Source organism: Lactuca sativa, chromosome 1, assembly GCF_002870075.4.
Source record: "Lactuca sativa cultivar Salinas chromosome 1, Lsat_Salinas_v11, whole genome shotgun sequence".
In the NCBI taxonomy this organism is placed as follows: Eukaryota; Viridiplantae; Streptophyta; class Magnoliopsida; order Asterales; family Asteraceae; genus Lactuca; species Lactuca sativa.
This window is the reverse complement of record NC_056623.2, coordinates 158636583-158708671: the sequence shown is the minus strand read 5'-3', so window position 1 is coordinate 158708671 and position 72089 is coordinate 158636583. Positions and strand designations below refer to the sequence as shown.

Below are 72089 nucleotides of genomic sequence, written 5' to 3'. Positions count from 1 at the left end.
GGTGCGATGGGGAAAAACGAAGGGCACGATAGTAGCGACTGGCGCCAGTGGAGGCTGTGTTTGGTGGTCAGGCAGCCACGAGGAGGGGAGGTGGAGGCGATCGGTCGTTGGCTGGGAGAAGCACCTCCGGTGCTTCACTATTTCGCAGAGGAGAATACGAAAGCAGCAATGGCGGCTTAAGGGCGCCTCTTCTGTCTCGACTGGAAGGTACAATGGTGAGGGATCAAAAGGGGCTTGTCGCCTCCCGTGTTTGCTCCGGGGAACTGCACATATGATTTAGCGGTAGGTATCAATTAATTAGGGTTTAATTTAATAAGATATTAAAAGAAGTGGTGTGAATTGACAGAAATACCCTCACACAAACGAAGGACACAAACGGTTGTTAAGCCTTTGGACCAATTCCACAACAAATCAAACATTTTGGACCACCGGTGCAACCCCAAAACTTTTTGGAACAAACATCCAATTTTTGACATACCACAGGGACCAAACTTGCAATTTTGTCCTAAAAATTTATTTTGTTATTTATTACGAGGGTTACAACTATTATTTTGATATGGTTGATCACTGGTCTATTAATATTAACACCTTAATTGTTATATTTTTGAAAATGGCAATTTTTCCCTTACCCCACTCCGCCCTCTAACACCAGGTTTCACTAAACCATTGATTGAGTTTTTATATTACATGATGGTGTCAAAGAAGAAATGTACAAATAATATCACCAAATGTGGTTTAATGACAATATAATGATGCAAAAGAAGAAGATAATGACTATCAAAGCACATCGTCATTTTCAAAGGTCAAAATGGTTGATTTTGCAGATTTTATTTAAGTCGCCAAAAAGGAGGATGTTTGGATAACTATCATGATTCAATGGACTATATAAATTTAATCTATAATCCACAATTCTGGAAGTTTGATTGTTTGAATGACTTCTTTTTTTTTCTAATCGTATAAGTTTATATATTTGAACTAATTAACTAAGTTTATATATTTGAACTACTTGACTATAGAAATAAATATTCGAACCCATTGTTTGGCGCGGTTAAACAGCTAATATATATATATATATATATATATATATATATATATATATATATATATATATATATATATATATATATATATATATATATATATATATAGGTAATGATATATATCTATGTGCATGAGCTAATAGATGGTAACACTTAATTTTTATGAGGGTAAATACAAATACCAACACACTACATGCCTCTACCTACACAAAATGCGTATGGGTGAACACTCAAATTTTTTGTAGTGAATAAATTTTGCTCAGAACGATTTATAAGCTTTTAGAATGAAAATAGTTACAGTTTGATTCCAATTGTTATCACTCATACCAAAGGAGTATCCCTTTCTCTCTCGACATCCTAATACCCTTCAACATCCATAAAATATTGTTTCACGTTAGATTTGCAGCCTCTATAAAGCATACTTATCAAATATTTAGGCACGACAATAACCCGCGAATATCCTAAGATCATCCGTAACCTATTGAAGATCGAAACATGTCTACAATTAAGAAAAGGTAGGTGAGTAAATACAAAATATAAATAAATTCCTCGAAGATCCTAGAACAACGCATTCTTCTCAGCATTAGAAGCTTTTCTCCATGATTAGAAGCATATTGAAAGATATGCTTCAGCATATATACCTGCCAATCTCATGAATGAAAAAGGTCATTGACATCACCAACTAGGCAACTATAGTGTAGGTATCAATGACGATGTATTTGTAATTAAACACAAGAGGCAAAAGTCATTTCCCGTTCGTCTCCAACATGGTTGTGAGCCCAAGGTTTTAGCCTTACCTATATTTTCTGTAGTGGTACAATTGCGATAATAATTAAAAATATTAGTTAAGATAAATTAGAATAATTTAAGGGTGAGCAAAAACCGCACCGCAACTAAAATTAACCGTAAAAACCATATAAATGGCAACCGATAAAACGCAACCGCAACAATAACCGGTGGTGAGGTTTTCTGTTTTTCAAAAACCACAAATTTGTGATACGGTGCGGTTATTAGTTTTCAAAAAAAAGTAATAAATAAATAAAAATACACCGCACCGCATATATATACAATTTTTTTTTATTAATTATTAATATATTAAATATTAAAAATAAGACAAGTTTCATGGATGAAAGAAAAGTAAAATTCTAAAAAACAAAAGTGTTAGTTTTTTGTTATGTTTAACTTTGGAAAATGGTGAAATTTCACAATTTTAAGATATTTATCGTTAATTACTAATTACTAGTGATTTTACGTTTTTAAGATATTAGTTGTTTGTGATTTAAGTTAATTGTCTTATACCTCATTCTTTTTTTTATTATTACAATTAATATGTTTGAACTCTTAAAACCGTTTGAACTCTAAACTGCGGTTACAAACCATACAAAATAACTGCACCAAATTCATGTGGTTAATAACCGAAACACAAAAGAAACAAAACCGCACCGTAAAAATAACCGCCTAACCGCACGGGAAAAATAACCGCACCAAATGGTTTTGAAGATTGATTAACCTTATCTGCGGTTAGTGGTGAGGTTTTGACCAATAACCTTACCGAACCGCACCACGCTCACCCGAATATAATAAATAAGTAGATTATAATAAGACTTAATTAGAATTCACCTCGTGCTGACAAGCAACTCAACCAACAGCCGGAGGTGATGCATCCCCACGGAGTCACAGCCATCTTCGCAATGCCCTGAGTCATAATAACCATCATATACAACAAAACAATTGAAATAAATTCCACAAGGTGAAAAACATTGTAATTAAATTATTATGTTTTTGAGTGAAACCCAAAACCTTGCAATGGCTTCAAACAATGTCCCGTTAAATTTGTTTTTCTTAGTTATTGACACATCTATATATCCCCTATCCTAATAAAGAAGTACTTTTATGACAAGTGACATTTTGGAAGCCCTCTTCTAGCTTATATTATATTTCTGCTCATTTTATCAAAGTGAAATTCCAAAATTATCCCTTTTAAAACTCCATCCGCCTTCGTTATGGCTCTGACGTTCCAACTTCTATGCGATAAGTCTGCTAGAGATTGTTGACTACAAATTGTTGAAGGTAATCGTTCCAAAATTATCAATATCTTTATTTATACAATTGTAATTCCATAATCATTCATTTTAACCCTAATTTTAATCCTAATTTTGTTGCTGGAAATTAAGTAAGAGTCGGGAATTAATCTCTTAATTGATTACAAACTAGGTGTGAGCCACGTGTATTACACGAGTTTATTAAAAAAAGTTGAATATAAAATAATAAGGATCAAGTTTTTCAATATATCTAGCCTAATAAATGAAAACTAATTTCTTTGTTTATAATTGGATTCCATAACATTTTTTGTTTTGAAAAAGTTATTGTATAATTAAGTGAAAATTATGATGTGTAAACATTTAATTATGGAAGAATTGATTATTGCCTAATTTGTAGTTGTACGTTTTTTTTGGTATGGTTACTGAAATTTAATTTAATGATTCTACATAACATAAATAAACTCGCATAAAATATGAAATTTACTTTTAAATTTAAGAAAATTGAAAGCACAAGAAAATGTCAAGTGGAAAAAGAAAAAATCAAAAAATCATTCAAAATGACATGTGTCAAACTAAATGAGAGCATGGCATTTGGTAAAAACATTTAGACTAGAGATCAAATTTAGTCGAGCATTACAGAAGATGAGGACGAAGACGATGGTAGTTATGAAAAATCAGAAAGTGTATGAGTGGTTTCACGCACAAAGCTGGAAACAGATCAAAGTTTCCAACTTCAATCCAAGAAATCCAATTCTAAATCACCCATATTTTCGTGTCGATTAGAAAAATCCGGATAAATCCACGAAATCATATAGGTAATCATTTCCTATTTTATTCTTCATTCTCTCTATTTGTCCAGAAACTCCAATTCAAATCAACAATCTCCTTCTCGATCGAATACACACCCTATTTCTCCATAAACTCTAATTATGCCCAAAGCATCTCTTCCGCCGCTACTATGCACCAAGGAGGCCTGAGAAGTAGAAACGATAGGGATATTGTACCAGGTCCAAGGTTGATTTCACATATTGGGTATTTAGAGTTCGATTCTTGTGGTTAGTGGAATCGTGGGTTTAATTTCATGCTCTGTTCAACTTCTTGGTTTTTTTATCCTTTGAGGCATATGTGGGAGTCTTTCCCCAACCAAATCTTATTGATTTACTTTTATATTCAAATAAATATTTGATTTTGATTGTTAGTTTCCATAGCAGAGGAGGAACTTTGAATGATAAGAAGGTATGGGTTTACATATGATAGTTTTATGCATTATAGTATTGAATTTTTTTTAAGAAAAAAACACTAAGGGATTATTTCTTATTGGATTTAGTGTTTCTGATTGGCTTAATCTGATTGCAGTAATATTTGTTTCCATGATTTTTTTAATAAATATTAATTAAAATTTATTTGTATTGTTATGCTATGCAGTCACTATATTCTTGGGATCCATGTAAGAGGCCAACAGCCATGGAAGCTCTTCAGCTTCCTTTCTTTCAGGTAAAAATCTTCAAATTCTTTTTTTTTTTAATTTACCAAGAACAATTATATGATGATTATGGGCTAAAATGTAATTTCTTTAAATCTGCAGAGTTGTTACTATGTTCTACCTTCTTTTCTCCCTAAATCTACTATTGCTAAAACACCTTCATCTGGTTTGTTCTCTAACAGCTAACAATTCTATTAATTTAACTTGTTTGCAATTTAATGGGATTTTATTACTTTTATCTAAGTAAAAGTTTGATACAAAGGAAAATTTGTAATTGGTAGTAATAATATTATTACTCCATGTGCCAAAATGCATTCATCTCTGAATGCAGGTAATGATATAGTTTTAATGAATTTAAATAGTTTGTGTATATATGTTTATGTTGTGACTATATATATATATATATATATATATATATATATATTAAAATAAGAAGTGTGGAATTAAATCGACATGTAGGAGTAAATGAAAAGACCAACTACCAATCAAAATCAAAATCAATATTAACCCAAGCAAACAGTTTATTTCTTTCTTTTTGAAATATATTCATTTATATTTCAATTAACTGATAATAATTGATAAATGCTAATAATTTCAGGAGGAAGGGTATATATGGGAAAAGAAAGAGTCGGTGGTGGAGGCATTATTGGTGAAACAAGTGAAAAATTAGGAAATATGACGATTGGATCTGGAAGAGGGAGACCTTCACCGACACCAATGAAGGCTAGAATGGAAAATGGTAGATTCGATTTGTTTTCTGGAAGGCTATACTGACATATATATATACCCCTTTAGTTAATCTTCTTGTGAGAAGGGTCTTGTATTGTGTGTGCTGGGGTCAAAAGTCAAATATGGAAATAAGTGGATTGGTCTTTATGTTTTTAGAATGTGTTGGTTATGTTTTTTTCTATATGGCAAATTTAAAATTTTCAACAGTTTGACAGTGTGTCTTTAATGTGGTTAAGAATATAATTATCTTCACTCTTAACCAAAATAAATATGTTTTTTTCAATCTTGATGCCTTCTTAGTAGCAAGAATTTCCAGGTGATTTTCAAGATATTGTTGCATGCAACCAGACAAGAGATGCAAAAACGAAAAATTGGCACCCTTCTTATCCATTCAATAAAACATCATATCAACATCTGGTATGCTTCCTGGATATCTCTTAATACGCTGCAATAACTCCTAGGGTTCATCATCTGCCAAAATCAAATACAATTAGTAATTGAACAGATCCATCACAACTATCTACCATTATTAGTGGATATTGGTTAGGAAAGCTTCAATGTAACGCCCGTAGATCCAGGCTAGTCAATTTAGATATAATAGGGGTCGAAAACGACTTTTCGACGAAAGATTAACCAAGTTGTAGAATATGTCTCAAGGGTTCCGTACATATAAAGAACGCCGAAATCCGAGTTATAACGAAGAAGTTATGTCCCGTCGAAGTCTTACGGCAAAACTGGCACGACACCGGGAGACGTAAATAGTGAATTTACGATAGAGGACTTTTTAGACATAATGATCTGAATAAAAGTTGTAGTATACGTTAAACCGAGAACATACAAAAAAAAAAAAGAACGCCCAAATCTGACTTCGTATGAGGAAGTTATGAATTTTCTAAGATTTGGCTTAGCAGTGCACGACCCGAAACTCGAATTTTAGTTCGAGCGGTTTTTTTGGCTTATGAGACCTAAATGAGAGTTGAAGATCTCATTAATAGGAACTCAACGGTAAAAAGACAGACAAAAACAGAGTCCGTATGAAGGAGTTACGAATTCTTCGTGGTCATTTAACAGTCTAATATCCTCCTACTGTTAATTTTAAGATCGATCAAGAACTAGCCGACGGAGTCTAAATAAAAGTTGTAGATATTGTTTTTACCTACGCGTGGAAAAAAATAACGTCGAAAACGGAGCTCGTATGCGAAAGTTGCGGGGTTTAGAAGTCGGCAGGGTGCTGCTGCAAAAGAGGTGACGTGGCACCACCAGAAAGAGGACATGTGGCACCACCAGAAGGGTGACACATGCATGAACTCGGCGAGTTTGTCCTCCAACTCGGTGAGTCTAACTGCCAGCCCCCTATAAATAGAGGTGTCGGGTTCCTCCATTTCTCACACCTTTCCCCACTATTCTTTCTCTCTCTAGACTCTCTCTCTAGCCCCTAAACCCCCCCCCCCCTTAAGCCTAGGTTAACCCCCTAGCACCCAAAGGAAGCCCCGAGGCTCCCGGAGCGCCTAACGGATCTGAAGAGAAGAGCCTCCGGCTCAGAAACTCAACTCCGGCGGAGCCCGGTTTCTAAGGAAACCCGCTGTAAGTGAGCTATACCTACCATATCTTTAGTATAACTTATGTTTCAATATAGTAAAGTTATTAGGACATAATAATAAGTATTTAGGCTATTCTTACGAGTTATATAAGTGTCGTTATGTCTTTTTAACCACTCGCGGTATAGGGGTTCCGGTTTGGAGGGCCGCTTGGGTTGCTAGATTCAAAAGTGTTTTTATGCCGAAATGATCATTGCCCTCATGTGTTTCATGTCTGGCATCGTCTGTATATAGTGGCTGAAAAGTATTGTGTTAATGCTTATATAATAGTAATAATAGCTAGACTATTAATTAGTCGCGGTTAACATCAGACTAAACCCTAGTGATATTGATACTAGGTTTTGTCGAGGAAATTGTTTTAAGAGTAATGAAGTGTTGTTCGAGTGTCGAGTCACCACCTAATCAGGTGAGTACATAGTTACTTTCATCTTACACATAGATATGAAGTATTTTAAAATAAATTATGTGTTATGTGTGCATATTGCCTGAATACTTGCTGTCTATGTTGGTGAAAGATTTTTATACATGTTTTAAATGATGTAAACTATATAAAGTATTTTATATCTACAAAATATGTTGGGTAAAACATGGGTAGATGAATGATGCGGGATAAAAGCTAAAATAGAGGAATATTAGTAGTATGGACCTAGTGCCCTATAGGTAAACATTGGCAGCAATGGACCTAGTACCCTTAAAATGAGCACTAGCAGCTGCGCCACAACATGTAGATGTTTCAGATCTACGGTAAACGTCCTAGCAGCTGCGCTCTAAGGACAGTATCGGCAGCTGCGCCTAATAGAGAGCCTTATGACCCTGACAGTAGCATTTAAAGGTCAATACCGGCAGAAGCGCCTCATAGAAAATGTCACAATTCTGGCAGTTGCGCCTAAGTGATAATATTAGCAGCTGCGCTTGACCACTGTGTCATTAGCAATGATGGACTTCATGTCATTTCCTTAGGATAATCCTTAGGAATGAATGAACAAGGATTAGCTGATTTTTAGGGTAAACGCTTAAGAAGATAATGGGGATGGGTGATTGGGTTGATTGTTTGATGTTTAAATATAATAATTATGTTACTGTGGGTTGAAAACCCTATGTACTCACCAGGTTTCCGAACCTGACCCACTCCAGCTTATTTGTATCACAGGTGTCGATACAAAGCTACTTTGCACTGAGAGATTTAAAAAAGATGTAGATCACTAGTGTAAATGAATGTAAGTTCTGTTTATGCTTATGTTTCTGTATTGACGATGACATCCCAATGTTTTCAAAATGAATAAAAATACATTTCTTCGGAAACGTTTTGATAACATATTTATCATGTTTTTCTAGGAACAAATTCCGCAACATTTTTATTAAAAGAAGTACTATGATTTGTATAGAGCATAAACAAAATCGGTCTTTTCTGGCCGTAAAAATGGGCATGTCACAGTTGGTATCAGAGCATTAGTTTAAGCGAACTAGGAATGTGGATTTATTTCTAGACTTAAACTTAGAATGCTAAGTGATGATTGTGAGGTGTGAGCACTAGCTTATTTTAGGAATTGTGCCTAAAATGCTTTTATGTGCTAAATGTTTGTGCCTGATATGTTGTTATTTGTCCGGATCTATGGTCTATTGTTGACCAGATCTGGAAACCTTATGTGTTTAGGATTCTAAGCGTTTAACTACGATATTAGAACTAGCATATAAACGTTTCGGAGTGACAAGGATGATTTAAACCTCAATCCTAAATAAAGATCTAGATTCATCTTATTCGGTGTATAGATCAAGATGGCAAGGACCCATAGGGGAAACGTGAATGCAAATGGGAACCGAGATCAACCCCCAGTGATACAACAAATACCAATCATAGTGTAACACTCAAAAAATTTCAACCAATTTAAAACTTTTGAAAAACAATCCACATTCATTAAGTTATTACAAAAAGGTTTTCAACACTTTTATTATCAGAGTATTCCCCAGAACCATATCATAAAACATAAACATGAGGAGCGGTACGATCACGCCTTTGCCTTGCCACGGTCTCCTGAAGAACCTGAAAACATTTAAACCACAACTGTAAGCCCGAAAGCTTAGTGAGATACCCCCAAAATACCAACCACATATACCATACGCATAACATGCCATATCATAACAGAATACAGAACAGTCATGCACTTTGGGTCTACTATGTGACTGGTCCGCCGCACCAGCCTACAGTCCACCTGGTCCACCCTCCGAGTCTAGCCATATACAACGAGTCTATAGTGTGATTGGTACGCCCACACCGGGCCTTCAATCCAGCTAGTCTACTCTCTGAGTCTACAGTATGACTGGTCCGCCCGCACCGGGCCTTCAGTTGGCTTGGTCCACTCTCCGAGCCTCGGCACGCCTGGTCCGCCCTCGTGGGGCCTACAGCCTATCCGGACCGCTCGCTGGGCCTTCGAAATATCTGGTCCGCCCTGGGTATGTTGGCCTACAACACAAAGCAGGACCCGCCTCAACCCAACCCCAGTCCAACAACCATGTGCACATAAACATACAATCATATAACAATACGCATCCTATCAAACCGATTTAGCAGATCACATAACATAACATCATCCTAACCAGGATACTGACCTAACCGGTCACTAGCATATACCATCCTAACTACCAGGATGCAAACATAGCATAGCAATAACATAACAACGATACCCAGATTACAATCCGATAAAGGGCCGGCCTTGGTGCCGTAGACCCTGTTGATATAGTGAGGATAACTCACCTCGCAACTGCTGACCGAAAAGATAAGATCAAGCTGCTCCAACCTCCGACACGAACTCCACCACTGATAATACCAAAAGACTAAACTCAATAAATACCCATAATTACCAAAATACCCCTGGAGGTCAACTGGTCAACACAAGACTATCTCTACTCGCCGAGTCACCCCGCTGACTCGTCGAGTCCCTATGCTTTGAAATTCCCATAGCACGACTCAACTCGCCGAGTCGCCCCAAGACTTTCCGAGTCCCACAACTCTGAGTCTAATTGCACTCAACTCGCTGAGTCATCCCTTGACTCACCGATGAACAGCTCAACCAGGAAAGGTTAGGACCTCACGACCAGACTCGTCGAGTCCAAGAAAAGACTCGCCGAGTCCAAGGCTATCTTCAACCAACTCGTCGAGTTGCTGCCTATCTTCAAGCAACTCGTCGAGTGCACCTGTCACACCCCAAAACCAGAACGGCGGAAACGTTCTGGGGTGGATGACGTCATGTCAAGTATCACAACATATGCAGTATAGTAATCAAAGTACAACAACCATTTCATTAATAGTAATAGTTTTACATTGTTTACATTTCATAGTGACATTAAAGTAATACAAGCAATAATATAGGCACAGCTTGGTACTAAACTGTCTTCACCAAAAGCTCCTGGGATGTACCTGTCTATTGCTGACCTGAGAACACAAGTTATTTGAAAGCGAGTATCAGCATTTTTATAAATGCTGGTGAGTTCATAAGTATTTAGTGTCATTTTATTCAAATAACTTTATAAAAAGTAGTAGTTTAGAATCAACGGTGTATTAGAGGCCTTTCCAGAAATCCTATATTTTCTAAATAAAAGCAGTCTTCTACTAAGACCCGACAGTGTTATGTTTTAAAGAGAATTTCCCTAAAATATTATCATTACCAAAATACGGTATTTGGCTTTAAAGAAAGTAGAAGGATATCACAAGTAAAAACATTAGGGAAAATAACATATGCCTCAGCAGGAAATACTGCTGAATAAGGCAAAAGAAATCATAGACTCCATGAGAGTATCGAATGAACGACACGCCTGGCTCAGTCTAACGAAAGGAGACACAGACCCCAGACGGTATCAAATGTACGATACGGCTAGCAAGGTCTAAAACAGTGAACACAGACCCCAGACAGTATCAAATGAAAGATACAGCTAGCAAGCTCTGAAACAGTGAACACAGACCCCAGACAGTATCAAAAGAAAGATACAGCTAGCGAGGTCTAAAACAGAGTAATTCTAAGAGTGTGTTTCCAACATACAGTGTTAAACATCGTTACCTTAAGGCGATGAATTATAAGGTAAGCATGGAGATACTCGTAACCATACTAATCGAGACTAGAGTACTTGACGCCCTGCAAGCGTCGGTGTAAGTATGACATTTGTCACCCCTTGGCTTGGTAGGTCGTGGACTGTAGCTAGCAGTCAGGGTGCGGGGGTGTCAATCCCGTATAGATCTATACACACAATGTCCACTCTCCCTACAAGAGACTTTGGTTACCAACTCGACAACGGGGAGATCCGTGTCTTGAAGATGTATCTCGAACAGTGAATTCTGATGTAAGTGATGGACTAGCAGTAGAGACTCATAACTGAACCGATCGATGTAAACCTATATGTCTATATATGTATACATAATATATAATTAATGATCAAACGACCTTCGGACGGATGTCCGATCCCACCAGACCACATCCCAACGAGGAAAAGGAAATAGGGCGAACTAGCCTTCCTAAGTCCTTTAAACATTATTTATATAACTATACGAGTACAGGCATACATTTAACTAAGTAGAAACATTTAACGAAGTTGAAGTGTTTAACGAAGTAGAAGTGTTTCACGAAGTAGAAGCGTTAACAAGTAGAAGCGTATCGTGAAGTAGAAGCGTATCGTGAAGTAGAAGCGTTAACAAGTAGAAGCGTATCGTGAAGTAAAAGCATTAACAAGTAGAAGCTTATCGTGAAGTAGAAGCGTATCGTGAAATAGAAGCGTATCACAAAGTAAAAGCGTATCACGAAGTAAAAGTGTATCACGAAGTAAAAGCTTTAACAAGTAGTAGCATTTAACTAAGTAGGAGCATTAACTAAGTAGAAGTATAACGAAATAGTAATATCTAACAAAGTAGGAGTATAAACACATGGAAGAAAACTTTGATGAAAACTTTGGAAAACCTTTATACTTAAGAAAATCACGACTTGGTAATCTTTTGTAAAATGAGTTTGAAAACCTTTAGAAATCCTTTGAAAACCTTTCATAAACAAGTTTTAATGAAAATTTGATAAAACATTATAGGTAAAGAAATCCTTTGTTTAAAATACTGCTGTAGCTGAATCTGAAGTAAAACATACAGCGCGAGAGACAATTTGAGAAAAGTATTGGACAAGTAAAGACGTTTTGGAAAAACCATTTACAGTATCATACTCGGTAAAACAGTTGACAGTGTAATAAATCCTTGTGCATGCGGGTTATCAATCACATGTGATTGATATGATAACTGGCATGTTTAACTTGTATTCCCCCCCCCCCCCCATAAAAGCATGTAAAAACATTTAAAAGGTTAATTCAGGGGTATGAACTCACCTGTTGTAAGTAGATCGAATGAAGGTGCTGGTTGGGTGCTCGGTGTCAAGTAAATACTTGAACACACTTAGTGACCTATTAACATATGATGACATATGTTTACATACAATTAGTAATTATAGTACTAATTTAAACACGTATACGCATCCTAAAATGCGGAAAACACTTTGGTTAAGTGGTAGGGGTGTCCCGGGTAACATATAAGGGTATGTATGGCTTAGATAGGGAGTTTACTCTTCAAGAGTAAACTCTTTATAGAGTTTACGGCCCTAAGACCTTATCCCCATGAGTTTACGGCCGTAAACTGATGGTGGGGATGTTCTAGGTTGTTTCAAGGTCTTATATTCACTTGTGGAATTATGCTAGGCTCAAATCTTGGGCTTATGAAGGGTTTAAGGCAACAAATGGACCATTTAAGGAGTTCACGTCCCTAAACAAGGAGTTTACGACCGTAAACTCTCACTTGGTCATTTCCTTCATAGATCTAAGCCTTAAATGATAGAGTATAAATTTCTAAGTATTATTCCAAGTCAAATGGGGGTGTTAGGGCATCATTTGGCCACCTTTTGGGAGTTTACGGCCCAGGAACCCATTCTTGGGGGGTTTATGGCCGTAAACTCTTAAATCCTTGGTTTAATGCTTTTACTTCCATGGGGGTTGCTTCTAGACATTTTCCCAAGCCATAGGAGGTGTTTGAGGGCATTTCTAACACCTTTATAGGTGTTCACGGCCCTTGAAGAGGGGTTTACAGTCCAAGAGTGTTCTTGGGCCGTAAACTCATGTTTACTCTCCAAAATGCAAGGTTTTAGTGTTCTAAGCTCGAAGGCGTAAGTCCACAAGTCATATCTAAGCCTTAGGAGTAGTTTAGAGGGGTTTTGGGGCTTAAAAACCCCACTTAAGGGTGTTCACGGTCCAAGAGTGTTCTTGGGCCGTGAACACATGCATTTGCCCCCATTTGATGTCTTAAACACGAATTTGAATGTTAACTAAGCTACACAACAAGTTAGGATAGATTACTTACTAGTTTGGGGCTCGAAACGGGCATTTTTGGCTCGAAAACAAGTTGTAGAGAGAGAGTGGAAAGAGTGTGAATGGAGTCCACTCCCCCTTATATAGGGGTTTGAGTTGGGGCATAGTGGAAATCTACCCGATACTGACGTTAAACGGGGCTTTTGGTCGCACTCGATTAAATGGTCGTAAATATAAATAAACTTTTTCCAATAAAATGGAAAGATAATTTACGTGTTTTTATTTTCGCTTGACGAATATTATTTAAAATATTCTAACGGGTTTAAATTCGGTCAAAAATATTTTCGGGATAAATTTGACTAATTTTTGACGAAATAAATTTTGACGTTAATTTCGACGTTAAAACTAACGGAAACTTTTGGGTTGTCACAGCACCCATGTGACTCGCCGAGTACCACTAGCTCTTAACCCATATAGAGGCTTTCCAAGCCATGCAGGGTCTCCAATCCATAGATCTACTCTTATACAAGTCATCCGTTACGTAAAGTGGCAAACTTTACGTGAATCCAAGGAGATCTAAGTATAATACACTCTAAGGCTAGGGTTTGGGACAAAAGGGCTTCATTAACAACTCTTGAACAGGGACTTTATGCTCTTTTGGATCATCACTACTCTAGATCTGAGGTAGCAACCTCAGATCCAACCTCCAAACTCATGATAGCACTAGATATACTCCCAAAAATCCCACAAATGATAAATCTAGATGGATAACAGCCCAAGCAACGAATCATTACCTCAAGAGAAGACTCCAACAGAAGATAAGCCAAAACCTGTTAAAGCCCCTTGCTCCAAGCCTCTTAATCTTCAAAGATCTCTTCCACAAACACTCCTTCAAGATCCAAATGCTCTCTAATTCTCTCACAACTGAATATTAGGGTTTCTGGACTTCAAGGGAGAGTAAAGAGGTTGGGGAGAGGGTATTATGTTCTTTATATAGGGCTCAACCCCTGGAATTAGGGTTTTCTCCACACAGCACCAACTCGCCGATTCTAGCCACCGACTCGCCGAGTTGGCCACTTAACATGCAACCAGAATCGCGACCCTACTCGCCGAGTCTTCCCATGGACTCGTCGAGTTGACTATCCACATTTTCACTTTGAACCCTGAACTTGCACTCCTAAACTCGGGATGTTACACATAGTAGAAGTTGCACCTGAGCCAATCACCATGGCTGGATTACAAGCCATGATGCGGGCTATGTTAGCTGAACAAAGGGAAGAAATGAGGTAGATGTTGCATGAAAATAGGGACAAACCTACAATGCCAGTTGAACAGCCTGAATTGAACGATGGGCAGTCAAAAGGATAGAACTATAGTGGGACCGGTGGTCAAGCCAACCCACCAATAGTTCGACAAAACAACCAGGATGACGGAGTCGAGAGGAATGGATGAAAGTATAAGGATTTTCTTACTTGCAAGCCATCGACTTTCACTGGAAAGGAAGATCCGATCGGGGTCATGAATTGGATCTCGGAGATGGAGTTAGCTTTCATGACGTGTGGTTGCAGAGGCAAACTACAAACCACGTTTGCGGTACGCCAGTTCAGAGGAGGCGTGGTTCGTTGGTGGAACACTCTGGGGAAGAAACTAAGCCCCAATGAGCCCCTACAACTGACGTGGGTAGAGTTTTTCGTGCTGTTCAAACGTAAGTACTGCTCAACCCAAAATCTGCTCTAGCTAGAAAAACAATTCCTTACCTTGAAGAAAGGAAGCATGTCTGATAACCCAAAAATTTCCGTTAGTTTTAACGTCGAAATTAGTTACATCAAAAATTAGCCAAATTTATCCTGAAAATATTTTTGACCGAAATTAAACTCGTTGGAATATTTTAAATAATATTCGTCAAGCAAAAATAAACTCGTAAATTATCTTTCCATTTTATTGGAAAAAGTTTATTTTTAATTACGACCATTTAACCGGGTAAAAATTTTAAACCTCGTTAAACATAAGTATCGGGTAGTCGTATATCGGGTACAACACCCAAGCCCTATATAAGGGAGGGTGGACACTCCTTAGAACCCTTTTACCACCTAGACCCACTTTCTCTCTCTACTCTCTCTCCTCAAGTCCGATTTCACCTCAAAACCGCAAGTTTTCGCTTCCAAATCGTAAGTTCCCTTACCTTAACTTGTTCTAAACATCATTGCTTGTTGCTATAGTTCAAAAATCACTCAAGAAAGCCAATTAAAAGGAGTTCACGGCCTAAGAACCTCCTTAGGCAGTAAACACCTAAAATGGTGCCAAAATGCCCAAAACACCCTCCTTTAGGCTTAGGAACTAGTTTTGGGTTAAACCTAGAAGTGTTTGAGCCTTGAATCATCAAGTTTGGGGGCTTGAAAGAGGGTTTATGGTCCAAGCATATGCTTAGACCGTAAACACCCTCTAATCATGCAAATCAAGCCCAAAACACTTCCAAACCTCATTTAGGCTTAAGATATGACTAAGGGACTTACCATTTCGGACTTGGAACACCCAAACATCACCATTTGGAGGGTAAACTAGAGTTTACAGCCCAAGCATATGCTTAGACCGTAAACTCCCCTAAAACATGCCAAATGAAGTTTCAACCCCCTAAAAAGCCTTATACCCTCACTAGAACTTGTTAGGAATGAGCCAAGGACCTTGAAATCAAAGAATGGAAGGTGTCCAAGAGTTTACTACCGTAACCCATGGGGTTTATGGCCGTAAACTCCTCAAGGAGTGTCAATGGACCGTAAACTCCTCAAATGGTCTATTTTGAATCCTTAAACCCTTCATAAGCCCTAGAACTGAACCTAGCCTAATTCCACAAGTGTTATAAGACCTTAATGCATCAAAGAACACACCATCCATGAGTTTATGGCCGTAAACTCATGGGGATAAGGTCTTAGGGTCGTAAACCCTATAAAGAGTTTACTCTTGAAGAGTAAACTCCCTAACTAGGCCATACACACCCTTAGATGTTACCCGAGACACTCCTAGCACTTGAAAAAAGTGTTTTCCGCATTTTAGGATGCGTATATGTGTTTAATTAGTATTATATTTACTAATTGTATGTAAACATATGTCATCATATGTTAATAGGTCACTAAGTGTGTTCAAGTCTTTACTTGACACCAAGCTCCCAACCGGCACTTTTGTTCGATCCGCTTACAACAGGTGAGTTCATATCCCTGAATTAACCTTTTAAATGTTTTTACATGCTTTTATGTGGGGGGGGGGGGGGGGGGGGAATACAAGTTAAAACATGCCAGTTATCATATCAATCACATGTGATTGATAACCCGCATGCACAAGGATTTATCACACTGTCAACTGTTTTACCAAGTATGATACTATAAATGGCTTTCCAAAATGTTTTTACTTGTTTAAATCTTTTCTCAAATTATCTCTCGTGCTGTTTTGAACAAAGGATTTCTCTACCTATATTGTTTTATCAAGATTACATTCAAAACTTGTTTATGAAAGGTTTTCAAAATATTTCCAAAGGTTTTCAAGCTTATTTTACAAAAGGACAACAAGTCACAACTTTCTTAAGTATAAAGGTTTTTCCAAAGTTTTTGTTAAAGTTTTCTTCTATGTTTCTATGCTTCTACTTCGTTAGATGCTACAACTTCGTTATGCTTCTACTTCGTTAAATGCTACTACTTCGTTAAGTGCTTCTACTTCGTTAAACGCTTCTACTTCGTTAAATGCATGCTTGTACTTGTATAGTTATATAAATAATGTTTAAAGGACTTAGGAAGGCTAGTTCGCCCTATTTCCTTTTCCTCATTTGGATGTGGTTTGGTGGGATCGGATATCCGTCCGAAGGTTGTTTAATCATTAATTATATATCATGTATACATGTATAGACATAAAGGTTTACATCGGCCAGTTCATGTTCCTTGGGTAGCAAGGGCATCCTCCCACTCGTCACACGTAGATCAGGGACCCTAGTAACTATTATAGGAATAGTTAGGAAGCTCTATTCACTCTTTCTAGTATGAGAATTCCACAGGAGTCAGTTCACACGCGAGTCTATATCACTTCTCCAGCGCCTCTAATAGAATTTAGATTACGAGATGCATCTTTAAGACACGGATCTCCCCGTCGTCGAGTTGGTAACCAGAGTCTCCTGTAGGGAGAGCGGGCATTATGTGTATAGATCTATACGGGACTGACACTCCCGCACCCTGACTGCTAGCTACAGTCCACGTCCTACCAAGCCAAAGGGTGACAAATGTCACATTTATTCCGACGCTTGCAGGGCGTCAAGTACTCTAGTGTCAATCAGTATGGTTACGAGTATCTCCATGTTTACCTTATAATTCATGGCCTTAAGGTAACGATAATTAACACTGTATTTTTGAAACAACACTCTTAGGAACATTCTTTGTTTTAGACCTTGCTAGCTGTATCTTTCATTTGATACTGTCTGGGGTTTGTGCTTCTTTGTTTTAGACCTTGCTAGCCGTATCGTACATTTGATACTGTCTGGGATCTGTATTTCCTTATGTTAGACTGAGCCAGGCATATCATTCATTCGATACTCTCCTGGAGTCGATGATTTCTTTTGCCTTAGTCAGCAGTATTTTCTGCTGAGGCATATGTTATTTTCCCTAATGTTTTTACTAGTGATATTCTCCTGCTTCCTTTAAAATCAAATACCGTATTTTGGTAATGATAGTATTTTAGGGAAAATTACTCTTTACAACATAACTCTATCAAGTCTTGGTAGAAGACTGCTTTTATTTAGAAAATATAGGATTTTCAGGAAAGGACGCTAATACACCGTAGATTCTAAACTACTACTTTTATAAAGTTATTTTGAATAAAATGCTTACTTACGCAAATGACACTAAATACTTATGAACTCACCAGCATTTATAAAAATGCTGATACTCGCTTTCAAAATAACTTGTATTCTCAGGTCAGAAATAGACAGGTACATCCCAGGAGCTTTCGTGAAGCCAGCCTAGAACCGAGCTGCATCTATACTAGTTTCTGTATTACTTTAATGTCTCTATGAAATGTAACTTATGTAAAACTATTACTATTAATACATTGGTTGTTGTACTTTGATTACTATACTGCATATGTTGTGATACTTGACATGACGTCATCCACCCCAGAACGTTTTCGCCGTTCCGGTTTTGGGGTGTGACAGCATGTCTATTAATGAATACACCAACAACTTCACAGAGAAGATCGAGTTCGCCTTGCGTCTTGTTCCAGATGAGCTGACAAAAATCGACAAGTACGCAAAAGGACTTCCATGGGAGTACGCGGTGCCAGTGCGTCAAGCACATACTCTGGAAGCAGTTATTTGGGCTGCCAAATCTGTGGAGGATATGATTAAGGGAATAACTGCCATCAAGGTTGAGGTTGGCGAAAAGAGGAAATTCGAAGGATTGGCAAGGCCTGATGAGAAAATAAATTCCAATACAAGGAAGTTTAGAGGAAGAGGAAGTGAAGAAAGATGGTGCGAAAAGTGCAAAAAGAAACACACTGGAAAATACGGTGACGAGGTGACTTGTTTCAAGTGTGGGAAGCATGGGCATTATGCCAACGAGTGTACATTCAACAAAAGGGTGTGTCAAGGATGTAACGAGGAAGGGAACTTCAATCAAGACTGCCCAAAGAGAGAGGGGGCTACAAAGCCAAATGTGTCGCCAAAGCCAAAGGCAAGAGCATTTCAAATGATCCTTGACGAAGCAGATGACAATGCAAGGATTCAGGAGTGAAGGCTTGACATCCAAAGATCGAATTATGAAGTAGTCGTGTAGATAGTACCACGTGGTGTAGCCTATTAGAGGCATAGTATAGGTTGAACCTAAACACCTATGTAATCGTTTCAAGGAATAATATAAAACTTTCATTTTGTTATCTGGTGTGTTAAGTTCTTATGTAATTTTCTTGTATGTTGAATTAGAAAACTACGAGACAGTACTTGGGACGAGTATGAGTAGGAGTGAATGGTAATAGAGGCCTATACTACCGACAACATAGGACTCACACTTGGATCAGGGAAAGTCACAAGGTTACCAAGAAGCTAGTAATTGATACCATTTTATTCAAGTATGTCGTTACCATTGTTTCGGTAATGACTAAGAAGATTGTTTTTATTCTGACCCTAGTGGTCATACCAAATTGAGTCCGACTACGATGAGTCTGTTACGTGGTTCCGAGAACCAAGTTCGATGTAGCACCTGACTTAAGCCGGAAGATTGAAATAAAAGATAATCAAAGCGATCGGTAGAGGTATCGCGATAGTTTCTTGTAGCTAGAAATGATACCTTTTAAGATGAGATTAGAACATGAAGGAAAGTATACTGGGCTCTGGAAGACTCTAAGAGACCTGAGTCTAAGCATTGCAACATACGATGATAGGTCATTAGAATATGACACATCGTTCATTATAGTAATAAAAGAACTTATCTTAAGTTCGTATCCAGTGAGGATCGAGATTGCTAATTGAAGGTCATAATTTGGAGTCTAACGTGAGATAGGGAGCAAGTGCAAGATCGAGCACCGCCTGCAGTCAAGGAGTCCAAGAGTTAGATACTCATTCGAAGGAATAAGGAAGTTATGATTATTACCTAGGATGAAGAGATAACGTGTAGGGTCATTATACAACCCTGTTTCGTTGATGATTCCGGGACTTAATCATCCACAGGGGGAGATAATTGTAACGCCCATAGATCCAGGCTAGTCAATTTAGAGATAACAGGGGTCGAAAAAGACTTTTTGACAACAAAATTATTTAGAATAAATAATCTTAACAAAGTTGTAGAATATGTCTCAAGGTTTCTGTACATATAAAGAACGCCGAAATCCGAGTTATAACGAAGAAGTTATGGCCCGTCGAAGTTTTACGTCAAAACCGACACGGCACCGGGAGACATAAATAGTGAATTTACGATAGAGGACTTTTTAGCCTTAGTGACATGAATAAAAGTTGTAGTATACGTTAAACCAAGAACATACAAAAAAAGAACGCCCAAATCTGACTTCGTATGAGGAAGTTATGAATTTTCTAAGATTTGGCTTAGAAGTGCACGACCCGAAACTCAAATTTTAGTTCGAGCAGTTTTTGGCTTACGCGACCTAAATGAGAGTTGAAGATCTCATTAATAGGAACTCAATGGTAAAAAGACAGATGAAAATGGAGTCCGTAAGAAGAAGTTACGAATTCTTCATGGTCATTTAACAGTCTAATTTCCTCCTACTGTTAATTTTAAGATCGGTCAAGAACTAGCCGACGGATTCTAAATGAAAGTTGTCGATATTGTTTTTACCTACGCGTGGAAAAAAAAAACGTTGAAAACGGAGCTAGTATGCGAAAGTTACGGGGTTTAGAAGTCGGCAGGGTGCTGCTGCAAAAGAGGTGACGTGGCACCACCAGAAAGAGGACACGTGGCACCACCAGAAGAGTGACACATGCATGAACTTGGCGAGTTTGTACTCCAACTCGGCGAGTCCAACTGCCTGCCCCCCTATAAATAGAGGTGTCGGGTTCCTCCATTTCTCACACCTTTCCACACTATTCTTTCTCTCTCTAGCCCCCAAACCCCCCCCCCCCCCCCCTAAGCCTAGGTTAACCCCCTACCACCCAAAGGAAGCCCCGAGGCTCCTAGAGCACCTGACGGCTCGGAAGAGAAGAGCCTCCGGCTCAGAAACTCTGCTCCGGCGGAGCTCGGTTTCCGAGGAAACCCGTTGTAAGTGAGCTATACCTACCCTATATTTAGTATAACTTATGTTTCAATATAGTAAAGTTATTAGGACCTAATAATAAGTATTTAGGCTATTCTTATGAGTTATATTAGTTTTGTTATGTTTTTTTAACCACTCGCGGTACAGGCGTTCCGGTTTGGAGGGTCGCTTGGGTTGCTGGATTCAGAAGTGCTTTTATGCCGAAATGATTATGTCCTCTGGTGTTTCATGTATGGCCTCGTCTGTATATAGTGGGTGAAAAGTATTGTGTTAATGCTTATATAATAGTAATAATAGCTAGACTATTAATTAGTCGCGGTTAACGTCAGACTAAACCCTAGTGATATTGATACTAGGTTTTGTCGAGGAAATTGTTTTAAGAGTAACGAAGTGTTGTCCGAGTGCCAAGTCACCACCTAATCAGGTGAGTGCATAGTTACTTTCATCTTACACATAGATATGAAGTATTTTAATATAAATTATGTGCTATGTGTTCATATTGCCAGAATACTTGTTGTCTATGCTGGTGAAAGATTTTTATACATGTTTTAAATGATGTAAACTGTATAAAGTATTTTATATCTACAAAATATGTTGGGTAAAACATGGGTAGATGAATAATGAGGGATAAAAGCTGAAATAGAGGAACATTAGTAGTATGGACCTAGTGCCCTATAGGTAAACATTAGCAGCAATGGACCTAGTACCCTATAAATGAGCAGTGGCAGCTACGCCACAACCTGTAGATGTTTCAGATCTACGGTAAACGTCCTAGCAGCTGCGCTCTAAGGACAGTATCGGCAGCTGTGCCTAATAGAGAGCCTTATGACCATGACAGTAGCGTTAAAAGGTCAATACCGGCAGAAGCGTCTCATAGAAAATGTCACAATTCTGGCAGTTGCGCCTAAGTGATAATATTAGCAGTTGCGCTTGACCATTGTGTCATTAGCAACGATGGACTTCATGTCGTTTCCTTAGGATAATCCTTAGGAATGAATGAACAAGGATTAGCTGGTTTTTAGGGTAAATCCCTAAGAAGATAATGGGGATGGGTGATTGGGTTGATTGTTTGATGTTTAAATATAATAATTATATTACTGTGGGTTGAAAACCCTATGTACTCACCAGGTTTCCCAACCTCACCCACTCCAACTTATTTGTATCATAGGTGTCGATACAAATCTACTTTGCACTGAGAGATTTAAAAGATATGTAGATCACTAGTGTAGATGAATGTAAGTTTTGTTTATGCTTATGTTTCTGTATTGACGATGACATCCCAATGTTTTGAAAATGAATAAAAATACATTTCTTCGGAAATGTTTTGATAACATATTTATCATGTTTTTCTGGGAACAAATTCCACAACATTTTTATTAAAAGAAGTACTCTGATTTTTATAAAGCATAAACAAAATAGGTCTTTTTTGGCCGTAAAAGTGAGAATGTCACATTCAAAGTGGAAAAATTGATTCAGAAAAGGTGTTTCAGCTAAGCAGTTGACCAAGATATTGAAACTAATCTATTATATGAATGGAATACATATTTCGAAGAAAAATTAGGTCACCATGATTTTACTGTGTATTATATTTATTTTCTTGATGAATTGTGTGTGTATTTTCATTTAAACTTAAACAAATTTAATACATCATCATTGCATGTGGTGTATAAACTGTTACAATAACTTTATTGTGTTTTTGCATATTAATTATGAGTCTTTGTGACTTTCTTCGCCCCTTTAAAGATTATATAATCACATAGTATATTTTGTTTAGTTTTTGTTAGCAAACAATGATGTTTAATGTAAATAAATGTATATATCAAGTAAATAATATTTCTTTTACCTCACATTTATGAGATTCGTTGAAATCAAAATACTTAAAAACATTCATTCCTCTACAGTTTTACATTGTTCTTACTAATATTTAACTTTATTTTTTCTTATTGATATACATAGTTCATAAAAAAAGTACTTTGTAGGCCATAAACGAAAAAGAATTTAGCGACAAAGAGAGTTATCTTCTACACGCTACCCTAAATGCATATGAATCAATTAGGGGTGCGCGCGGTGCGGTTTCGAGTCAAAACCGCAAACCGCACCGCATATGCGGTTTGAATAGTTTAGAAACCGCAAACTGCACCACAGATGTTCAAAACCGCGTGATGCGGTGCGGTTTAATGCGGGCGGTTTATGCGGTTTAGTTGCGGTTTGTGCGGTTTGATGAGTTGTTCAACATTAAATCTATCAAAAAACCAAAAACCTGACCGGGTTAAAAAAATTGATTGCTTTCATTTTATAAAAACAAATACAATTTTCGAGTTAAATCGTTTTTAATAAATTGTGACTCATGCTAGTATAGTTTTGTAAGTATCATTGTTATCGCTTTATATTGTCGTTATAGTTGCCATATTTTTGTAAACCATAGGATCTTGATCTAATAGTCATTTAATGTTACGTTATAGATATTTGGTTATTATAAGAAATATATGTATATACATCATTTCTAAATCGTGATTTGAAGTTATAACAAAGTAAAGAAAAAAAAAGTATATATATAACATGCGGTGCAGTGCGGTTTGAACCGCAGTTTTATAAATACAAACCGCAAACCACACCGCACAGTGCGGTTTGATAAAATGATGAACCGCAAACCGCACCACGAAATTCTAAACCGCATTATGCGATGCGATTTGGTGCGATGCGGGTGGTTTATGCGGTTTGTGCGGTTTTTTGCACAGCTCTAGAATCAATAGCAACATTAAAACAATGAACTCGTAATCCTCACAAATGGATTAACACAACACACATAAGAATGATCACTCAAGCAAAAAATAATACTTCATTTTTAAACTACATATAAGAAATTGCAATGAAGGGAACATTAACAAGAAAAAACAAAAACCTAGAGTATCATAATCAAGTTTAACATTTGGACCAATTAACCCTTCACCGGATTGATTAATAGAAAAAATATCAGATTAACTAATTTCTAATTGAAAAAATATCAGATTGATTAATACTTTCATAGTAATTAGAAGCTTCTAATTTAAGAATTTCAAACCCCATTAGAATATTAGCTTATGAAACGTTTAATAATTATAGGCCATAAATTTACAGACAAAACATCTGTCATTGTAAATTAATATATATATATATATATATATATATATATATATATATATATATATATATATATATATATATATATATATATACAAATCTTTGATTAGTCATTACGATTTGAAATTATCAATAATGTTTTTTTATCAACCGTGGTATCCTGGTCTGCTGCTGCTTCTGCTTTCAAATTTTATGCAAGTTAAGATTTGTTGCTGCTATCTTTAGTTCGTTCTCATAGATGCTTATATGAAAGGTCATAGCTCAAGTTAGAAAGACGTCAAGTTTTTTTAACATATTTATTATAAGTCGTTTCAAACAAATATTTGCATACGTATACATGTATCTTTATACTAACATTCTTAAGAGATTAATGAATTATTAAAAAAAATCTTGGTTTTTCTCATTCAAATTTAACAATAATCTAGAGATATAGTCACTTAATATATTGGTTACTGATAAATTACGTGCAAAAGTTGTTGATATTTAATTTACCAATAATCCACAAATATATGGTGTCATTTTATAAACGAAATGCTTCTTTTACTAAAATCAATATTAAAAAGAAAGAAATGGAAGAGGGATGTTATAATTAAAGAAAAAAGATGGAGACAGTGGAGTTGAAAATTTATTGGGGTGGTAAGTTACAATGGGAAAAGTGACGTTTTAGCAAACAAACTTTTTTTCTTCCCACGTGCTCCTTTGTGGTTGATTTTACAACTCGTATATATTCAACAAGAATCATACATCAAAAATAAGGGTTTAATAAGAATAAAGTTTTTTTTACAACCCACGTGCTTGTCTTCTGAGTGATACTATGTTGCATTATACAAACTCATGACCTTTATAAAATAGGTGGATTTACATGTGTAATTAAATACTTACAAATTACAAAGTTATTAAAAAAATACAATGTTGCAATTCATAAGTTTTTCTAAATTAATGATATGTTACTTTATTTTATAATCAATTTTTTAATTCTATTTAAAATTATCACCGGTAGGTTCCACAATTTTAACCAGTATTACACATATAAATCTAGTAAGTTTCCAAACAGTTTTAGTCCAAAAGGTGTATTGCCCACGATATAATTGTCATATTACAAGCAATTTAAGTGTATTATTATTATTATTATTTATTTATTATTTATTTTTTTTTTAATTTCTATCACAACATCAATTTCAAAAACAATATCAACATAGCAACAAGAATAGCTTGAAACAACGATATCACCAAATTTACTTATATTTATTGCAATGTATAACACAATTCCACATTTGGACTTCCATGTAAAACATAGAAATTAAAAAAAGGGTAAATGTCATTCAAACCCAACCAACTATCAAGTTTTGTTTTGAATGGTTCCTTATGTTTTTTTCTTGCATTTAAAGGGCATAAAATTCATATTAACTTGTTTATTAAGGATGTAAGACCTATTTTAACCGGTTACTATGTCGAATCAGATGTCACGTATACAAAATTTAAGGCACCTTCACCTTCAATGCCAAATTACCATTCAACCGTCCCCATCCTTGAAAACACAAGTTCTCATTCATCCGTGATTGTTTTTCTTTTCTTCTGAATAACAACTTATCTATTCAATACATCGATTTCTCCATCTCATTGATTCAAGAAATATATGTGCTATACCACATTCTTATCTGATTCCATCATATGATTTATTCACGATTTAGATGTTCTTGAACACATGTTTGTGAAATTCAAACTCCACCACCAACCATCTCCTACTACCAGTTCTCCACCATCGTCTGCCTACCACCAATCATCATCATCTGTGACATCCCCAAATTCACGGCCAGAAAAGATCGGTTTCATTTATTCTTTTAAAATAATTTCAGTGTAAATCCATTGATTTAAAAGACTTGCGGAATTTGTCCCCAAAACAATACATGATAAAATAAGGTTTATCAAAGCATTTCTTAACGAAATGTATTTTCATTATATATCAAAACTCGGGATGTCATGTTCCGATACAGACACAAAACCATAAACAATAAAACATAGACCTTACACAGTTATATACAACTACAAGTCTATAAACAAAAACATCTTCACAAGTTCTCCAACTTATGCTCTCGCGCCACTACTTGTACTACAAAGAAACTGAGTGGGTCAGGCTTGGGAGCCTGGTGAGCATATAGGGTTTTCAACCCACAATAAATAATTATATTTAATTTCACCAACCAACAATAACCCGATTACCCATTCCCGTTATCCTCACTTTACGTCCCTAATACAACAACTATCACAAGGGACTTAGTCTAGGATTTTTCATAGGGACGGACACTACTGCAAAGGGGTTTCCTCAGCAATGAATGTCCTACGGCAACCATGAGGGCAATAGAATACAACAAATGAACACCCAAGTTCACTAGACCTACAGGTTATGAGCCTGCCAACGTTCCACTGAACTGTCTAGAAAAGTCTGTGGTCGTCGTCCATATTCTGTTGGACGACTAGGTCACAATCACATCGAGGCCTCTCATCATTTTTATTTCATCACACATCACTATGTACCCATGTTGTACCCAACATATTTGTAGCTAATATACTTGTTTATATACAGCTTAAAACCTGTATAACATATTCATTCAATACTCATACCACATAACAAATAGTATATGATCACATAGCACGTATTTCATAGAGTATAATTCATATATGTGTATTATAGAAATTCATGCCCCAACCTTCAGAAATTCATATCTTTCGCATACGAGCTCCGTTTTCGATGTTCTTTATATCCACGCGTAGGTGAGATTATGCTCTACAACTCTCATTTAGACTCCGTCGGCTAATTTTGACTTTAACTTTTATTATATTATTTTTAGTAGGCCGGGACAGGAAAACTCTGTTAGAAATTCATAACTTCTTCATCCGACGTCTGTTTTCGTCTGTCTTTTTACCGTTGCATTACTATCAACGAGATCTTCGATTCTTGTTTAGATTGTTTCGGCTAGAAACCACTCGATCTCGTATTCGAACTTTGGGCTACATACCGCTTAGTCGAAACTTCGAAAAATCATAACTTCCTCATACGAAGTCAGATTTAGACGTTCTTTTTATGTACGCTCTCGGTTTAACGTATTCTACAGCTTTCGTTTAGATCACTAAGACTAAATATTGATCTATCATAAATTCAGTATTTACGTCACACAGTGTCGTATCGGTTCTGTCGCGAAACTTCGACAGGTCATAACTTCTTTGTTATAACTCGGATTTCAGCATTCTTTATATATTCGGAAACCTTGCCACGATCACTACAACTTCCTTCATAGATATCGGGCTTATATAATATTTTACTTTATTGCTTATTTTTATCCTTAATTCATTTAAATCACACAATTAAGCAATAAACACATAATACTCAAATAATACATTCTTATTATTTCAAAACGAGTTACAAAGGTTAACCTAGACTATTACACCCTCATTAATACCTAGCCTAGACACACGAACTTTACAATTCTCTCCCCCTTAGGATGATTCCATCCCCAGAATCACACAACGACAAACAAATGCGGATAGCGACTCATCATGTCACTCTCCGTCTCCCAGGTGAGATTTGGCCCATTAGTATTTCCATCAAACAAGCACTAATTCGACGATCTTACGTCGCAACTTCTTAGTCTTTTAGTCAACGATTGCCTCTGGTTCTTCAACTAACCTCTTATTTTCATCAATTCTTAATTCTGAAAGTGGAATCATGTCGGGAACTTCTCCCGTGAACTTCCTCAGATAACACACATGGAAAGTGTTATGAATTCCATTCAATTCTTCATGTAATTTGAGCTTGTAAGCTTGGTTCCCAATCCTCTGAAGAACTTTAAACGGTCCAATAAAACTTGGAATTAACTTTCCTCTTTTACCAAATCGTATAAGTCCCTTCCACGACGAGACTTTAAGTAAAACCGAATCTCCAACTTCCAAAGTCGGTCTTCGCTTGTTGTCAGCATAGCTCTTTTAGCGATCCTGAGCTGCTAACATTCTCTCCCTAATTATTTTCAACTTTTCAGCAGTTTGATGGACTATCTCAGGTCCCATAAACTGCTTTTCCACTGCCTCAAGCCAACAAGACGGCGTACGACAATTCTGTCCGTACAAAGTTTGATAAGGTGTCATCTTAATGCTCGATTGGAAACTATTATTGTAGGAAAATTCTACTAAAGACAAATCTTCATCCCAGTTGCCTTGGAATTCCAGGGTACATGCCCTCAGCATATCTTCAAGCATTTGTATCGTTCGTTCGCTCTGCCCATCAGTCTGTGGATGGTAAGTTGTACTCAAACACAACTTGGTACCCAATTTGAAAGACCCACACTTTCATATTTCTGAAAGACCTAAACTTTCATACTTTACAACTGTTACTCCAAAACATGCTACATGCATATTCATAAAAACAATATTTTACATTGATAATTTGATTACAAAAGACTGGATACAAACCGACTAACTTTTAGTATATTACATAACTACCTAGGATATTTAAGCTTATATACATACATGATCCCTAAATACAAAAGTAATATTATAACTATTCTAAACCTTCCAACAGTATACAGTTATACTGTTTACTTATCTCCTGCAATTGTTAAACATTGAGAGGGGTAAGCAGTGACGCTTAGTGAGCTCAATAATAGATACAATATAACGTTATGCCATATATATATACTTCAATATGGCAGAAGCAAAGAGGAACAAGGAACAACAAAGGCATATGTGAATCATGTGACAAACTTTCCATATCAATCAATGATTTGATTCAAATATATACAAACAATGAGACATAACAATTTCCATAATAGATATACATCAATAAAGCACAATGAGACATAACAATTTCCATAATAGATATACATCAATAAAGCTTCGGCCCAAATGGCACATAAGACATACACTTTCTGATTAAACATTTTGGTAGATTTCAGGCTTTCAGCCCTGTCTAACCTTCTGCCAATGCCATAGAATAGAAGTCATTCTCTTACGAGACATGCTCTACATGGCCAGAGGCTACATACCAATACCCAAGTGACGCTTATGTCATACACTTCAAATCAAAGGTATAGCTCCTTTAGTATTCCGTTAGTATACACATCATGCTTTACATAGCCAAAGGTATAAAACCAGAATAACACAGGAAAGCACATTGAACATATAACACATAATATACAATTGTTTCTATATATTAAACTCACCGTGAAATAACTGGGGATTAATTTGGCCAGCACTTCGGCTCTAAATATGACTTTCTGCGATGAAACTAGGGATTTTAGTTGAAAACCGGCCTTACACGGGCAGAGTTTCGACTTGAAAATATAATTTTCTCGGGAACTTCGGGGCGTCGGGACTTGCTTCGGGTCTCGAGGATGATATTGGGGCTTCGGGGGGGGGGGGGGGGGTGTTAAAAGTGGGCTAAAGAAGGTTTTGAGAGTGAGAGATATCAGAATTAGCAAACAAATCCCGAAGGCTTCGTTTTCTATTTATGGGGTGAAAAATTATGATTCACCTCGTGAACCAAGTATATTCACCTCGTGATTCGATCCTGATCATCTCCTAGGCTTGTCGTGTATCTTCTAGACTCGAAAGGTGTCATGCAATGAATTCACCTTGTGAATTTCAATTTTCACCTCGTGAAAGTCTCAAAATTTGTGCCCCGAACTTCAAAAATCAATATATTTCGCATACGAGCTCCGTTTTTGATGTTCATTATATCCACGCGTAGGTGAAATTATGCTCTACATCTTTCATTTAGACTCCGTCGGCTAATTTTGACTTTATTTTTAATATTATATTAATATTATATTTTCAACGGGCCCAGACAGGAAAAATCCGTTAAAATTTCATAACTTCTTCATCCGACGTCCGTTTTCACATGTATTTTTACCGTTGTACTAATATTAACGAGACCTTTGATTCTCGTGTAGGTTGTGTCGGCTAAAAATCAATCGATCTTTATTTCGAGTTTTTAGTTGTCTACTGCTATACCAAAACTTAGAAAAATCATAACTTCCTCATACGAAGTCAGATTTAGATGTTCCTTTTATGAAATTTCTCGGTTTAACGAATACTACGAATTTCATTTAGATTACTAAGGCTAAAAAGTAGTTTATCAAAAACTCACTTTTTACGTCATACGGCGTCGTGCCGGTTCTGTCGCGAAACTTCAATAAGTCATAACTTCTTCGTTATAACTCGGATTTCGATGAGGTTTTCGCCTAAACGTTTCTAACGAGATTATTTACAACTTTCAATAATATAATTTTAATTATTTCAAATTTTATATTTTCGTTAAATTTCAATATTAGACATTAGATTGGAATCTCATAAGACTTCCAATCTTCTTTCCCTGGCGGGTTTACTTGCCTCCGGATCCGGTTGGCAACAAACCGTAGATCTGAACAATAATATCATATATGACAACATATAACATTTAGCACATAAAGGCATTTTAGGCATCTTTCCTAAAATAAACTATTGCTCGTGTCGAAAATATAACAGACACTTATCTCACATTCTTCACTTAGCATTCTAAGTTTAAGTCTAGAAATCCTACAAATTCCTAGTTCGCTTAAACTAATGCTCTAATACCAACTGTGGCATCCCCAAATTCAAGGCCAGAAAAGACCAGTTTAGAATCCATTGATTTAAAAGAGTTGCGGAATTTATCCCCAAAACAATACATGATAAAATAAGGTTTATCAAAGCATTTCTTAAAGAAATGTATTTTCATTATATATCAAAACTCGGGATGTCATGTTCTGATACAAACACAAAAGCATAAACAATAAAACATAGACCTTACACAGTTATATACAACTACAGGTCTATAAACAAAAACATCTTCACAAGTTCTCCAACTTATGCTCTCACGCCACTACCTGTAATACAAAGAAACTGAGTGGGTCAGGCTTGGGACTCTGGTGAGCATACAGGGGTTTCAACCCACAATAAATAATTATATTTAATTTCACCAACCAACAATAACCCGATTACCCATTCCCGTTATCCTCACTTTACGTCCTAAAAACAACAACTATCACAAGAGACCTAGTCTAGGATTTTTCATCGGGACGGACACTACTGCAAAGGGGTTTCCTCAACAATGAATGTCCTAAGGCAACCATGAGGGGAATAGAATACAGCAAATGAACACCCAAGTTCACTACACCTACAGGTTATGAGTCTGCCAACGTTCCACTGAACTGTCTAGAAAAGTCTGTGGTCGTCATCCATATTCTGTTGGACGACTAGATCACAATCACATCGAGGCCTCTCATCATTTTTATTTCATCACACATCACTATGTACCCATGTTGTACCCAACATATTTGTAGATAATATATACTTGTTTATATACAGCTTAAAACCTGTATAACATATTCATTCAATACTCATACCACATAACAAATAGTATATAATCACATAGCTTGTATTTCATAGAGTATAATTCATATATGTGTATTATAGAAGGCCACTACACACTTACTCATATCATATATCAAATACAATCATCAATACTTGTATTAAAAGTCGTTTATATGAAATAGACTATGCACTCACTTGATAAGACGATGCTCGGACAACACTACGACTCTTAAAGCAGTATTCTTCGGTGAAACTGTGATCTCTTCACACACCGGGCTTCTCGTGGGCAGAGCTTCGGATCGAAACTCTTTTCTTCCCGGGATCTTCGGTGCTTCGGGACTCGCTTCCGGTCTCGGGATTGATACCGGGGCTTCGGGGGTACTTCAAGACGGCTAGAGAGAGTATCGGGAGTGAGAGAGTGAAAAAGGAACAACCAAACCCGGCTGCCCCTTAAACTTCTATTTATAGGGCTGAGAAACTATGCTCATGTCATGAGCCACTTATGCTCACATCGTGAGCTCGAATAAGTCATTACGCTCGTCATGGCCACTTTCCCTGGAAGGTGTCCATCACCTGCTCACGTCGTGAGCTCTGACACAGGTGGAAGTTCGTGCCCCGAACTTCAGAAATTCATATCTTTCGCATACGAGCTCCGTTTTCGACGTTCTTTATATCTACGCGTAGGTGAGATTATGCTCTACAACTCTCCTTTAGACTCTGTCGGCTAATTTTGACTTTAACTTTTATAATATTATTTTTAGTAGGCCGGGATAGGAAAACTCCGTTAGAAATTCATAACTTCTTCACCTGACATCCGTTTTTGTCTGTCTTTTTACCGTTGCATTACTATCGACGTGATCTTTGATTCTCGTTTAGATTGTTTCGGCTAGAAACCACTCGATCTCATATTCGAACTTTCGGCTGCATACTGCTAAGTCAAAACTTCGAAAAATCATAACTTCCTGATACGAAGTCAGATTTAGACGTTCTTTTATGTACGCTCTCGGTTTAACGTATTCTACGACTTTCGTTTAGATCACTAAGGCTAAATATCGCTCTATCGTAAATTCACTATTTACGTCACACAGTGTCGTACTGGTTCTGTCGTGAAACTTCGACAGGTCATAACTTCTTTGTTATAACTCGGATTTCGGCATTCTTTATATATTCGGAAACCTTGCCACGACCACTACAAATTCCTTCATAGATATCGGGCTTATCTAATATTTTACTTTATCGCTTTTTTTATCCTTAATTCATTTAAATCACTCAATTAAGCAATAAACACATAATACTCAAATAATAAATTCTTATTATTTCAAAACGAGTTACAAAGGTTAACCTAGACTGTTACACCATCATTAATGCCTAGCCTAAAAACACGGGCATTACATCATCGTTCACCTACATGAGATTTGAAAAATGATTTAAAGTATAACATAATAACTCTTACAAGAGGAGTGATGCACACAAGACAAGAGGTTGAAGGGAAGAGGTATAAGAACCATCGGTTGCAGATTTGAAACAACGAACATAGATCAGACACCTGTTCGACGTCACGATCTGTCGTCTTCAAACCCAATATTTTTCCAAATTTCCAGATTGAGGTTGTGATAGAGATGAGGAAATTCAGGGGTTCTAGGAAGAGTCGTCGTATTTAAATATCGTGAAACTGATGGGTTACATTTCAAGCAAAATTGAAGAGGTTAACTCGATCTTCTCTATCAATTTTAGGGATTCTAAAAGTCTTCTTCGCAAATCAATTTTAGAACCCTGCAAACTAAAGAGCTCGACTCATTATGATGGAACAAGGTCTGAGATATGGGATGAGACAAGAGGCAAATTACATGCTTTTGTTGCAACTGTAGGGACAGGTGGCACTATATTTGGCGTTTCTTGATTTTTAAAGGAAATTGATCCAGGGATAAAGTGTTATCTTGTGGATCCTCTTGGTTCTGGTTTGTTTAACAAAGTGACAAGAGTAGTGATGTATACAAGAGAAAAGACTAAAGTGAAGAGGTTAAAGAACTCATCTGATATGGTCACTGAAGGAATAGGGATCAATAGATTGACTGAGAATTTCAAAATGGCTCAACTTGATGGAGAGTTCTAATATTTTTGTTCCTTTCATTAGATTCCTTCTAAGGAATGATGGACAATTTCTTAGAAGTTCTTCAATAATGAAATGTGTTGGTTGTATATCGTATGTTATGTTGCTGCTAGTGGTGGTGTTCGTGATGCTGAGAGTACAACCCACTACTGCTGGTGTCACTGTAACTTTTATTTGGTTTGAAACACAACCTTCACATACATAATCAGATAGCTACAATAGCTGTTAAAAGTCAATGTACATGTAGGCGAAATAGGAGAGTATATGGCATAATTAGACCATATGTGGAACATAAACCGGATAAAAAAAGGTTAAAGTGCCCAAATTGGCCGTTAATAATCAAGTTCATGCCCTTATAATGCAAAAGATTTAGATGAGGGACCTTTTAAACCAAATCATGTTAGGGGAAAAGAAACATATTACCTACTACGAAAAGGAGGAGTCCAAAGGAGGAGTCCGACAACATTAGAGGAGTTTGATGGTATAGTTGTGGTGGATGTCTGACAAAAAAGCTTGGTGGTGTTGGTTTCTGCCACCAGAGAGAGTAAAAAGTTAGGTTGTAAATGGGACATATAGAATAATAAGTAGAGAGTTTACCGGTGGTGGTGTTGGTGTTCGTCAGATAGCAATGCCAACGATACCAAAATGGCGGCGACATGAATGATTGTCCGTTAGCATGCGTGATCTAAATCTCGCAATCGTGAAAAGTGAAAGGGAAAAGTGAGATAAATTGATTTACAGATAATTGGCGCCACAAGTTAAGTGGAAATAGCGACAACAGGTTATTAACTGCCACATTTTAATCGCATTCGTTGTGACAGTTATTATCGGCTAAAACGTATTAGCAGTGACATGGTAAATCTGGAGGGAAAGTCTCGCGTTTTTTTTGGAGCATTAGCGGCGACAATTAGTCGCCACTATTGCCTAAGCCTCGTTGTTGGATTGTATAAACGGTCAATGGCTTGGATTATATATAAATAAAGCACACGGATCGGGATAACTAAACAATAACGACGACAAAAGGTATCACCCTTATTTCCCATATTTCTTATCGTGAAATTATGGAATCTTATAAGCTTGAACCATAGTAACTATTATTCATGAGAATCAAAGAAAGAAAATGGTGTTGAGAGACGTAATGAAATATTGGTGAACCTTTAAGTTTGACAAATGGTGTTTCCCCTGCTACTCTACTAGACTACTGCCTAGGGATGTGCTTCAGGCCGGAATCGACCCGAACTGACCCGAACCCGAATAACCCGAAACCTGAATTGGATGAAAAGTGGGAACCGAAACCCGGACCAATTATACTAATATGGGACCGGTTTGGTTCGGGTAATACGGGTTTCGGTTCGGTTACTAACCGGACCGAAATAACCAAAATAAACATTTACACTACGTTTTCGAACCGAATAACCCAAATAAACCGAAATTACCAGAATAACCCAAATAAACCGAAATGGTCCGAATAACCCAAATAATGAAATTCCATATCAAGTTCAAGCAGAAAAATATTAATTTAATTTTTTTTCTTGAACTAAATATAGAATTTCCTTATTTTGGTTATTCGGTTCAAGTGACTATTTACGTTCAGTCTTTTTGGCCCGATTAAACCTTTATTTTGGTAACCTGGACCGAATAACCCGAAACCCGAATTGGCCAAAAATAGATACCCGAAAACCAACCAAATAACTTATTCGGTACTAATTCGGATCGGCCGGGTTTCGGTTTCGGTTCGGGTATTCGATCCGAACGTACATCCCTACTACTACCCCTCAACGGGGGATTTTATATGCAACATGTTTGAAAACCATCTATACAGGTTAAAACCATTAATTGTCAAATCAAATAAAAATAATAATAAATATAATAATCATATTTAACCATTGATAATGATAGGGATGTCAAACTTTTTTTTTCTTTTGCTGCCGGAGACAATTAAAACTTTGTATTTTCATTTCTTTAGATTAATTGTTTTTATATCAATATTTATAATTATATAACTTAATACATTTTATTTTTTACTTGATGTTATAATCTTTAAATTAATTTTTTTATAATAAAAATAAATTTGTTAAAAACTATCATAAGTTTTTATCTTTTTTATGTTTGCTTAGTCTCGTGTTAATACTTTTTGTCTTTCTTTTATACGTTTGATTAAGCTCGTATTGATCTTTGATTAGTCCTTAGACGATAGGTGGTCATCTGAGCTATATCTAACTTGATTAGTCACTGTGTAGGCAATTAATAAAAATTATGATATAAGTCATCTTGAGCGGGCCTAATATTTTATCTTTTATAATTATTAAAATCAAACAAAAACATATTAAAAACCACAGTTACAACTATTTTTTTACTAAACACATCTATAATAATTAAAAATTATAGCTTTCATTTGACATCATTTAATTGTTTTGTGTTTGTTTTTCATTTAAAGTTAAACAACCTGAACAAACCTCCATTCATGTTTGTTAGATTTGGTACAACAATATTTGTATCATTAATGTCAAAAAAACTAAAAGAAAATTTTAAAATTAAGATATTATATGACAATCCCTATAATAAAGTTGAGATGTTATACAAAATAAAATTGACTCTGTAATTATACAAAATAAAATTTATTATGTAGTTATATAAAATAAAATTAATATATTGAGCGTGTTCGATAAAAATAGCTAGAAGCTAATAACTGGTATAACTAATTTTTTTCCAGCCATTATAGAAGGAGGTCCAACAACGATAATGCAAAACAATGTTTAGTATTTTCTCTTAATTTGATTGTAAATAGTCATATTTTAATTTTATTATAAAGACGCTTATATATAATATTAGGATGTACTTTTATGTTTTAAAAAAACTGAACTTTTTTTTAATAAGTATTTTTTGTATATTTATTTCAAAATTATTAGTTTTGTCTAATATAGTTATGTAGTTATGAAAAACACGATAATACATTTGTTTATACTCTCTCTCTCTCTCTCTCTCTCTCTCTATATATATATATATATATATATATATATATATATATATATATATATATATATATATATATCAACTGAAAAAATTGAAGTGATAAGGATCGAAGTAATATTTAAAATACAAAAGTATATAAATTGAAAATAAACTTTAACTAAAATGGGTAAAGATGTTAAAACTATTTAATTTAATGTTTGATAAAGTAATTGATTGATGGGATATGAAAGAAAAGTTATTATGACGTGGCACGTGCGGGCAACGCCCAAACGTGTTATTATGACGTGGCACGGAAAAACGCCAGTATAACGCTTGGAACATCGCCCCGGCCCGACGTTATTAGTTGTTACATTGGTGTGCGTTTTCGTGGCAACGGGAGGCAACACCCGTTTTCCTCTCTTCTTCCTCTATGTTTTTATTACTCATGACTTTATTACTCATGACGTCGTTTTCTTGGCAGAACACCCTCCCCCCCCATTTTCCCGTTTTCATAGTTTTTTTTGCTTGTCCTCAAAAAACACAAACGCGCATTGCCCGCACCTTACACTCTAAATAATAATATAATAATATGACAGTAATATGTAATTGTCATCTCAAGTCCAATCAAGATTATTTAACCCAAGTCAAAATAGGTTTTGACCATTAAAAGTGTTTTGTAACATCTAAAATCTGTTGCCAATAACCCACCCCCAAGCCGTTGACTTTAGAACAATAATTTGCCTTGAGAACCCAATAAATAAGCACGTTTACTTGAAAACACCATAAGCAAGATAACCACATTGACTTACAGCACCAATTTGCCAACAAATTTCTTCATTATTTTATCATAAAATAGTTTGCCTAGTACTAGTTCAAAGAATACTTTTAATTTAAAATCTTAAAAGAAGATTTTTATTAGATACTATTTTAATTAAATATATTTTTTCTTGGATCACATTACAAACAACATAACTTTTATTACTATTTATGAGATTAAACACAAATAATATCATTGAATACCCAAGGGGTTTCTTAAAAAAACCCGAACTTACCTTTATGTCATTTTCATCTAATCAAATTATAATCATTAGTTTTTTTATTTTAATAGAAATTAATATATATATATATATATATATATATATATATATATATATATATATATATATATATATATATATATATTAAAGTTGTGGAAGAAAAGAATAGTAAACTTGGCATACTTTGTCCAGGTTTGGTCCCTTGATTTACATATCCGGTCCCTATACTTCTTTAATTAATTTATTCATGTTCTTTTATTTGTGTTTCATTCAACTTCCCATTTTTTTGGCAGAATTGGTCCTTGTATTATTGTTGGAAGTTAGGAATACTAAATTTGGATGTTTTTTTGGCAACTTTGCTCATTATTCTTTACCCATTTTGACACTTTTGGTCATTGTAATCAATATTTTTACATTTTTTTAACCTTTTAATATTTAAAGTTTGGCCACAAAACTTTAACAGTTTGACAACTATGATCTCTTTTCTAAAAAGTTGCTAATTATACCCCTTTAATTATTTAGTCATTTTCACACTTCTAGTCCTTGCAGTCAAAACTTTTATATTTTTTGTCCGGGGTAAAGCCCGGACTTTTTCATCCTTGCACTTTCTATGTCTATCATATTTATCAATTCGGAAACAATATTGAAAGCTTCTAGCCCCGTGTAGCGGGGTAACCTTTATAGTTAGATTATAATTGTTATTATTTGTTATTGATTTTATTTCATTTATTAGCTTTTATGTATTAGTTATTAAAAATTTCTATTTTGATACGTTTGTATAAATATATTATATAATATTCTTTTTGTTTATTTGAAGTTTTGTTCGAATGAATATTTTTAAATTTTTTGATGTTTTATTCGAATATATTTTCTTAATGTTTTTTAGCGTTTGTTAAAGATTTTATTGCCACTGTAATTGTAACACGTAATCTAATTCAATTATTTAACAATATAACACACATAAACAATTGATAGTTCATTGCAGTGGTGGAGCTAGGGTAAAAATAATAGGGTATCCCGAGAAAAAAAATCATGTAATATAAAATAAGCAAAAAAATAAAAACCGCAATTTTATTAGATATAAACTTCAACTTCTATAACAAAGCTTCGTTTTAAAGTTCACCTCTTTGTTCTTTCATTTTACGAAAGCGATTAATTACATTTTCAGTCTTAACATTCTCTAGTGCTTCTTTTTCTACACTACAAATCAAATCATCATTCATAAAATCATCACCTATTCTATTACGCAAATCGGTCTTCAAGAACTTCATCGCAGAAAAACACCGTTCAATGGTTGCGGTTGCGACGGGCAAAACCAAAGTTAGTTTTAATAATCTATAAACCAAAGGAAAAGAGGGGTGCTTTCCAGTTTCCACCAACAAACGAGAGAGGTCTGCAATTCTCTTCAAGTTGAAAAATCTTTCATCATGGAGCAAAGAGTGATAATAGATATCAAGTTGCACCCTTTCTGAATCGTCAAAATCGTTTTTGTATATCTCGCTTAACTTTAACAACTTTGCTTTATCAAAACCAAAAAATGAGTCACAAGGACTCAAAGCCGTCATGTTCTCCATCAGCTCCGTGCCAACTTCACTAAATCTTTCCCCAAATTCTTGAATTTGCATATCCAAAATCGTGTTAAAAATCACAACTTCAAAATGATGTTGATTAGTCTTATTGGTCCTACGCTTTCGTGGGGTAACATAATATTCTGACATGTCCACAATTCTAATACTATGTTTTTCACTAAAAGCACATACTTTCTTCCAAATTTGTGGAAACCCATCTTTTCGAAAAACAAGCAATGCTTTCTTTGTCCCTTTTACTAACGAAGTCGCTTCCAAAATATTTTGACCTTTTTTTTAAGATGCTTTGACAAAGTATCCGTGAGACAGAATTTCCAACATCAAGTGTACAAGAAACACGAAATCAAGTGTTTTGACATATGACAAAATACCCTTTGCTTGATTACGGTTAGATAAAGTAGACCCCTCCTCTTTGACATATTTAAGAACCGTAACAACTTCTGCAAACAAATTCAACAAACTTACAATTGTTCTAAAATGTGAACCACATCTAGTATCTCCAGCTCGAACAAGAGAAATCTCTTGATTCAACCCTCTTCCTGTTTCGGTTTCACCAATACCAATTTCAGCTGCCACTCTTTCTTTTTGCATCTCTCGTATCATATCTTTTCTCTTATAAGACCCACAAATGAGAGTAACCACCAAACCTAGTTGTTCAAAGAATTCTTCAACATCATCATGTTTCTTTGCAACCGCCACAACTACTAATTGAAGTTGGTGTGCAAAACAATGTATATAATGTGCGGAACTATTTTCATTTAAAATCAAAGATTTCAAACCGTTAAATGCACCACTCATATTACTTGCTTCATCATAACCTTGCCCCCTCACCTATATATTTGAAAAAATTAATTAAAAAATATAACACATAAAAATAAAATTAATATCATATTAAAGGAATAAATACTTTATGATTTCTCACCTGATCGATAGTCAAATTGTTGTTGGAAAAAACAGTATCAATGGCAGCTTTAAGAGTCAAAGAGGATGTATCTAACACGTGAACAACTCCGATAAATCTTTCCTTTACAATCCCAAGTCTATCAACATATCTTAAAACTATAGCCATTTGTTCTTTTTTGTAAACATCACTAGACTCATCAACTAATATACCGAACACATCTTTACCAATTTCATCACAAATAAACTTGATTATCTCTTTTGAAAAACAATTGACAATATCTTTTTGAATTGTCGGAGAAGTCAATTTTTCATTTTTTGTAGCATTTTCTAAAGTAACATTAAAAATCATCTCATTATCTTCTCTAATCAAAGATAAGACTTCAATGAAAAGTACTTTATTATTAGACTTTTCCGTCTCATCGTGTCCACGAAATGGTAATGCATTTTTTAATAAAAATCTACAACTACGGATTGTAGCATGTAATCGAATTTCATAATTACTTTGCTCAAGTTCCGTTTGCTTATGCAAAACTTCACCAATAGATTGGTTTTTTCTCAATAACAAATGACACTTTTCTTCGGCCTTATGGTGAGAACTTTGAATCTCACACATATGTTTTCGGAATGATTTTTTTTACTCCAATTGTCAAAGCCTTCGGTTATAAATGCATATTTTCCACCTTGACCCCTACCATGTCTCCAAACAAGTAGCAATAAAAACAATATGCCTTCTTTTTTTTAATGCTATACTCTAACCATGGAAATTCTGTAAACCATTCCACAACAAAATGTCTTTGCTTCTCACCAAATAAGGTAAATTCAAAATTATGCCCCTTTGGTTGACAAGGTCCTTTAATCAAATATGCTCTCCTTATTTCATCCCTTTGATTAGGATTATAAGATGTAATCTTTGGCCTATCCCCTGGGTCCGAAGGAAGATCATTCAAATCAAAAGATTGTGGTACTTTTGGTTTTTGAGTATGCTCATTAGATTGTGGTTCTTGTGGTTTTGGAATATGTTCATTAGATTGTGGTTTTGGTGTATGTTGATTAGGTTGTGGAACTTGTGTACTTTCATTAGTCCTATTTTTTTTGAAGTTTCTTCACAATTGTTGTCTCCAACATCTAACTGTCTTTTGAAAAACTTGTTAATATCAACCTACAATCAAAATATAGCAACAATCAACTCTAATTTTATAACTTGATTTCAAGTTTCAACAATAAATAACAACCCGCTATCAAATTATCAAAATATATGAACTATAAACTTTATTTCAAGTTTCAACAACAAATAATCACTAATTAGTGACCCTAAGTCTCTAATTTAATAAACCTAATTCGTAATTTCTATTTTTTCAACACAATGCCAAAAAATTGAATTTCAATTAACCAAAAATAATCACAAAATTTCTACTTACTTGCTTCATTGTGCACCACTTTGATCAATAATCACCCACTGCCGGCCACCGGGGGATTTAGCCGGAAAACACCCACCACCGGCCACCAATCAGCGACAGAAGAAGGAGGACAGCAGAGTAACGGTGAGTAGCAAGGCAGGGAGGGAATTAGAATTTGGAAGTTACGCTAATTAGATGCTAAGAATTGTCGTCAATTAGTTTTGTGGTATTAGGAACTTGGGCTTTTAAGTTTGGGCTAATTATTTATTGGATTAAACATCTACAACAATATTAAAAAAAAAAAAAGTTAGGGTAGCCCAAAATATATTTTAGACTTTCAGCAATATAAATAACAATTTTCAAAACAATTTATACTATTAAAAAAAAATTAGGGCCTCCTGTGATACCCATGGTGCTATATTGAATCCGCCTATGGTTCATCGTCATCTAATATAACTTGATCGTGCTTACAATCACTACTAAAATGGCTCATGTACATACTTATTTGTCTTCCGTACGGTGTAGCCCATCCAGATGCATGATCATACTTGAAATAATTCCACATAGGGTTAATCGGAGGCATCAAATACCCTTCCTTTAATCTAAGTTTTCTCCAAAATATATCTCAAATTTTCTCCAAAGTATATCAATCGAACTAAGTGGAATAAGTTGACCGTCACTAGAATATTGTGTTTGTCATGCGCACATGGTAACCCATGACCTTTACGCACGTGGCAACCACAATTTCCAAAGAACAAGCCAACAAATTTAGATGTAAAAATACATAAAAATAAATAAATAAATAAATAACTCTTTCACATCACACTTGACGTTATGTTTGTATCATAAAAAAAAATTGTCAGTTTAATAGTTAAACTGTAAATCCGTATCTGATGCAAAAAAAAATGATAAAAACTTGTTCGGATTTAATCGAACTCTGATAGCCTAAAACCGATCTTATATTTACTTATATAAACTCATAATAAATAAGGCTAAAATTGGTTATCAAACAAACTCTTTTTTTTTGTTAAGTCTGAAAAATATAAATTTTTTATATTCAATTAAATTAGAATAAATAGTAAACAACGTTAGAAAAAAAAATACTAAATGAATTATAAAAAAAACTGTACTATATTTTCTATTAAAAATAAGATAGAATAAATAGTAATGAAAAATTATATATATATATATATATATATATATATATATATATATATATATATATATATATATATATATATATATATATATATATATATATATATATATATATGGTGAGGTTCAATAGAGAACCATAATTAACCAAGGAACCAAGGAACCAATCTTTTTTTCAACTTTTAGAACTTATTTTTTATCAAAAGAAAAAACTAAAAATACAAAAATTCATAACTTTTTATCCTTTTTCCAATGATATAAAATTCGAATTTTTGTTTTAACGTCAAATTCACAATGTGAATCTTTGAAAATTCACAACATTAATCCGGATTCACATGGTGAATCCGAAAAATATTTTTCACATTCACAATGTTAATATATGAATTTAGATATTTTTTAGATTTTTTTCGATAAAGAATAAGCTCTAAAAATTAAAAAAAAAGAAAAAAGATTTGGTTCCTTGAAGAACCAATGATTATGATTCTCTATTGAACTTTTCCATATATATATATATATATATATATATATATATATATATATATATATATATATATATATATATATATATATATATATATATATATATATATATATATATATATATATATATATATATGAGAGGAAACGGATGAGAGAGAAAAACATTTTTGCTTTTGCAAAAAACTATGTATTAAAAACCCCCCATTAGAGGGTTTTTTAGCATGACCCATACCCAATTGTTGTCCAATAAAAAACTATGCATAACTTTTTTTAATGGCTAACACACACCAAATTGCGTTAATGATTCTTACTCCATCTTTGCCATTGCATTGTTTGAATTAGCAAAAGGCTAACAGTTCAGGATCGTTTTGAATTATCTTCATGTCTTGTCTATCCAAAGACACGAGGACATCGATGCCATCCCCATTGGGGTTATTCACCATAATAATAAGATTCTTCAAAATCCCACCAAAAGTAACTTTTATGGGCTTACCCCACCCAAAATCAATACCATGTGTAGGAAACTTGTAGTAACACCCATAAAAATCATGAAAAATTCAAACTTTTAAAACCAAACCAAAATCATAAATTGTTTACAACAAAGTTTTCAAAACATGTTCCATATCAAAGTTTCCCAAAATCATAAATTGTACGGTCACGCCTTCGCCTTCCCACGAACGCATGAAGTACCTGAAACATAACCCAAAATTGTAAGCACAAAGCTTAGTGAGTTCCCCCTAAGTACCAATACGTAAACAAATAACACATATATAATGATAACATGTAATGGGGCCACAGCTAAAAGACTGGATTACCCCTGAGCCCACAACATAATTCTGGCTTACCCTCAGGGTCCACAACTTATGACTGGCTTGCTCCCCGACCAAATCAGTACTTGGATTGAATACCACCAAGCCCTCACTGCGAGTCTGGCATGCCCTACCCGGCCCTCAGCTCGTATCTGGATTGCTCATGAGCCATCAATATGATTCTAACATGCCCTGCCCGACCCTCAGTTTATATCGGGATTGCTCCAGGGTTTGTTGGCCACGCACGGAGCAGTACAACCTCAACCCAACCCACACAATATGTCAACATATAACAGATACTAACATATACAAATAATCATACATACAATATCACAGGTAGTCCTACCGATCTACCAGACTAGCATATCAAAACTCTCATGCATATCTATTCCATACTCAGCATATCAATGTATATCAGGTTATCAAACCAATGGGCCGGACTTGGTGCCTTTGAACCATAAATACAGTAAGGAAAACTAACCTCGCAAACTGAACAGTAGCTGATAAGTTCCTGACTCTGAATCTTAGCTCCGACTGCCTCCTATCCCATCCAAGTGACCAAACCACTTATAATTTCCAAAATACCCCCAACATCACTCTTGGTCAAACTTGGTCAAATTCAACTGGTCAAACCACACTAAGTCAACTGAGTCAACCCAACTGAGTCAACTCAACCGAGTCAACTTAACAAGGCTAACCCAGTGCGAGTATGCGGGGCATACTCCGGAGGTACGCATGGAGTACGTGAAGCCTCACAATTGATCACCATCAGGGTTGTTGACCGAGTACACGGGGGCGTACTCCCATGTACGCGGGACGTACCCTTGCATCCTCTAACTCTATTTAATACTTAATGGCTTAAGCAATTAAGTCTATATTTCAGATTCAAGGTCCAATTACACTCTAGAGTCATAAAGTTTCCAACTTTATGACCTTACAAGTCTAAAAAGTTATTAACACAATGTCTTAATCCATTAAGACCTTGTACAAGATGCATGAAGTAATTCTAACAAATGGGACCTCAATTTTATGGTTTAGGACCCCTCATAGGGTCTGAAAGGACAACTCAAAACGTCCAGAATAAACCATGCACAAGGTGAGAGTTTTGGGACCAAAAGGTAACATAAAACACCCAAAAATGAGATCTAGCAAACAAGTCATGAAGGTATAAACTTTATACCATGAAATGATGGGGAAAGATGCAAAACTAGATCCAAGCCTTCCTTCAACTTCTGAGCTTTATCACCACCTTATTCTTCTTTTGGCGCAGTCACAAACTCACACTCAACCTTCGAAGGACTTAAAAGAGGCTAGGGTTGCAAGGGAACACGATTTCTGCTAATGGAGGCTGAAAAGTAGGGAAGGAATGAGACTGAAGCATGTTTAAAAATTTACCAAACCCTAAAAATTAGGGTTTCCACTTTTAGTAAGTACGCCCAGCATACCAATATGTATGCGAAACGTACCCCTCGTACGCATGGCATACTCTGAAGCCATATTTACCAAAATGCCATTAAGGCCCTTAAGCTTATAATTATTGATGTTTGAGACCAATTGCAATATAATTAAATTAAAGGATTGGAAATAGAACTACCTTGACATCAGGATGTTACAATTATCCCCCACTTGATCTAGACTTCATCTACGAAGTCTACTACAACAAATAGCTCAGGATAATGCTCCTGCATCTCAACCTCCAACTCCTAGGTCCACTCGGAGCCCCTCAGATGCTGCTACCGCACCTTTACCAAATGTATTTCCTTTTTTGCGCAAGACCTTCACTGGCCTTTCTACATAGTTCAGTTGAGCATCAACCTGAATATCGTCCAAGGAAACCACTGCATCCTCATCCAATATACACTTTCGCATCTGCGAAACATGGAAAGTGTTGTGGATCTGACTGAGCTCCGTAGATAGATCAAACCTATAAGCAACCTTGCCAACCCTGACAACCACCCAAAAAGGACCGATGTATAGGGGACCCAACCTCCCCCTCTTCCTGGAGCGTATCACACCTTTCCAAGGTGAGACATTCCGTAATACCATATCGCCGACCTGAAATTTAACTCGGATCGGCACCGGTTGGCATAACTCTTTTTCCGACTCTGAGCGGTCTGCAGTCTCTGCTTGATCTGTTGAATTAGCTGCACGGTCTGAAGGACCACTTCAGTCCTCCCCATAACCATGTGACCAACCACGCCCCAACAAACCGGGGTACGACATCTCCGCCCATACAAGAGCTCAAAAGTCGAAACACCAATGTTGGAGTGATAACTATTGTTGTAGGAGAATTCCGCAAGAGGTAGGTAGGAATCCCAACTCCCACCAAACTCGATAATATAGACTCGTAACATATTCTCGAGGGTCTATATCGTCCGCTCACTCTGGCCATCGGTAAGCGGATGATAAGTCGTGCTGAAGTGCAACATCGTGCCTAGTTCCTCGTGGAACTTCTGCCAAAAACGAGAAGTGGACCGAACATCACGGTCTGAAACAATGGAGACCGGAACCCCATGGAAAGCAACGATCTCGCGAACATACACATCAACCAACTTCTAGGCCGAAGAACTCTCCCGAATCACCAAAAAGTGGGCACTTTTTGTCAATCGATCCACGATGACCCATATAACATCATAACCCTTTGACATCCTCGACAACTTAGTGATAAAATTCATATATATCTGCTCCCATTTCCACATGGGAACCTCCAGAGGCTGTAACTTGCCATGCGGCCTCTAATGCTCAGCCTTGAACATCCTGCATGTCAAGCATCTCTCGACATACCAGGCTATCTCCCTCTTCGTACACGACCACCAATATCTCAATCTCAAATCCCGATACATCTTGGTGGCCCATGGATGAATAGAAAAACGAGACTTATGAGCCTCCTCCAACACAGTCTGCCTGATCCCACCAGAAACTGGAACCCATACCCGAACACACTAGGTCAATAACCCTCGACTATCCGTGACAAATTCGACAACATCACCTTTGATCCTCTCCTGCTTATAGTTCTCCTTCCGAACTCCCTCGGTCTGAGCCTCCCTGATCAATCCCAAAAGTAGGGAATCAACTGATATCCTCATACACATCTCCCTATCCGAAGATCCATCCGACTTTCAGCTCAAAGCATCCGCCACCACATTCGCTTAACCCGGATGGTAAAGGATCTCGTAGTCATAATCCTTAACTACGTCCAGCCACATGCGCTGCCTCATGTTCAAGTTCGGATGGTCCATCATATTCCTCAAACTCTTATGATCCGTGTAAATAGTACAACGGACCCCATAAAGATAGTGTCTCCAAATCGTGAGGGAAAAAACCACTGCCCCCAACTCCAGATCATGAATGGGATATCACGTCTCGTGCGGCTTCAGCTACCGCGAAGCATAAGCAATCACGCGTCCTCTCTGCATGAGGACTGCCCGCAAACCAATGATGGATGAATCACAGAATCCCACAAAGTCCTCAACTCCCCCTGGGAGGGTCAAGACTGGGGCCTCACATAACTTCTGCCGAAGAGTCTCAAATGCCAACTGATGCTCTGGGCCCCATCGGAAATCCACCCCCTTCCTCGGCAGATGAGTGAGGGGTACCGCAATCTTGTAGAAATCGTGAATGAGTCTTCGATAGTACCCTGATAAACCCCAGAAACGCCTAATATCGGAGGAATATTTCGGAACCTCCCACTGCATCACAGCCTCGATCTTATCCGGATCGACCAAAATCCCATCCTGGTTAACGAGGTGCCCAAGGAGTTGGACCTCTCATAACCAAAACTCTCACTTTGAGAACTTAGAATATAGCAGTTATCACCTCAAAACCCCCAGAAGCTTGCGAAGATGCTCCTCATGTTGCTCTTTGGTCTTGGAATTCACCAAGATATCATCAATAAATACAATGACGGATCGATCGAGCATCAGTCTGCATACTAGATTCATCAAATCAATAAACACAACAAGCGCATTGGTGAGCCCAAATGGCATCACCATGAACTCGTACTGCCCATAACGGGTTCGGAACGCAGACTTCTCCATGTCCTCCTCTCTCACTCTAACCAGATGATACCCATACCTCAGATATATCTTGGAGAACCAAGATGCACCATGCAACTGATGAAAGAGGTCGTCCATCCGTAGGATGGGATAATGATTCTTCATTGTTAACTTGTTCAACTCCCGATAATCAATGCACATCCGTTGTGAACCATCCTTTTTCTTGATGAACAGTATCGTCGCTCCCCACAGAGAACTGCTCAGCCTGATAAACTGCTTGCCTAGCAGCTCCTGCAACTGAGATGACAACTCATGCATCTCAATGGTGCCAAGCAGTACGACGCTTGGCAATCGGGGCCGCATCTGGCACAAGGGCAATCCTAAACTCGACCTGCCTCTCGGGAGGCACACCGGGCAACTCCTCCGGAAATACATCAGCAAACTCCCTGACCATTGGGACCTCTGAAACTGAAATCTGATCCCCAACCCGTGTGTCAACCACATAAGCCAAATAACCTGTACACCCGTGCTGAATATTCCGACGAGCTTTGTCTGCCGAACAAAACCCTGAACCGACCCTGGTGCCCTCTCCATAAATAAATAGTTCTCCTTCACTTGGGGTTCGAGCTACCACTCACTTTCCCTCACAATCAATCATGGAACGAAAGCGGCTTAGCCAGTCCATACCCACACACACGCAAACATACCCCGTGGGAATAGGGATCATATCGATTGGATAAGGCACCCTGAAGATCTCCAAAACACAAACCTGATACACTGAAGACGCAGAAACCTTGTGTTCGTTGGCTATAGAAACCCACAACGAACAGTCTAACTCCCCAATAGGCATATCAAACTCTCTACTGAATGATCGAGATACAAAGGACCGACTCGCAACCGAGTCAAGACAAGAGCAGACAATGAGTTCACTAGGAACGTACGTAACAGAGGTACATATAGGCATAACTCAAAAACATAATCAATCAAATATTGGATAGAAATATACCAGTCACAATATCTGGAGCTGCTCTAGCCTCCTTGGAAGTGAGCTAGAAAGCACGACCTCGAGCCCTTGGGGGCTCCACCCTGCCCTGACTCCCATATTTGATCCTCAAAGTATTCGGCGCTGGAGCCTGCGTCGGCGTAGCAGCAAGCGAGGGGCAAATGACCTTCACATGGCTAACCTGGTCGTAATGGTAATAAATCCTAGAGTTGAGTGTTGGGGCTTGTTGGCGGCAATCCCTCGCCATATGGCTCTGTCGGCCACAATTGCGGCACCTAGAAGATGATCGGTAAGTACCCTCTTAAACATTGCCACACTTCCCACAAGTGCGGCCCTTCCGACCCCCAGATCTGACATCAGCGGCCTTAAACCGCTTCGACGCAGGCTGCGACTGCGTTGGGGCCTGTCTTCGCTCTCTCGCCTGGAGCTCCATCTCAATCTCACGCCGCCTAGCGACCTCCTACAAATCCAACAAAGAACCATAGCGCTAGGTGGATACAAACTGCCAAATTTATGTCTTGAGCATGCTCAAGTAACGGGTCATCTGAGCCTGCTTAGAAGTGGCAAACTCAAAACAAAACATGGCCCTCTCCGTGAACATCTTGGTGATCTCCGTCACCAACTCCGTCCCCTGTGTCAAATCCAGGTACTCTTGGGCCAACCTCTCACGCTCCACCAACAGCACTTATCTAGAGCGGAACATCTCTGAGAACTACTCCCAAGACACATTAGCTCTCTGCTCAGAAGAAAACGAACTAGTGGCAAGTCTCCACCAATCCTTCGCTCTAGACCTCAGAAGGTTCAGAACGCACCTACCCTTCTGTTCAGCTGGGAAAGAGTAGGTGAAAAGCATCCCTGAACATCAGAAAACCACCTCATGGCTATGATCTGGTCTTGAACTCCATCAAAATTCAAGGACTTCATATTGTCTAAGTTTCGATACTGAAAAACCCAACCAAGACCAACTCCTGCAGCGACGACGGCTGCGGAGGCAGCAACAGCAACAGTCTCAGCAATAGATGCGTATTTATCATCAAAGAACTCCATCATTTTGGTATTGATAGACCCTAAAATCTCCGGTATCTGCCCCCAAAAAAATTCACAACCTCCTCATGGATAATCTATCTGATACGGTCCTCAGTCACTACTGGCCCACCCTGACTGCCAGCTCCCGATCCTGATCCGGATGTAGCCTCAAATCACCTCGTCATCACCATACTGAAAATAAACTAGGGATATATCAGATAACACACATATCAGAGCAGGGCAACCAACTCCCAAACAAGCCCTAGGGGTTGATACTTCCTTGTTACACATACGAATCATGTGTTTTTAGTAGTACGAGCCCATACCACCTTCCATACATACCCGTATTGTCTCAAGGATCATCACAACAACCCTAATAATACATACTAGCATACACACACACAAAGTCCTCACACCCTAGAGGAAGGATAAACATATCGAGACTAGCCGGCTGACCCCACATAACTCATCCATGAAACTTGCACCAACCCTGCAACACTCGTGTATGCTAATCATACATAACATTGGACCCTATAGACAGTCAAATATCTGATCCTACCCTAATTCGTTCATCAAACAAGAACAGGAAATAAGGCCAAACTAAATGTTCTCAGGCTATAGAATCTTAGTTATGCATAACCATGATGCGGACACTAAGCAACTACAGTAATGATGTCAATTCCACATAATGAAGAACCCTAGGCTGTCAGGCAACATATAATCAGGAAGTTCTATCATGCAAATTCCTGAAGATGCCTAGCCTATCACTAGCATGCTCTTCTAACATATCACAATATCAAATAACAGTCTGGTAATTTGGGGTCTACTTACTAGCTCTAGTGGATCATACACATCACATCCTCCTTGATTATTTTTATAACACTTTGAAAATCGTTTTTAAAATCTTTTTCCTTAGCTTGAGACTGGATTCAAATGAGTGTTCCTCCAATTCAATCAAACCAAGGCTCTATAACCAACTTGTAACACCCATAAAAATCATGAAAAATTCGAACTTTTAAAACCCACCAAAAATCATAAATTGTTTACAAAAAAGTTTTCAAAACATGTTCCATATCAGAGTTTCCCAAAATCATAAGTTAAAACACAAGGATGTGTATGGTCATGCCTTCACCTTCCCGCGATCGTCTGAAGTACCTGAAACATAACCCAAAACTGTAAGCCCAAAGCTTAGTGGGTTCCCCCAAAGTACGAACACGTAAACAAATAACACATATATAATGACAGCATGCAACGGGTCCACAGCTAAAATACTGGATTACCCTAAGCCCACAATATAATTTTGGCTTGCCCTCGGGCCTACAGCTTATATCTGGCTTACTCCTCGACCAGATCTGTCCTCGGACTGCATACCACCAAGCCCTCAGTGTGAGTTTCGCGTGCCCTACTCATACCTCAGCTCGTAACTGGAATGCTCATGAGCCCTCAGTATTAGTCTGGAATGCCCTACCCGGGCCTCAGCTCATATATAAATTGCTCCATGGTTTTTTGGTCACTGCACGGAGCAGTACAACCTCAACCCAACCCACACAATATGTCGACATATAAAAGATATTAACATATACATATAATCATACAGACTGTATCACAGGTAGTCCTACCTGTGACAACCCTATATTTTTTCAAAGCAATGTAACACTCAAAAGTCAAATACAACGAAACTATTTGGACTCAACGAAATTAGCCTCAAAAATAAAGTGTTCAAAAATCTAAATTGGGATGCATCAAACATTAGATATCGTGCCAAGGTTTCCAAAAACATAAAGAACATTCGAAACCGGGTTATAATGAAGAAATTATGACCACTCAAATATTTACGACACACCCGGTAAAACATTATTTAACGTAAAAAGTGAAATTCCAATAAAATGCATTTTAGCCTTAAGTATCTAAACAAAAGTCGTAGAGTTCGTTAAACCGTAAACGTACATAAAAAGATCGCCCAAATTAGACCTCGTATGAAGAAGTTACGAATTTTCTAAGTTTCGTAATAGCAGTAGAGAGCTAAAAACTCGAGTTAAAGATCGAACGATATTTTGCTAACGCAACCTAAACGAGAGTTGAAGGTCTCCACAACAGGAGTAAGATGATAAAAAGACAAACGAAAAAAGACGTCGGATAAAGAAGTTATGAATTTTTAACGGACTTTAGCAGTCCCGGCGTATTAAAAACATAGTATTAAAAATAAAGTCAAAACTAGCCGATGGAGTCTAAATGAAAGTTGTAGAGCATAGTCTCACCTACGCGTGGATATAAAGAACGCAAAAAACGGAGCCCGTACGTGAAAGTTACGGAATTTAGAAGATTGTAGCCGGAATTACGCCCAGCGTAATTCAAGAGTACACCTAGCATACTCAGGTGCAGGGTCGAGTCCCATCGGCTGCAAGCTCTACGCCTAGCTAGACCCAAGTCGTAAGCCATGACGCAAAGTTACGCCCAGTGTAACCGAAGTACGCCCAGCGTACTCACGCCTTCAACCCTATAAATAGAGGGCATGAACTCTGGATTTTGTCACACTTTTCTCAAACTCTCACTCACTTTCACACACTTGTAAGCACCAGAGGCCATCCTGACACCCTCGGTTCCACACCCGAGCCCCCGACGAAGGTTCTACGCTACCGAGATCCCCGAGAAGCTCGAAGACGCAGCTTTCCGCAGTTGAAGTTCTGCTCGACTCTAGTCTCACTCTCTTCAAACCGAACAAGTGAGTTCATACCCCTACTTTTCAAGTCTTTTCATGTTTTAGGGGGGGGGGGGGGAATACAAGTACAATACAAGAAAACGTATCGTTAAATACAACATCTATCTTACTATTATTCGATGCCAACATCTTACTTAACGTATAAAGTTTAGTATTTCACCAAGTTATTTTCACCAAATAGAACATACTTTCTGAAAAACTATAATGGGTATAGTTTGCGAGTTATTCGTACATTCTTACGTATACATCTTGAAAAACGAAATACTTTCACCTAAAGTGAAATAAAGACTTTCTTATCGTAAATCTATTTATACTAAGTGATGTGAGATATTCAACTTTAACGTACTCTTAAGTATGCATTTCAAGTCCTATATTATAAGCCATAATCTCTTGGAGGGAGAGTGTGATACTTGTGTATAGATCTATACGGGATTGACAACCCTGCACCTAAACTGTTAGCTACAGTTAGACCGGCAGGTCTGGGGTGACAAATGTCATAGCACTACAACACCTGAAGAATGTTGTTACAGACAGTCTGTGTCAATAGTATGGTTATAAGACTCACACGAAAGTATAAAAACAAGCTTGATTTACGAGACTCATATATGCATTCAGTATTTACATTATTTTGAGTACAAATTCATCTTTATCATTTAAGTACGAAAGATACTAACACCCTCCAACGTTAGGAACTTTTCAAACTATATGTGGAAAATATTGGATTTTCTGGAAACTACGTTCATCTATTTTCTTCCAAAAAGACATACTTTTTCAGTACAAAAACACTTATGAACTCACCAACTTTATTGTTGAAACTTTTTCGAAACCACTTGTATTTCTCAGGGAATCAGTAATACAGGTAACTACCGGCTTTTGAAGAAGGAACGATAAGGCGTTTATTATCAAACATTTTAAATCATCATATTGTAATATTCTTTTGGAAACATGTATAACGCAACAATGTACGTTTTTATTATATATATGATGGTTGTGTTACTTTCTTTACGATATTCAATTGTTATGATACTACGTGAAGTCATCCACCCCCGAATGTTTCCGCCATTCTGGTTTGGGGGTGTGACACTGCCGATCTACTAGACTAGCATATCAAAACTAGAATGCATATCTATTCCATACTCAACATATCAACGAATATCATGTTATCAAACCAACGGGCCGGCCTTGGTGCCTTCGACCCGTAAATACAGTGAGAAAAACTCACCTTGCAAACTGAATAGAAGCTGATAAGGTCCTGACTCCGAATCTCAGCTCCGACTGCCTCTAATCACCTCCAAGTGATGAAACCAATTAGAATTTCCAAAATACCCAAAATACTGCCATGGTCAAAGTCAACTGGTCAAACCCACTAAGTCAACTGAGTCAACCCAGCTGAGATAACTCAATAAGGTTGACCGAGTGTGAGTACACGGGGCATACTCCGGAGGTACGCATGGCGTACACGAAGCCTCACAGTGGACCTCCATCGGGGTGGTTAACCTAATACGCGGGGCATACCCTCGCAGCCTCCAAACTCCATTTAGTGCTTAATGGCTGAAGCACTTAAGTCCATATTTCAGATCCAAGGTCCAAATACACTCTAGAGTCATAAATTTTCCAACTTTATGACTTTCAAAGTCCAAAAAGTGCTTAACACAAGGTCTTAATTCATTAAGACCTTCTACAAGATACATGAAGCAATTCAAACAATCGGTACCTCATTTTTATGGCTTAGGACCCCTCCTAGGGTCTGAAAGGACAACTCAAAAAGTCCAGAAAAAACCATGTGACAACCCGAAAATTTCTACCTTGTAAAGTCAATCCAATCAATCAAAAGTTAGACTTGTTTCTATTACCTTTTAGCCTTGTTAAGGGTCATTTTAATGAGTTCTAAGCCTAGTATACGTAAGGGTTGCATGTTAGGAAGTGAACCACGTAAGGACCAAGAGCCTAGAACAACATTTGAGCCATAAGACCTCAACAAGTGAGGTTCACGGCCAAGGAACATGTTCACGGCCGTTAACCCCTCTTGGCTCGTGAACTCATGGTATATAGATGAGTTTTAGCCACTTTTCCATCACTTCTTCTTCTCTTGGCCGCAATCACTCCATTCTCTCTCAAGTATCATAGTTCAAAAACACCATCTTTCACTCCTAAACATCCCATTTCCTTTGCTACTCCATAAAAGCTTACTAGGAACTTCAAATACCCACCAAAACACCAGGATATTCAAGTTTTCTTCATCAACTTGGGCCGTGAACCACTCAAGTGGGCCGTGAATCACTCATCAAGTGGGTTGTGAACACCCTATCAGCCTCGTATCTTACTTCAAACACTCCTTTGGACTCATTTGTGTCTCCGACTTCATTCGTGGAACTTATCATCCTTACTCGAATCTACAATTGAATCACCCACATAAGGTGAGTTCATACCCCTATAATCTACCTTATTTAAATTCTTTTAAGGGGGAAATACAAGTTGAACACAATTTAATTGTGTTAATATTTACCTGTGATAACTATCACATCAAAGAATTTCTTATGCTTTTATATGTTATAGAAATCAATTCAAAAACACTTTTAAAGGATGTTACATTGTTGTTTATAAAACTCCGTTTTTAAAGTACGTGCATAACTCAATATATAATTGAGTCTTTCTACATTAAATATCAGTTCAAACGATCATACTAGTAAACTATAATAGGTATAGTTTAGAGGATTACTACTTACTACTTCTAGATCAGTGAAACTTACATGAGTTGGTTCAAACACACTATAACTAGAACGGGAAGGAACATACTATAACTAGAATGAGAAGGAACATACTATAACCAGAACCAGAAGGAACATACTATAACTAGAACAGAAAGGAACATACTAATACAAGAACAAGATAACATTAATGTGAGCCACTACTTCATGGCATAACAATATACTGTTGTGCCACATTTTGTAACCAGAGTCTCCTGGAGGGAGAGCATGAGTTTGTGTATAGATCTATACGGGATTGACCATCCTACACCTTGCTTCTAGCTATACTGGGACTTGCAGGTCTACAGGTGACAAATATCATACCATTTCGACGTCTTTTGATCGTTGTGTTTTATACTAGTCAATCGAGCATGGTTATAACCTCATCACATTTTAACCTTAATTAACAATTTGGTTTTAAGGTAGTTAGTACTTCAGTAGTTATTTTATACAATACTACTGTATACTTTCATTTTCCCATTACATTCATATAGTGATATTCTCACATAAAAGGTAATGCAAACTATTTTCTAGTAAAGATAGTCATAAAACATGGGAAAACATACATTCTTATGAGAGAACAAACAAAACAGTTGAGTCTTGGTACAACCAGTTAGAAGGGGGCCTATAATGCTAACTTTATGATTCCTCGGTAGATACTTCAGGGATATATATTAATCGGATCCAACAGGCAGTAGGATGTGTGCTTTCCGCTTAGAGCAGATTCATAGCTTTCTAGTACACTACTTTCTAGTACAAAAACATACTTTTCGGATAGAACATTAAGTAGGCGAATCTAGAAACTCATCTGTAAATGGTTTGATATGCATTATTAAATCAATATAACTTAAAGGACCTTAGTTGGTTAATTCTATAACACCTTAGCTTATACATCAGGGTTATATATAATTAATATCCGATAGGCAGTTGAATGTGTGTTTTCCGCCTCATTTCCTGTTCCTTGTTTGGTTGTGGGCTTAGGACAGATTCACACAATTAACTGTCCGTTCGATATTAGATTATATATAACTAGTATAAACTAAGTGATTATAGAAGGAACTATTGTGGTTACCATTTTTACTAAAGGAAATATATGATTTTTTTTAAAGAATGTTTTCGTGAAATATAAAGGAACTATTACAGTTAACTCCGTAAGTACAAAATGAATACGCCAGGGTTATATATAATGAAGATCTAACAAACAATGAGATGTGTGACTTCCGCCTCATTTCATGTTCCTTGTTTGGTTGTGGGCTTAGGGTAGATGCACACAATCGATTGTCTTTTTGATCTGGATTTTATATAACTTGTATCCATTTAGTACTCATAGAAGGAATTGTAGAGTCATTTTTACTTATCATTCATCTCATCAGAAAATATAGGATTTTTTGTAGGAACATGCGAACTTTTCTAAAGAAATTTCAGTTTACTTTTCATAACTAAATACTTATGACCTCACCAGCTTAAATGCTGATCTACTTTTTCAAAATAACTTGTGTTCTCAGGGAACTAGTAGACAGGTACACGCTCAGGGATTCAAAAGATGGAGCATAGAAGCTTCATGTATTGTTTTGTTATTTAATTTGGAGTCAATCTTTTGTGAATCTAATACGTTGTAAACACTTTATTATTAATGCAGTGGTTGTTTTTCACTTTGATTACTATGATGCATGTGTTGTGATACTACATATGACGTCCTCCACCCCAACGTTTCCGCCGTTCCGGTTTGGGGGTGTGACAGATTGGTATCAGATCATTGTTTATAGTGAACTAAGTATATCAACCTATAAAAGATATACAACTATAAATACAATGGGGCCGAAGTGCTCTGACTAAAAGTATATTTTTAAAATTTAACAATATTCTTATAAAAGTATACATACATGCTTATACATATATACATACTAGAACAAGTATCACATGAAGAACAAAACAGAAGTATTTAAAGGTTGGACATTGCGGTCAAACATGGACAGTTATGTAATCATATCTAGGATCAATATAGCCTGATCAACTATATTTATTTGAGATATGACCAACAAATGTTTGGGAGTGATGTGGTGTTGCAACAGGCTTAAAACTTACCTAACTCTATACACAAGGGATTTCTAGATCAGAACATAAAGTTAAAATACTATAGGAGTATTTTATGATGCTATAAGATAACAAGTTTAAAACTTACCAAGTTCATTACATTAAAATACTATAGGAGTATTTTAGGCACTATAACTAACATATGTGAAAATTTAAAAGACCCTTCTGGTAGGTCTATATATCTGGAGTGTATACTCCCAAGGTTTTATATAATTGAGATTTTATAGACTTAGAATTTCTGATCTACGCTCTACTTCCTGTTCCTTGTTTGGTTGTGGTTTTAGAGTGGGATCACTTATTCAAAGGTCTATTTAATCTTAAATTATATACAACTTGTATACATTGCACAATTATAGGAGGACCTGGTAAGGATCACCCCATAATGTTTCACTTAATCTCATAGATTCTTTAGACACTCCTACTCTCGCACGACAAACCTAGACAGATGTAACCACTCCATCATAGCAGTCAGCAGAGGAGTCAAGGAGGAACAAGAAGAGGTTCATGAGAAGTTTTTCCAAGGAAGGATTAGCCGAAGAAACCAAAACGTCTTATGCGTCAAACTAATAAATAATACCCATAAATGACTTAGTGAGCTAGTGAATACACTTCTCACATTATGTGTTAGGATTATTTCTTTGTCGGAAAACTAGTAACAGTTATTCAATTCACAAATATTCATTCAACGATAGCCACTTCTGATTCATAAAGTTTATTTTATATAGACTCTCATTATGAATTGTTTTTTAGAACCCTATGGAAGTCAGAACCATATACACTCAGAACTAGGATAACTTAGTCATTTAGCATTCAGCTTATAACCACTGCTATAGACTTATTTCTGTCTCATCTTTGTATTCTTTTTAGCAAAAGATGCCTCGCGGCAGACCTGTAAGGCGCATAGTCAATAGCACAACAGAGAATCCACCACCACAATACGACCCTGCTGCTCTCCAAGCAGCGATAACAGCCACCGTAACAGCTGCTATAACTCACATTCGTGCAAGTAGTACCAATGGATATGGTAGCGGTACCCACCTAACTAACCCCAGAGTTACCCATGGACACCCACGGGAGTGTTCATACAAGGACTTCATGAACTGCAAACCCAAATCCTTTAATGGAAATGGGGGAGTCATTGCTCTAATGCGATGGTTCGAGAAAACAGATTTGGTCTTTGAAATCTATTTGTGCTCAAAAGGGAGCAAAGTGAAGTTTGTTGCCTGCACCTTCTCCGACAGAGCCCTAACATGGTGGAATAGCCATGTTAAGTTACTGACCCTACCAGTGGCCAACTCTATAGGTTGGGGGAAACTAAAAGAGATGATGTTGGAAGAATACTGCCCAAGAGGCGGAGTTCAAAAGCTGGAGCAAGAGCTATGGGAACATACCATAGTTGGCACAGACATAGTGACCTACACTGACAGGTTTAGCGACCTGGCAGCACTGTGCCCCGGTATGGTTACCCCGGAGAGTAAGAAGATAGAAAGGTACATCTGGGTTTTAACTACCCCGACTCAGGGGGATGTATTGTCCTCTAACCCAACTACCTTCGATAGTGCCACACGCCTGGCCCTGTGACTCATTGACCATGGAGTCTGCCATGGCGTGGTGGTCCCCGTTCCCGAGCCATCAAAAGGAGGGGACTAAAAACGAAAATCGGGGAACAAGAGGAACGAGCGAAAAACACGGGAACCCCCTCAGGAACAACATGTGATTACTGTACATGCCGCCACAACACCTTCCACTCCAGCACCTGTCAGACGATATGCTGGAACTCTACCCAAGTGTGGTAAGTGTAACTACCACCAAACTGGAGTATGTCGGCAAATGCAATGCATGAACTGCCATAGGAAGGGGCACACTGTCCATTTCTGCAGGGCGCAGGCACAACCGATCTAACAAATCCCCGGAGTAGAAGTAAACCAGGCCTGCTATGGCTATGGTGAGATTGGGCATTAGAAGAGGGACTGCCCGATAACGAAGAACTCTGAAGCGGGTGGACAAATTATGATGATCACCGTAGGAGAAGCTGCCCCGGAACCACCAGTGAACAGCGGTACGTCTCGTAAATAAAAATTTCTATAAAAATTTAAGTTTATATTAATATTAATATTAAAACTTGGGGAAATTTAAAAGTATTTATAAATTATTAACTCGTCTGAACAAGTCACAACATTCGTTAGAGAACTAAAGATCCGTACAGGTGAGTTATGATGGCTTAGTATATACATCAGGGTTGCGCATAGATAAGATTTTGCAGACTAAGAGTGAGTGATTCCACCTCATTTCCTGTTCCTTGTTTGGTTGTGGATTTATGGCAGAGTCAGTCATTCGACTATCTTATTCATCTTAATTATACATAACTTGTATATGCCAGGCAATCATAGAGGTACCGAGGAGGATCATAATATAGAGTATCGACACTAGTTATCAAAGCACTTTCACTGTTAGTACTCGCTCATCGTGGTACGATATGTGGAAGTGGTAATATCAAGGAGACAACTGAAAGCACTAGAAAGTCTACACATAATATATTGTCGAGCACACTAGGGATACACCATCGTATAACAAATGTTTCTTTCAAATCAGCCTTACATTTGTTTCTGTAAAGAGTCCGTTGTCATCATTCGTCATGGATTGGTGTGGTCCTCACCATACCAAGTCCATGTGTTTCGAAAATACATTGCCTTAACCGACAAATTAATGAAACCCTCGTCATTTGTAACGACAACCCGACCCAGACCTCACAATTGTCTCTTGTCTTCTAAACCCCGAAGTACTCATGCGAGGAGTACCTTGCCCTCCGAAACCTTGTCATCGTATACTCAACAGACCTTCCCGAACTACCACTCGTTCAACATATCAAATTTAAGCAAAGAGGCTAAGGACGAATACAGCTCACATATCCCTATTAAGTGTATACGCGAGAGTGGTATATAATTATGATTATGCGGATTTAGTATGTGTGTTTCCGCCCTATCTCCTGTTCCTTGTTTGGTTGTGGACCTGGGGCAGAGTCTCACATCCGACTATCTTACTAATCTTAATTATACACGACTTATATACACGAGGTGATGATAGATGGACCAGGTATGAATCCTATCATGAACTCCAGGGCGAAGTTGCCCAAGTCTACGAGTGGGTATTCTACCATTCAGAGGAGCACGACCTCAAGAGTACTGCTAAGAAAGCTAATTTTGGGACTGAATTCCATCTAACTGGGGGATGATGTGACAATCTGAAAATTTCTACCTTGTAAAGTCAATCCAATCAATCAAAAGTCAGACTTGTTTCTATTACCTTTTAGCCTTGTTAAGGGTTATTTTATGAGTTCTAAGCCTAGTATACGTAAGGGTTGCATGTTAGGAGTGAACCATGTAAGGACCAAGAGCCTAGAACAACATTTGAGCCGTAAGACCTCAACAAGTGAGGTTCACGACCAAGGACCATGTTCACGGCCGTGAACCCCTCTTGGGCCGTGAACTCATGGTATATAGATAAGTTTTAGCCACTTTTCCTTCACTTCTTCTTCTCTTGGCCGCAATCACTCCATTCTCTATCAAGTATTATAGTTCAAGAACACCATCTTTCACTCCTAAACACCCCTTTCCTTTGCTACTCCATAGAAGCTTACTAGGAACTTCAAACACCCACCAAAACACCAAGTTCTTCAAGTGTTCTTCATCAAATTGGGTCGTGAACCACTCAAGTGGGTCGTAAACCACTCATCAAGTGGGTCGTGAACACCCTATCAACCTCCTATCTTGCTTCTAACACTCCTTTGGACTCGTTTGTGTCTCGGGACTTCATTCGTGGAACTTATCATCCTTACTCGTATCTACAATTGAATCACCCACATAAGGTGAGTTCATACCCCTATAATCTACCTTTTTTTAAGTGCTTTTAAATGCTTTTAAAGGGGGGGGGGGAATACAAGTTGAACACAATTTAATTGTGTTAATATTTACCTGTGATAACCATCAAATCAAATAATTTCTTATGCTTTTATATGTTATATAAATCTTTAAAAAAACACTTTTAAAGGATGTTACATTGTTGTTTATAAAACTCCGTTTTTAAAGTACATGCATAACTCAGTAGATAATTGAGTCTTTCCTACAATCAATATCAGTTCAAACGATCACACCAGTAAACTATAATAGGTATAGTTTAGAGGATTACTACTTACTACTTCTAGATCAGTGAAACTTACATGAGTCAGTTCAAACATATAATAACTAGAACGAGAAGGAACATACTATAACTAGAACGAGAAGGAACATACTATAACTAGAATGAAAAGGAACATACTATAACTAGAACCACAAGGAACATACTATAACTAGAACAGAAAGGAACATACTAATAAGAGAACATGATAACATTAATGTGAGCCACTACTTCATGGCATAGCAATATATTGTTGTGCCACATTTTGTAACCAGATTCTCCTGAAGGGAGAGAGTGATTTTGTGTATAGATCTATATGGGATTGACCATCCTACACCTTGCTGCTAGCTACAATCGGACCTGCAGGTCTACGGGTGACAAATGTCATACAGTTTCGACGTCTTTTGATCGTCGTGTTTTATACTAGTCAATCGAGCATGGTTATAACCTCATCACATTTTAACCTTAGTTAACATTTTGGTTTTAAGGTAGTTAGTACTTCAGTAGTTATTTTATACAATACTATTGTATACTTTCATTTTCCCATTACATTCATATAGTGATATTCTCACATAAAAGGTAATGCAAACTATTTTATAGTAAAGATAGTCAAAAAACTTGGGAAAACATACATTCTTACGAGAGAACAAACAAACAAAACAGTTGAGTCTTGGTACAACCAGTTAGAAGGGGGGCCTATAATGCTAAGTTTATGATTCCTCGGTAGATACATCAGGGATACATATTAATCGGATCCAACAGGAAGTAATATGTGTGCTTTCCGCTTCATTTCCTGTTCCTTGTTTGGTTGTGGGCTTAGAGCAGATTCAAACAGTCTACTATCTATTCGATCTTAGCTATATATATATATATATATATATATATGTGTGTGTGTGTGTGTGTATATATATATATATATATATATATATCTTGTATACACCAAGTAATCCTACGGAGTAACAGGTATGGGTCAGGTCATAGCATACAGATTCAGTACACCGCTTTCTAGTACAAAAACCGCTTTCTAGTACAAAAGCATACTTTTCAGATAGAACATTAAGTAGGCGAAATTAGAAACTTATCTGTAAAAGGTTTGATACGCATTATTAAACTAGTATAACTTAAAGAACCTTAGGTGGTTAATTCTATAATACCTTAGCTTATACATCATGGTTATATATAATTAATATCTGATAGACATTCGAATGTGTGTTTTCCGACTCATTTCATGTTCCTTGTTTGGTTGTGGGCTTAGGGCAGATTCACACAATTAACTGCACATTCGATATTTGATTATATATAGCTAGTATAAACTAAGTGATAATAGAAGGAACTATTGTGGTTACCATTTTTACTAAAGGAAATATATGATTTTCTTAAAGAATGTTTTTTCATAAAATATAAATGAACTATTACAGTTAACTCCATAAGTACCAAATGAATACACCAGGGTTATATACAATGAAGATCTAACAAACAATGGGATGTGTGACTTCCGCCTCATTTCCTGTTCATTGTTTAGTTGTGGGCTTAGGGCAGATTCACACAATCAATTGTCTGTTTGATCTGGATTTTATATAACTTGTATCCATTTAGTACTCATAGAAGGAATTGTAGAGTCATTTTTACTTATCATTCATCCCATCAGAAAATATAGGATTTTCTGTAGGAACAGGCGAACTTTTCTAAAGAACTTTTAGTTTACTTTTCATAACTAAAATACTTATGAACTCACCAGCTTAAATGCTAATCTACTCTTTCAAAATAACTTGTATTCTCAGGGAACTAGTAGACAGGTACGCGCTCAGGGATTCAGAAGATGGAGCATAGAAGCTTCATGTCTTGTTTTGTTATTTACTTTGGAGTCAGTCTTTTGTGAATCTAATACATTGTAAAAACTTTATTATTAATGCAATGGTTGTTTGTCACTTTGATTACTATGATGTATGTGTTGTGATATCCGTCGTTCCGGTTTGGGGGTGTGACAAACCATGCACATGAGACTTTTGGGACCAAAAAGTAACATAAAACACCCTAAAATGAGATCTAGCAAACAAGTAATCAAGGTATGAACTTTATATCTTGAAATGATGGAGTAAGGTGCAAAACTTCCAAATCCAAGCCTTTCTTCAAGCGTCAAGCCTTATCACCACCTTCTTCTTCTTATGGAGCACTCACAAACTCACACTAAACCTTCCAAGGACTTAAAAGAGGCTAGGGTTGCAAGGGAACACGATTTCTGCTAATGGAGGTTGAAAAGTTGGGAAGGAGACTTAAGGATGTTTAAATACTTGCCAAACCCTAAAAATTAGAGTTTCCACTTTTAGGAAGTACGCCCAACGTACCAAGATGTACGGCAAGCGTACCCCTAGTACGCATGGCGTACTCTAAATCCATATTTACCAAAATTCCATTAAGGCCCTTAAGCGTATAATTCTTGAACTTTGAGACCAATTGCAATATAATTAAGTTAAAGGACTTGATATAGAATTACCTTGACATCAGGATGTTATACCTGTTTATAAGGGTATATATGTAAAACTCATCAAGTCTTTTTGATGTCTGAAGCATAACAATGTGATTAGACCACACCTCAACAACGATTCCCTATGCACATTCCATATTCTTTATACTTCAAAATTCCTTCTTTCTTTTCCTGAGTTCACCAATGATATTATGTGGTGTTAGTTCACTTTCATCCCTTGTTGGAAACTCCATCAATAGATAGAAGATTTCCTATGGTTGTTTCAGGCAACGACTCTGCTAAATTATTTCTAATGCTCATTATTGACCCACTCTTGTTGGCTTGAAAATCGCTAAGTTAGTTTTAGAAGCTGCTGCCACTACGCACTTATGAATTAGCCATGTTAAGGCTTCGACTCGTGTAGGGTTCATGATCAATTCTCTAGATTCCATGCTCATGCTTGTATTTAGGCTTTGAGGTCGTTTATCTTTAAGTTAGGAAACACAAAACTCCTTGTGACATAGTCATTTTGTGATTTATCAGACATATTTTTAGGCAATTTTATGTCTCCAGTCTTGTAGGAAAGAAATGTGGATTCATGTGCGATATATAATGATGCTATGCTGAACGAGATTGTGTCACCGTATCCCAGTGATTAGGAAATTAAAAATATTGTTTGCATCTGCAATCCTGTGCGACGGAGATACTACAACGGCTACTCCTCCACATGAAAAATATTTAATTTGAACGGACAAGGGTGAAGTGCTTTCATTTTCAGATCATCTGGAAAGAGTTGATCTAGATCTTCATGGTCTGAATGGTGGAGGAAGTCCGAGAGTGGACTGTTGTTGTTTGCTTCAATGAACTCAACTCCATCGTTACTGCAGTCGACATATGTTGGGCAAGATTTGGCCAACCTACCATCATACTGATAATATTGATTTAAGGTACGTGACAAGAAGTTCTTCAGCTCAAGGGTTTTATCATGGGAACTTTGAAAAATGCTAGAGCTTGGGTAGAATGCTACAACTGGCATATATGCATCCATTCATAGCAAGTTGATCAAACAACGAAAGATTATATGTTTTGAGGTGAGAATGGGTTGGAGAAGAGGGTTTGATGATATCCCTAGAGACAATGGTGTGAAGTTGTCTTCAGCCAAATCTTAAGAGCTTGCTCACCATTATGATCAATATACTAGTATTTATTAGACGTTGTACTTGGCCATTGCTGTATATTCATTCTTTTATAGCCAAAATTTGAGAATACAAACGAATATAAAACCATATATATAATATAAAGTTATGCTATTACTAGCAATAATTTACAAAAAAATTTATAAAACACGGTTGACCAAATCATATAGTATTTAAAGGCCTTCCATGTGAGAGTTATAGTGTTTAGAATCTTCTCTGTGTTGCAAACTAAGCAAGTCATCGCAATCACAAATGAAATAGCAGTCAAGGCCGAGATTAGAAATTGCGATTTTCGTAGTGCAATAGTGTTGGTATAACAATATATATATATATATATATATATATATATATATATATATATATATATATATATATATATATATATATATATATATATAGGATCAGATAAGAACTCAATAAATGGTAGGAACCGCGACGACAATTTTTGACATTAAGATTGAAAAAATAAATGATCATGATTTGATTTTATTTATCGTTAAAATCTCGTGGGATGATATGGTATTTTCATAATTAATTGCAAGATTTTGATAATTTCCTAAGAAGGTTAATTGTTTTGAGGGTACAAATGACAAAAGAAAAAATATGAAAACAAAAAAGAAAAAAGAAAAGTAAAATTCGGCCATGTGGCCTTTTCAGGAGCTGACACGTGCCCCCACCCCCAACATGACAAGTGTCCAACCCTTATTGGCTAGTGATTTTGTTTTTTGGCCATAACTTTTTTTTTTCTTTAAAAAAATCTAAAAAAACCAAAGTTCTTAAAATTTATTTCTCTACAAAATTAGCAAAATAATGAAAATTTTAAAAACAATATATATATATATATATATATATATATATATATATATATATATATATATATATATATATTATTTTTTATATTTATAAAAAAACCCAGAAAAAAAAATGCTCCAAAAATTATAAAAATTCAAGGAGTACTTCTACTCACTATTCTAATGACTTTGTGAAAATAATTTTTAAAAAATAAGGTGTTTTAGATACCAAACTTAATTTTAAAAGATTGAAAGTTCTTAAGAAAATGTTGAACATAATATGATGCAAATAGAGATGTTTAAAATATTTATGATTAAAAAATATTATGATTTAATATGTTTATGATCCTTAACTTGTTATGATCAAAAAATATTTTGATTCAAATATTTAATGTTGCTTAATTATTATATTTTTTATGATTCCAAATTAAATGATTCAAAAATTATAATGATCAAAAACTTTATTTAATTCAATATATTATGATCCAAATTAATATGATCAAAAAATGTATGATGCATAATATCGTTATAATTCAAAATACGATGATTCAAAATTTTATTATCCAAAAATAATATGATTAAAAAAAATGTATAAATGGAAAATATTATGATCATTAATATTCTTCTTATTTAAAATTTTATAACTGTTAATCATTAAAAACTCAAACCGATATTTAGTTTAAAAAATCAAAAACAAATAAAAATAATAATAGATAAAAACTAAAAACTAAATAAAAAAAATGAAAAACAAAATTTAAAAAAAAATGAAAAAAGTATAAAAACATTAAAATCAACCATATATCTATTTAAGAAAAAAAACATAAAATGGGGGAATTATTCTCTATCAATCATTCATTTTTTTTACATAAAACGTATTATGTACATATGCGACGCAGCAGAGCTAATATTTATATATGAATGATTATCAAGGACAATTATTCAAGTCCTTTATATCCCTGATTCTACTGTTACTGTGGAGTTAAAAACATTGATGTCCTAGGTAAAGATATACTAATTATATAATTATATATACATACTAATTTACAATGACCACTTGAACATTTTCTGTCATTGGATGAAATTTGTTTTTTCTATTTTTCTTTATTGACTCTCATTTTCTGGATTATTTTTTTATTTGGGAACGTGTTGTGTTACGTGTTTTTTTCTATATACACGCTTCAACACGTGTTCCTCATCTTTTATCCTCATCGGCTCACCCATTGACTTAGTTTAATCCCTCCACTCCTCGATATTTCCTCCACCGCCTCACACCACCTGCTCTACTTTCCACCGATTATGGTGTTTTACAACATTCATCAATTGTAAATAGAGGGTACATCCCGAGTGTAGGTATGCATCGGTTGTATGCATCTTTAGGATAACAAAGAAATCATATCGGATCCCGCTTCAATTACCGTTGATTTTCGTCTCTCACTGCCTTCGAGCATCCACTGCCGACTTTGTAAGCAGCACCTTCTTTGCCTTAGCATCACCATTGCTTTCAGTTTCAAGCCTTAAACTGTACTCTTTGCGCTTCCGGTAGGAGGAGGAGGGTCGGAGTCCGAAGAAGGTGCATGTCGTGAAGCAGGAAACACAACTTACGTGGATGATCCGCCGAATCGAACAGGTAAATCCCACCGACCTGACTACATCATCTTTTCGTTTGTAGACCCCTCATACTTCAGATGGTTCATCATGCTACTGTTCTCGATTTTTGGTGGCCATATGAACTTAATTTGTATTTAGGGTTTATGCATTAATTTTTCTAGGCGTTTTCAATCACCTGTGCAGTTGTGCCTGTTAATCTATATTTGTATAGAACTGCACTTCCAGGTTGAAATTTATTATAATATATTAATTTTAAGATTGGTTATATTTGTATGTGTCTGAATTTGAAAACTCACAAAAAAAAATTATAACTTTAGATGCATATCACGTGTTTGATGAAATGTCTAAATGAAAAAAAAATTAATTGGATGCAGATACAACCACTTCAAGACATATTAGATGAAATGGTAGAAAACTTATTTGGACTAAAGACTAAAAATTAATGTTTGATTTTCAGCTTAAAGGTTGTGAGGCAGTGAACATGATGGAGGAATAGTCGCCAAAGTTCCCAAGAAAGTAACATCTTCTGTTTTCCTATCAGGTAAGGGGTATTGATTTTTTCATTTGCATCTTTGATTTTTTCTTCAATATCCTCCACTTTTCTTGGTTGCCTTTAAAACACAATATGACCTTAATTTTTAGAAATACGTACAATTGGATATTGATACACATTTTACTCTTCATGTTCAAGCAGTTGCATGTTAGGTGTTTCCTGAAATGGCTGACTGAAGCTATCTTTCATGTTTTACCACTACTCATGACAACAAGTATTATTTTGTCTGAAATTCCATTTCATTTAACATCACCCTTATCTATTTTTTCTTATAAAATTGTTTTAATTTTATTTAGGCAAAAGATTTTGAATTTGTTTTACAATGATATATTTGGTTTCTCACAGTAAATCATGGTGCTTCAGCCCAAGTAATAGACAATAGACAGCTTCAGGTATTCCTTATATTGGGTAAGTTACTTCTATTCGTAGGTAACGATATATATTCTAATTGTGCGTTGAAAGTGTTTGTTGAAATGCCATGTTTACAAGGAACATATTAACCAACTAAATGGGGTTCCTGTATTACTAAATATCTCGTTAAATTAGCAGAATTGTTACAAATTGATTTGGGTTTGTAAGTGAAAATACTTGGAAACTGATTTCAGATTATAAGTTGCAATGCTAAAGCTGTTCAGTTTCATAAAATGAGGTCACTGGAAAAAAATGATATTATTGTATCTGAACATTGAAGTAAGTATCTATACCTTCTTTCTTAAAATTTCTGTAGTTGGTCTCTAGGTTTTTATTAATTTTGTCCATCTTCATCTAGCCGTTAATTATGTTTCATTTGGTAAATTTTATCTTTTCTTTGTGTTACTGCCACGCTCATTCTTGACATTACAGGTAAACTCATCGTATTATTAATTATTTGTTTTGATTTTTAATTGTATCAAAATCAAATTATGTGATTTATTTTTTTTGTATTTACTTTTAGATATTGCAAGCAATTCGTTTTCTTAAAGCTCAACTTCTAGTGTGTACCACAAGCCCAGGAAGGTACATTCACAAACTTATTATAAGCTATTTTAAATCAGATTTCAAGAAATAACAGATTTATTTATTTATCATATAAGATAAGAATGAAAATAAATAAACTTGGTATATGATGTGGCAGGCAATCGGTGGGAGGACTTTACTACCTTTCATATCTGGACAGGAACATGCTTGTGGGTCGACATGTGGGAGAGGTGGTGGTCTATTTGTATTCACTTCAGCTCAAAATTTACCCATTTTGCCCATTGTAATTTGTATCACATAACTTATTCTTATTATGATTGTACCATTATATTTCATTCTGCAAATACAAAATGGAAATTAGATTTTTTGATGTTTACGTTAAATATAACATAATATAGTTATGCCCTCAAGGATTCGATGTTACTGGAAAACCTATTGTAAGCCCTCTTTCCTTTTTTCCTTGAATTCCAAAACTACCCTTTTTATCTGGAATTTCAATTACATATATTTTACGATTTTGAAAATTCCGATGGAATCGGAATATGAGATCTCATTCCATGATTGCCAAGTGGACAAAATTTAGTTCCATTCTTCCTTAAAGACCAAAATACCCTGGACATATGTATATTGAAATAAGTTTGGTTTATATTCCATTATTTTCACACATAAATATAAATTACCGTTAAACTTGCTAGATTTTAGCTACATACTAAACATGACTTGAATATAACCTTTTGATCCCCAAGGTTTTGATCATGAAACCAATGTGAAAAATATTCGCAAATTCCTTCAAATTTCAACGTCGATGAAATATAACATCTAGATCAAATCAATTGCGTAACCAATTCCGCAACGCGGGATTCTTCCCTAGTTATTCATTAATTTAGATAAGTTTTTATAGAGTTTGTATTTTTTTATAGTCTTCTCTTGACACCGATTGTGATGCGCTTGATTGAGGTGATATAGAGAATGGAATCAATCCACGTATGGATCTTCAGTGACCAAGGGTAAAATAAAGTCTAATGCACGTGGTTAATGGCATGGTCACAATATCATATGGAATGATAGCTTAAAGGTTATTCACTTTTTGCATCCACATTCATCACTCTACTTGAGATGATGCAAAATATGTTAAGTTATGCAAAAAACTTGGCAAACCTATACCATGACGAATATCGTACCAAAGTTTTATTTGCATCACTCTCAAGATGTATTCCTACTACTAGTTCCTCACCATTTGAATTAATCTCGCCTTCTCAATTTAATTACAATGCATGTACGGAATATCTAAATAAATACAACAATGGAAATTTGACGACGACGACAACAATTCAAATGAAAATAATTGGTTAGTTATTATGGATTTTAAAGTGTTATATTATAAAACATAACCCTACGTCTAACTTTTTGCGACTATAATGGTTGTTCAAGACTTTTAGAGACTACCTATTTACTTATACATATGGAAATCCTCTCTAGATGTCATGTTTCTTGTAGTGGTTACCATTTGTTGTGAATATTTTTCCTAACGAAAGCTTTATTTTTTTTAAAACAGCTAAATTTTCTAAACCATACTCCTAAATTTAACATTTATCTAACACCGGTGACAAGATCCGTGATCAAAGTAAAGGCGTATCCCCAACAAGTAAAGATGTATCCCGACATAAAAAAAACACGTTATACCCAATAAGAAAAAAAATTTCCCGGAAAAATTACACTAGTAAATCTGCCATTGTCTAGCACGAAACTTGAACCTTAAACCCTTTAGGAAGTAATTCATTTTGCATACATCTGATACCGCTTAGCCAGGGGAATTTTGGTCCGAACAAAAGCTTTTACCCAACATCAAAAACAAATGAGTAGAAGTCATTTAGTTCCAGTAAAGAGTTGTCAAAATTTTCAACCGATCCAATTACTATCACTCTCCTTGTATCATTATATCAAAACTTGGACGTGGCTAGGTGATATGCTGATTTTAAAATATTTGTAGAAGTTTCGTTTTAATCGGTTGGTTTCTTTATGTTACTTATGATTTTATCCATGTGGTGATAAGGTTTTATCATCATTCTGCAAACTGTAGAGGAAACTACCTTATAGACTTCAATGTTTTATGTATATATGTATGTGTGTACGATGGTCGATAACAATAATTTTTATAGTAACAAACTTATGTTATTTTGTTATAAGGAAATAAACTTTTCAATGGACTTCTACAACAACAATGACGAGTATGGTCACATACACCTCCTTTGAATCCATCTTCCTTGCAACTATACATTTTTCATCACTCTCACATTTTAGTATGCCTGTACAAAAAAGGCCATCTACTTCTTCCGATGACACTGCCATGTTATAACAAAAATATATAATTATAAGCATGTTACTATTTAAAAAAAAAAAAAACCTTTTAAACTATTTCAGAATATGTGATTTTTAAAATATTATTCAAGTTGTATCGTGATCATAAGTAAATTTATAATTTTTATTTAGTCTGAATTTATGACTACCATTTTATATTAATGAAGAAAAAAGGATGATAACAACCTCAATGCAAATATTACATATATGTGTTTACAAAATGAATACATGTCTTAAAACATCATTTCATATTATGCTCTCAAGTGTTAGCAAGGAAAAGATGGAAATTATGTATTACCAAAAGCTTTCATATGGATGATGTTGATTGCAAGAAGAAGACACAAAATAAACATAAATTTAGTAGTATCCATGTCTTTGTATTTGAAATCTTCCTGAGGAATTGAGTCTTACTCTAGGTAGGACACACTTTATATACAATTAGCATTTCACGTTTTTCTTAAAATGAACATTCAATGCTATTTATTGTACCATTATATCAGCAACTAACTGTATTGTAATTACCAAA

At 36.3% G+C, this 72089-nt stretch overlaps 1 protein-coding gene and 1 long non-coding RNA gene across 2 annotated transcripts; one reads left to right on the top strand and one right to left on the bottom strand.

Annotated features, from left to right (window-relative positions):
• The first annotated feature begins 3732 nt into the window (after positions 1–3732).
• LOC111900191 (uncharacterized) lies at positions 3733–5453 on the top strand. Its single transcript, XR_006187594.2, has 3 exons — positions 3733–4318; positions 4508–4576; positions 5164–5453. It is a non-coding gene; the product is annotated as an uncharacterized LOC111900191 (long non-coding RNA).
• Positions 5454–38661: 33208 nt separating this feature from the next.
• On the bottom strand, positions 38662–49924 carry LOC111900190 (uncharacterized). The gene is made up of 5 exons (XM_052766916.1): positions 49694–49924; positions 41111–41197; positions 40058–40558; positions 39507–39966; positions 38662–39404 (listed from the first exon to the last, which is right to left on the bottom strand). Exons 1-5 carry the CDS (start codon positions 49922–49924, stop codon positions 38662–38664), a joined length of 2022 nt encoding a protein of 673 aa, XP_052622876.1.
• Positions 49925–72089: the final 22165 nt, after the last annotated feature.

Coding starts and splice junctions, on each gene's coding strand:
- LOC111900190 (XM_052766916.1), bottom strand. CDS start 49,924: ATGGAGTTCTTTGATGATAAATACGCATCTATTGCTGAGACTGTTGCT. Junction 40,559..41,110: donor AAAAAATAGGACTAATGAAA/GTACACAAGTTC, acceptor GTTTTGCATAAG/CAAACGGAACTTGAGCAAAG. Junction 39,967..40,057: donor ACAATTTGACTATCGATCAG/GTGAGAAATCAT, acceptor TCAAATATATAG/GTGAGGGGGCAAGGTTATGA.